The sequence below is a fragment of the Panicum virgatum genome, chromosome 2K, assembly GCF_016808335.1.
Source record: "Panicum virgatum strain AP13 chromosome 2K, P.virgatum_v5, whole genome shotgun sequence".
NCBI lineage: Eukaryota > Viridiplantae > Streptophyta > Magnoliopsida > Poales > Poaceae > Panicum > Panicum virgatum.
In genome coordinates this window covers 7,820,278-7,892,366 of record NC_053137.1, presented here as the reverse complement: position 1 = coordinate 7,892,366, position 72,089 = coordinate 7,820,278, and the positions used below count along the sequence as shown (strand labels likewise).

The following is a 72,089-nucleotide window of genomic DNA, read 5'->3' as shown; positions in this document are numbered from 1 at the left end:
GCTGTTTGGACGTAGTCAAGGATAACCACAAAGCTTTTGCCTAGACACAGCAAGAGGGGTACCCCAGTCCTGGGTTACCGACAGTGGCCCCCGGGCCCACCTCGGGAGAGGTACGAACCCGCGGGTGGGGCCTACTACCGTGATGTGTTTCCACGCAAACTTGATTGCGTCGGTGTGCTCATGCATAGAGCGGGCGCTCCGGACCCCTGAGGCCGGTACACCGGTTGCCAGGTTCAGGTACTAGAGCGCTCTCCACAGGGCGACGAAGGTGTAGGCTTAGGGTGCGGAACCAAGCTAAGCGGCTACACATACCTCGGATCGCTCAGGGAGCAAGCACTACTTTCCCGGACCCGGCTCTTGGCGACCGTGGCGAGCGGTCTCCGCCGGAGCGGGCCACCAGAGTGGACTTGAGTCGACCGTGGCGAGTGGTCTCCGCCGGAGCGGGCCACCGAAGTGGACTTGAGTCGACCGTGGCGAGCGGTCTCCGCCGGAGCGGGCCACCGGAGTGGACTTGAGTCGACCGTGGCGAGCGGTCTCCGCCAGAGCGGGCCACCGGAGTGGACTTGAGTCGACCGTGGCGAGCGGTCTCCGCCGGAGCTGGCCACCGGAGTGGACTTAAGTCGACCGTGGCGAGTGGTCTCTGCCGGAGCGGGCCACCGGAGTGGACTTGAGTCGACCATGGCGAGCGGTCTCCGCCGGAGCGGGCCACCGGAGTGGACTTGAGTCATTGCTAATGATCCGATGAAATATATCACCGGACCTCATAGTAAGGTGTGAGAAACCAAGCCTTATACTAGAAGGGAGCCCGGAACCTCTAAAGACAGCAGTCTCGGATACTAGAGTACTTGTAACAGGGTAGTGAAGTACGTAAACTTAGGGTACATTACCAGGCTAAGCTACGCGGAGCTTCTCTGCCCCAGGATACGAGTACTACTTCTCCGGAGCAGGTCCTTAGGGGTCCGAACTGCCTTCCAGCTAGAAGGGGTGTCCCCACCTGGCCACAAGCCGGCAACTTAACTTGGATTGTTAGCAATAAAAGAAAGATTCCGCTTAAGAGGAAAGAATAGTTAAACCAATGCGAATAAATGTAATCAAGGTGGAGCCTAGATAAAACTGAGAAAGAAAATCTCCTTTATTATTGTGGTTGTCATGGTATACATCAGAGGTCGGGATTACGAGGTCGGACCTCTACCGCTCCGGACCGTTTTTTGCCTGTTTGTGTGATAGGGCCAGAGGTCGGGTTTACAAGGTCGGACCTTGACCGCTCTGGACTCACACGTAGGCGCCACGTTATTACAAAGGAGGAATTTTCTTAGTCTTATCTTAGGAGTAACCTTCGGCTGCATTCTATACAGCATGTCCTTCTCTGATTGGAAGTGGTACCGCTCCACTTCGTCCTTGATTCTTCATAGTCGTCGGAGGTGAAGGCGCCCTGGATGTGCCTGAACTGCATCATCTAGCATCACCTCGGGAGCTCGGGGGCCCACTCCTTGCCTAAGAGCTGTCATATGCTTAGGTAGCATGAGACAAATTCTTTGGCTTTGAATGGGAGAGGCCCCCTGCCGTCGCCGCCTGCCATCGGGAGCCAGCCCGCCTGCCGCTTGCTGCGGCAGAACCTGGTTTTCCGCCCTGGCGCAGCAGAAGAACGGGTGCTCGTATGGACGAGCACGGAGCGTGGAGAAGGGCGGTCGTTCGCCGGCTTGTCCTTGGTGCTAGCGCCAGGGGCCCCCGCGCCTGGTGGTAGGGTCCTGTCTGCAGCAGCACCAAGCACCTCGGGTGGTGCCGGAGACGACACGACGACACGGCCAACTTCCTCCGGGATGGCCGTTGGCTCCAGGCTCCATGTTGAGAGAAAGCCTTGAGCTGACGCCATGCCACCGCAGAGGAAGCGTGGCCGTTGCTTGAGAGAAAACCTTGAGTCGATGGAGGGGCGGCAGCGCCCAGCGGTGCCTCCGCTGTGCGCCGCAGCGCCGGCTCTGAGGTGTCGCAGTGGCGACACACAGTAGGCGCCGCTGCCGTGCGCCGCCGATCTGTGGGCGTTGCCGCGCCGGCTCCATGGCATGTGGCGTGGGTGTTACCCTGCCTTCCTTCATCTTCTCGTTCACCATTGCAGAGGATGAACACAGCCCAGAAGCCTGAAGATCGAGCCAACGCCTGACTTCCCCACGGATGGCGCCAAATGTCGCGGGATTTTTAGGGTACCCACAGCCGGGTGGCGGAACGCACCCGCCTATTCCCTAGTGAGGGAGAACTCGGGGAAGTATTAGGCGGTGAGGTTAATCTAGCACTGAGGCAAGCATGCAAGAACACAAGACCTAGAGTGGTTCGGGCCGCCGGAGCGTAATACCCTACATCCACTGGGAGAAGTATTGTTCTTGGTTGTGTATGACCCTATCCTCTGCCGGGCCTTGGCCTTTTCCCAGCCTGAGTTTTCTTCTAGCGGGCGCCCCCCTTTTATAGATCAAGGGGTGCGGATACATTGGTCGTCGAGGCCCCGACAAGTGGGCCCAACGTCACTGTGTAGCATACTGCACAGAGTACTTAAATGGCTACAGTAGTTGTGAATCTTTTCTCCAATATGCTTCCATGCCCTGCTGCCCCTTTGACTCAGGGAGGTCTTCTCTTGTCCCGTCAGCAAGGTGCCCATTGGGGAAACGTAGCTTGCGGCGCGGTCTATTGAGGCTATTATGTAGGCATCATAATGGGTGAAGCCGAGCCATCGTGTCCATCTGTCATGGCAGACTGACAGGCGCGGCGTGGGCGGCGCCAGCGGCTCCACTACACGTCTTGGTAATACGCGATCAATAGTGTCCCCTGGTCAAAGAATCGCCTCGGCTTCTGCTAAATCAATGCGGACGTCCACCTACCGCAATGAATGCAGTGGTAGGTGAACCTTAGTATGGAGACCAAGCGGCCTTATATACGTGTCTGTGGTTGCAGACACGTGGCAGCTCCGGACCTCCCCGGGGCGGGGTGTGAATTCCTTCCCTTAGTGAGGGGTCCGGTTACTATACAGGGGGTCCGGGACCCCATGGGGGTCTGGACCTCCACGGGAGGTCCGGAGCCCCCGATTATTCGGGCTGAGCGCCCGCTTCTTCCGGAACACGTGGTGCTCCCAGACCTTTCCCAACCGGGGGACGGATCCGGGACCGTTGTCGGGTGAACAGGGCTCCGGACCGCAGGGGTCCGGTTGTTTGGACGTAGTCAAGGATAACCACAAGGCTTTTGCCTAGACACAGCAAGAGGGGGTACCCCAGTCCTGGGGTACCGACACATTGTGTGGGGTTGTATGTCATTCTAGGTGTTCTTTACTATTTTTTAATTTAATGATGTAGAAAAAATATAGTAATCTTAAAATCTAGAATGAAAAAACATTAAACATGTACTCCTTACAAATTTGAATGGTTTGTTTGGAACAAATCATACTCCTTCTGTTTCCTTTTGGTAGTCATATTTAAAAATATATAATTTATAATTGGTAGTAGAGTGTATTTCGTATGGGACTATGTTTCGCAGGCTATGTAAATTCCCCAGCACCGTGTTTTATCTATCGAAAAGAATGGGGAGTAACTAGCATTAAATATTTTGATAAAGAAGTTGATGCTTTTTTGTCTAGCGTGGTTGACCGAAATAGGCACGTATCTCCTACGTTTTGAAATGTAAGGCTTTGAAGGATTTAAAATTTATACTTAAATATAAGGCATTCTAGGGTTCTTTGGACAAAAAGGTATGATAACCTTTTTGAGTTTGGTACCAATTTTGTAAGAAATCAATTGCGGTGGGTGGGGGAGTAAAAAATGGCATGCTAGTCTCCTTAGTTTTGGTGCAGAAATTGAATAGCCAGTCCAAAATTAAGCAATTGATTAACTGAATAGTGTATTAATCAGGGTACATGTGTCTTTTCTCTACCTCTGTAATCTATCTACAAAGATTTAGGATGCCTTATATTTTAGGACAGAGGGAGTAAGCTGCCGAGGGTGCCAGGTGACGTTCAACTTTGTAGATGCTAGATGAATGGCTGGATGCCTAACCTCGTTGTGTCATGTGTTCAAATTAATACGCGCTGATGAAACACTAGCTGATTTAATGTGCGCCAATGACAAACTAGCTATTGTGATGCTTTAATTGAATTTGCCTTGTAAGCAGGGTTCACCTTTTCGTTTTTTTTCCGAATCCCGCCGTTTGCCGGAAACGAATTTTCGGCCGAAATTTCGCCGAAATTCGCTAATTCCGAACGGAAAGGGAATTCAAATTCAAAAAACGAAATTTCGGTGAATTCCGACCGAAATTTCTGTGATTTCGACCGAAATTTCGGTGATTTCGACCGGAAAATGATGTCAGTTGTGATTTTCCTACTGTTCCCGAGGTCAAATGAAAAACTTTTGAATACCAACTTTGTTCAGTTTTTCGAGATCTACAACTTTTGTTTCAGGAACTTTTTCATTTGAGCAATGGTTTGAAAGTTATTTAATTATTTCAAAAACTACCAATTAAAAGTCTTGTCATTTCATGTGACAACTTTCATTTTCTCTCTTAGGCCTCAACTGGACTTTTATTATTCTTGTTATGGCGGATATTCCTATAAATTTTTAGGGACATTAGTTGATCCAATTGAAAGTTGTTTTAAATCCAGGACAAACATGATTTGAATTGGTTATCAATTCATGTGACAGTGTTTGAATTTTTTGTTTGATTCAATTTGTATAGAGAATTGTTAAAGCATTCTCAAAGGTGTGTTTTCCGGCAGTTTTCCAACGGAAAGTTTTTCCCTGCTCTATAGATGGTGACAATTCTCTTGTGGCCTAAGATTTTGGTCACATGCATGCTGTGGATGCAAGAATTTGACCTTCTCTTCTTATCCTCGGGACTGGAATGGCGTCGGAGGAAATTCACTGAAATCAAGGTTACAGTCACCGACCTACTATTGCAATGCAAATCATTCTTCCACGAAGTGGGGGCAGATCAAAGGCCACAACTGACTTAATCTGCAGTTGCCAATGGAGAAGAATTGCCAATGGAATTTAACACGTATCAGCAATGGCCACAACTTCAAAAAAAAAAACTCCCAAGTCTCCACAGTTACCGGCTACAAAGCTAGAAGAAGAGCCAGATCGAGGGCCTGGTTAAGAATAATAGACTACAGCAGACAGAGGGCTTTAGCTGCCATCTCATTCGATCTCACCGCTACATACAAAAGAAAAGAGCTGCTAGATGATAATATAAAAGCAGATGCAAAAGGCAAAAGCGAAGCAAGATTGACGACGAGCCTAATTAGACAGCACGAGGAAACCAGATCTACTAGTCTACTGATGAGAGTATAGTCCACCCGGGCCGGCCGATGGATCATCATCCTAGTTGTAGGTATGCATATGAAATTGAATAGGTACCTCACCAATATCATGATAAACCAAAGTCTAGTTGAAGTCGAGGGGAGAAAACAAATTTTTGCACATGAAATGACGAGTCATTCAAATTACGGTTTCAAATGTTAATTTTAGCCTAGCAAATGATCTTAGATTTGAGTGTGTTCTAGTCCTATTTGCTTAGAAAAACACCTAGTTTTTTATCATATTTTTTACATATTTTTTTACAAATTTTTTTGAATTTTTGAATTTTGAAACGAAATTTACCGAAATTCCACTTCCCGGTAACTACCGAAAACGAAAAAAATACCGAAATTTCGCCGAAATTTCACCGAAATTTTGAACCCTGCTTGTAAGTCGTCATGATGTCTTGGTGGCACGTGTGGGTGCAGGGTATTGGCCAAGGGGAGTGCATACATGGTAATTTTTTGATTGTTAGAACTGATTTTCAGTTTTGTCGTGGGTGCATCGGCACCCACTGCTGCCTTCGTAGCTTCGCCCCTGCCTAGACGGGTCCTTCTCTGTGAAGCTTCTAGCCCTTTGGCGCAGCTCCAGCTTCACTCGCACTGGCTACTGCAGCAGTACTGTGCAGTACTGTGCAGTACTGTAGCGCGAAGCTAGTAAAGCCACAATATCCAGCTTCACCTGCTTCTCCCCTCACCCAGTTAGCTGTAGCACCTCGACTCCCATTCTGGCAGTACCATACAGAGCTGAACAGTACCTCGGCACTGTAGCACGAAGTTGAAGCTCCTCTGTGTTAGAAGCGACGGCGAACAGAACGATGAAAACAGTAAAGATCAAACTTCAAGAGACACAAAGATTTAACGTGGAAAACCCCTCCAATGCGAAGGGTAAAAATCACGGGCGCCAGCCAGCAAAAACTTCACTATATCGGTTGTGTGTTTAAGACGCCTAACGGCGGTTTACAAGAGGAATAACCGAATTGATGTTCTCCGGTGAAGTCTATGGGTTAGATATATAGGAGAGTCATATGATCTCCTCAACTTCTACTAGTAATGTGGGATTAAAAGCTTGCCCCACATAGGCATTTGGGATTTATTTGGAATAACTGAAATACTTAATGGGCCAAGCCCAAATTCTAACAATCTCCCACCAGAATTTGGATCACAATATAACATACTCCACCATACGACAAATTCCTTCTTGTAGTATATCAAAATCATCACATGAACACAACAAAGAATAGAAGTTCTGGAGCCAAATAGCCTCTTGGGCTAAGCTGTCAAACCAACTAAGCTTGAGTAAAGCTCAAACTTAGATACAGGAACTGGTTTAGTCATCATATCAGCTGGATTATCATGAGTACTGATTTTGCATACCTTCATTTTACCTTGTGAAATAACATCACGAACATAATATAGTACTTGACATCAATATGCTTTGTCCTTTCATGAAACATCTGATCTTTGGTGAGACAAATATCACTTTGACTGTCACAGAATAGATCAATGCAAGAATCAACTCCACACAGCTCAGCAAACAAACCTTTTAGCCAAACTGACTCCTTGCACGCTTCAGCAATAGCCATATATTCTACTTCTGTGGTAGACATAGCAACAACAGGCTGCAAAGTAGCCTTCCAACTCACAGCACAACTGCCAACAGTGAACACATAACCTGTGAGTGACCTGTGCCTATCCAAATCAGCAGCATAATCTGAATCCACATAACCAATGAGTCCCTGATCAGTTCTCCCAAACTTCAAACAATAATATGCTGTTCCTCTGAGGTACCTGAAAATCCACTGAACTGCCTTCCAGTGTTCTTTACCAGGATTAGACATGTATCTGCTAATCAAACTCATAGAATATGATAAATCTGGGCGAGAGCAGACCATGGCATACATCAAAGAACCAACAGCACTAGAATATGTGACTTTTGACATGTATTCAACATCCTCATCAGAACTAGGACACTGAGCGGCTGACAATTTAAAGTGAGGTGCAATAGGAGTACTAACTGGCTTTGAATCATGCATATTGAAACGCTGAAGAACTTTGTTAATGCAATTATGCTTAAACCATATTTTTTGTCTCTAGTAATCTCCGTACCTAGAATTTTCTTAGCAACACCAAAATCCTTCATATCAAATTCACTACTCAACAATTTCTTTATTGTAGTGATTTTTTTCTGCTCTTGACAGCAATAAGCATGTCATCAACATATAACAGCAAGTATATAGGTGATCCATCAACAATTTTAATGTAAACACAATTATCATATTCAGATCTTTTAAAACCATGTAACAACATAAATGAATCAAACCTCTTATACCACTGACGAGGAGACTATTTCAAACCATATAAGGACTTCTTCAATTTGCAAACATAATTCTCTTTACCTGGCACTACGAATTCTTCTGGCTGATCCATGTAAATTTCTTCCTCAAGCTCTCCATGCAAAAATGCAGTCTTCACATCTAACTGCTCAAGCTCAAGATCATGCATAGCAACAATACTAAAAAAAGTCCGAATTGAGCTATGCTTCATAACTGGAGAGAACACATCATTATAGTCAACACCAGGAATCTGACAGAAGCCCTTTGCAACTAACCTTGCCTTAAATTTTAGAGGCTCACTAGGAGACAAACCCTCCTTTCCCTTGAAGACCCATTTGCAACGAATAGATTTCTTTTTCTCAGGTAAGCTCACAATCTCCCATGTGCCATTTTTCTCAAGAGACTACATCTCCTCCTGCATAGCTAAGATCCACTTCTCCTTATCAACAGAATCAACGGCTTCAGAATATGTTGCTGGCTCACAAGCATCCTCCACCTACTCAGCACAACTCAAAGCATAATAAGTCAGATTACACTCCTCAATTAAACGGTTTGGAGGTCCACAACTCCTCTTTAATCTGCGAAGAGCAATAGGTAAATCTACATCCTTCTCATGCTGCAAATCAGACTGTGAAACTGGAGGTGAGTGCTGAACAGTATCAGAAACACTATCTGAAATATCATTACCAACAACTTCATTTTCCTGGTCATCCATAATCTCCACCTGCACATTAACTTGTGGCTGCAATTTTTTCTACTAAAGTATCATTTGTGAACAGACTGTCAATAAACATCACAGACTCATTGAAAACAACACTTCTGCTCATGAAAGTCTTTTTAGTTTCAGGATTTCACAATTTATATCCTTTGACTCCCGAACCATAACCAAGAAACAGACATTTAATAACTATAGGCTCTAATTTTCCATTATCAACATGAGCATAAGCAGTGCAGCCAAAAACTCTCAAGTGTGAATAATCTGCAGGTGTGCCAGACCATACCTCAATAGGAGTCTTCTTTTTGAGTGGAATAGAAGGCGACCTGTTGATCAAATAGCATGCTGTATTAGCAACCTCAGCCCAAAAATGCTTGTTCATCAACCTCTGAGAACATATAAATTTGAAGGATTTAGATCACCCAGCAAACATACAAGAGAACATTTAGATACCTTCACAACTCCACCTGAACCGGTGTATTTGAGTCCTTCTTTATCAAGTGTGCTCAACGAGATCAGATTTCTTTTCATTCCTGGTATGTGCCTCACATTCTTCAGTGTGCGAATCATGCCATCATGAGGCTTGATCTGAACAGAGCCAATGCCAACAATCTCACATGGGTTATCATCTCTCATGCGCACAAAATCACCGTTCTGCAAAGACTCATAGGAACTGAACCAATCTCTGTTAGTGCAGATATGAAAGGAACATGCAGAATCAAGAATCCACTCATCATGACCAGCAACACAACCAGCAAAGACAACCAAACAATCTGACTCAGAGTTTTCACCAGCGGAAGCAACACTAGCCTTACCATCATATTTGTTTTTCCTCTTCTCCTTATTCTGCAATTTCCAGCAATCATCAATCATATGAGATTTCTTCTTGCAGTACTTACAAAATAATTTCTTCTTGGGACCTTTGGACTGGGAGCGGCCTCTACCGTCATTGCTCTTGCTACGATCGTTGTTGTCGCTGGATGATCTTTGCTCTGATCTGCCTCTAACATGCAAGGCGTCGCCCCTTGAGAACGATCCATCTGTCTGCACCATGCCTTTCATCTTCTCCTTAGACTGGAGTGCCTCACAAACTTCCACAAGGGTTAGTTCATCACGGCTTAATAATATGGTGTCCCGAAAACTTACATAAGAACTTGACAAAGAGCATAATAAGAGAAGATCTAAGTCCTCATCTTCATACTTAACCTCCATCGACCCTAGGTCAGCAACGATCTCCTTGAAGACAGATAGGTGACCCATCACCGAATCACCCTCCTGCATCTTAAGCGTATACAGCTTCAACTTCATATGCAATTTACTGGTAAGATCCTTCGACATACAGATCGATTCCAGTTTCAACCACAATTCTGCAGTAGTCTTTTCCTGCAGCACTTCTTGCAGAATATTATTAGATAGATGAAGCTGAATAAGAGAAAGAGCCTTACGGTTCTTGCGCTTCTCCTCATCGGTCCACTCATCCTTCTTCTTCTTCTTCCCGAATTTTTCCAGCGCCTCATCAAGATCATTGGTTTGCGCCAGAATAGCTCTCATCTTGACTTGCCACAGCGAGAACCTCGTCTTGTAGTCCAACATCGGTAGATCATACTTCATCGACGCCATCACGAAACCCTAACTTGAAACCACGGCTCTGGTACCATTTGTTAGAAGCGACGGCGAACAAAATGATGAAAACAGCAAAGATCAAACTTCAAGAGACACAAGGATTTAACGTGGAAAACCCCTCCAATGCGAAGGGTAAAAACCACGGGCGCCAGCCAGCAAGAACTTCACTATATCGGGTGTGTGTTTAAAACATCTAATGGCGTCTTACAAGAGGAATAACCGAATTGATGTTTTCCGGTAAAGCCTATGTGTTAGATATATAGGAGAGTCATATAGTCTCCTCAACTTCTACTAGCAATGTGGGATTAAAAGTTTGCACCACATGGGCCTTTGTGATTTATTTGGAATAACTGAAATACTTAATGGGACAAACCCAAATTCCAACATTCTTCCACCAGAATTTGGATCACAATATAACACCCTGCGGGGAGTGGTGCCGAACAGTACTTCGCAAGTCTAGATTGTCCTTCCTCTGAAGCTCATCTCGCAAGCCTAGATGTCCGTCCTTCTTCTGAAGCTTCTATCGCAAGCCTAGATGTCCTCCTCCTTAAATCTGAAGCTTATCTCGCAAGGAAACTGAAGGCTCGTCTTCTCTCGCAAGCTTAGATGGCCCTTTCCACGAAGCTTCTTGGCTTTCTGTTCTTGCGAGCCGAACTGTACTTCTGACAGCCGGAAACATCTTCACTGTTGGCCATAAATCAAACCGTTCTCTTGACTTCAACTTGTTGCGAGCTGGGCTGCCTTGCACACCAAGCAATTCTCAGTGTCGGTCCCCTCAGTTTCAGATCCTCTTGGCTTACTGGCTGATTGTGAAAACTGGCCTGTCTAGTGGCGCAAATCAACAGAAGCTTATTACTCTTGCCTCTCCTCTAGTCCAGAGAGTCGCGTGAAAGAATTCTTTTTTTTTTTGAGAAACACGCGTGAAAGAATTCAGGAAGCAATGAAGAAGCATTGCGCTGAATTGGGCCAACCATGCGCTTGGCAGCCTTCTCGCGGCCCACTCGCTCCACTGCTCGCTCGCTCGGTGTCGGTCGCTGCGCATTTATAACCCCCCAGAGGAGGAGGTGCTAGTGCTGTGCCGTGCAATCCTCCCTTAGGGTTCCACTGTGCTCGAAATTCCCCAATTCCTCACTCCACTCCGCTCCTCCGCCGCCGTCGATACGGCTGCCAGTAAGCTCCCTCCGCCTCCCCGACACCGCTGTTTCCTCTCGCGCGCTCGTGCATTCCCTCACACTCACCCCACTTGCTTCGCAGGAGCCATGCATGTCACAACCCAGAAAAAAAAAAGAAAGAAAAAAAATCCCTCGTCGGGCCCACCTGTCAGCCTCCTTTCCTCTCCTCCTCTCTGTTCTGCCTCACCGCGGCACACACGCGTCGCCACGCCGCCGGCCAACCCCGGGACACGCGCCGGCCATCCTCGGCTGCCGTGCCGCGCGCGTCCTCCGCTCGCCCTTATCCTCCACGACGACGCCGCGGCCTTATCGTCCATGGCCCCCCTCTCAAACCCTAGCCCTTCCCCATTCTCCATTGCCGCCTCCCCGAGCTCCCTCGCCGCCGTCGATTCATCGTCTCCGATCGGTCTCTCCTCGATTCCTCGTGCGGGGAGCTCCCCCTCACCCTCCTCCTTCGATTCCCCTCCTCACTCGGTCCTTTCCTTCGTCATGCAGGCGCCCCGACGGAGCTCGTCGTCCGCCGCCGCCTAGCATCGTCGCGCCGCCTCCTAGTCACCGCTCCTTGCCTGTGCCGCCGCTGGTGAGCTTCGCCACCGTTCCCTCCACCCCGTGCGCGCGCCCTTTGCCCCGCTCCGGCTCCGCCTTGCGTCGCCGCCGCTCGCCGTCAGCGCGCCCTGGCCGCGCCCCGCCGGGGGTCAAGGCCCCTGGTTGGCCTTGACTCGGGCTGGTGGGCCGCTGGCCCGTGGGCCCCACCTATCAGCGCCTGCGGGTGTGGGATCCGGGTGGATCTAGCAATTAGCTAGGGTTTTGTGATGTTTAGTATATCTGCAATCTTACAAAATGCGTAGAAATTCGTGTATAACTCCAAAAATTGTGAAACTTGTTTTGTTGGATTCCTCTAGCTTAGATCTACTCAAGAAAAATATTGTTTTTCATGTTACTTTGCTGTAGATTTATCTATAGTTTTATCTTGCAAAAGTGAGTTTAATGCTTATTTATTTGTGTATTGCTTTAAAAATTTCAAACTAAATTTTGTTAGACTCCTTGTGAGGTGTAGTTTTTAGTGGTGCAACTTGTTCACATGCTTCCTTGCTGTTTATCAAAGTTTTAGCTTTTTTTCTTATGCTTTATCTGAAAATATTTTAATATAGAACTTTTTTCTGGAAAGTGAGAAAATGGTAAAATCAGTTTTGTTAGCTTTGTTTTCATGCCTAGTATCTAAGATAATTATCTTGGATTTGTTTAGTTAAGTTTGTATGCATTTTCTGATTTACCTTGTTTAGAGTGGCTGAAAACTAATATATTTATGATTACTTATAAGAAAATCCTTTTACTGCACATCCAATTTTCATGAGTTCCTTGTAATGTTCTCTGCATGCTCATTTTAAATGGTGCTTTATGTTTGCGGTATAAGTTCATTTCTTAATTCTTGTATCGCATTCATGCATTATAGTGACCGAGCCGTCGGAGGTCGAACCCATGGAGCCCACCGAGTCCGTTGAGCCTGAACCCGGAGTCCAGTTCATGGTCGAGCCTGAAGTTAACCCAGACAAGCAGCTAAGCATAATTCCTTGCACCTATCTAATTTGACTAGCTTTGTTATCTTACTTGGGTAATGTTGGGTTATATATATTATGTATGTATTGCATTCTTGTACCTACTTTGATGCACTATCCTTCCTTAAATTGTTCAACCATGTCCTTGCCACACATTAGTCAGTTACTCACTTAACTTGACTAGATGCGGAGCTATGCTTAGAATAATCTTTTCGCTTACTACAAAGGATAGTTTGGAGTATGACACTTACCGGTTACCCTTGATCGCACTGGTTCGGTTTAGTGGTAAGGGTTTGGTAGTATCGAGATTCGAGCGGAATGGTAGGGCCTAGAGAATGAAATCACATGGGCATAGTCCGCTTGGATCGATTAAGGACCGAGTGGATGACGTCGGTTTTGAGCACCTTTCCGTGCTACCACATATCCAATATAATGGTACGGATGAGCCAATTATCTTCTTTGACTTGATCATTGGGGCCCGGTCCCAGATACGTGGCCAAGGGCTATGCAGGGAAGCTTAGTGTGTCCCTGGGTGGAACTATGTGTAGGAAAGTTTAGAGATGTCCTCGGTGGAACTAAGTCTCCACGCACAAGCTGGGCGTACCCTCAACGGTTGACGCGAGTACCCCCTTATCCAACTTTGGCCGGTTGGGTGAGTCGCATGGTCCTTGCGTCGTGTGGGTAAAATAGTACTCCCTTGCAAGGTTATAATCAATTCGAATTGCCGCGCTCTCGGTTATGAGCAAGCTCTTTATCCCATGAACTCCTCGTAGAATTTCGATTATGATGGGAATGGTTCATGTTACAGCTATGATCAGTTATAGATTATATTACTCTCTTAATCAACTAAAATTATTTGTGGTTGGACAAGATTAATTAATTCTGATAGGTGATAGTGTAGGGAGCTAATGCTTATGCAATAAATACTTAACCTTAAAGCTTTTACTTGAGCCATTGCATGATCCTTGTTTATTTAATCGCGTAAGTCTTGCGAGTACCTTTTGTACTCAGGTTGCTTTCTAAACATAGTTGTAGGTGAGTCGGAAGTGGTGTTCGGCCACTTCTACCCCGCCGATCTTGGTGCGGGGGAGGAGTAGGTCGTTGAGGCTATGAAGGTGTCCTTGAGCAAGACACCATTATCTTAGGTATGTTTTTATCGTAGCCGAACTCCGTGAGACTATGTAAATGCAATAAACTTTAAGTTTCAGTTTAATATGTCTTTCGTGAGCCCAAGGCTTGTAAAGGAAGTTTGAACCCACCTATATCGAACTGGTAATATTAAGTGTGTAAAACTGCTCTTTGTGGATTATTGGCGATGTATTCGATTGTAAACGATATGTGTATATGCTGATTCTGGGCGTATGTTGGAGCACATACCGGGACTACCAGATTTGATATTATTTTGGATGAATGACGTGTCGGTTATTCGTGTCTCTAGATGTGGGACAACACGTGGCACGCTCTCCGGCAAGCACATGTTAACTCTCACATGGATGATAATGACCGGCGGTTCGTTTAAAATAGTATCAAATTGGGCGGTTCTCACAATGCAGAGGTTCACAAGGTAGCGGTTTACTAGACCGGAAACCGGTGGAAATCAGTCAAATTCAAAATCAAATTCAAAATCGCATATTCAACCTGTTCCGACCGGCTTATCGGTCGGTTTGACTGGTAACCGGCCAAATTCAAAAATTTTTTGGTTTAAATTCAAATGCACGCAAAGTATACTAAATAAATATTTGTATGACATATTTTAGCCTAAATGAACACCCTGTGACTCCAGGCAGCGTATGGTTTTTGAAAGGAGAGAATGCGGGAGACTATTTTTACATTGTATTTGTATACTTTTGTATGCACGTTTTTTTTTGTTTAACTTCAAATCCCCGTAAACTATACTAAATAGATGAATTTTTGAGAAAATTTGGCACCATTAGATTCGTCGCACCTTGAAGTGTTTTTATGATTTTTTTTTTGAATTTTTTTAATTTTTTTGAATTTGAATTTGAATTTGAATTTGGGCTGGGTTGGTACCGGCCCAAATCGAAACCGGGCCGGACCGGTTTGACCGGTAACCGGGTCAAACCGGACCAGTTCCCACCGGTTTGGTGAACCTTGGGTGAAGGACGACGAGGAGTTCATCTCGGTGCACGCCTACTCCTCCGAAACCAAGACGTGGGGTGACAACCAGATCGGCGAGCTAGGAGAGCAGGGGGAACCGGAAGGGTGGCGTCAGCTCACGTTCAATCTCGCAGACCCTCGGTGCACCTTTGCCAATGGCTTGCTGCATTTGTTAGCCTGGGACCAGGAACAGATGAAGATAACTGCTGTGGATGTGCAAGGCAGGGCAAGGAGGACGATCCCGGTGCCACCTTTGCCAAGGTGGACGTGGATGTGCTATTTTGATGAATCCCAGGGGCAGCTGCACTTCATGTCTGAGGAAATATTAGATGATGGTGAAGGGAAGTACAGTCTGTCCGTCTGGGCTCTTGAGGATTATGATGCACAGGAATGGGTGTTGAAGGGCACCGTGAACACTCACGAGGTCTTTGGAGAAGATAGCTGCATAGATGGCAACTCGGAGCCAGAGTTCGAGGTGGTTGACATGCACCAAGATTGCAATGTCGTTTTCTTTACTCACCCATTGCAGCGGAGTACTTTGGTAGCATATGACATGGACAGTAAGGAAGTGAGCGTTATTGCCACTCTCGATGATGGAACGAATCTGAGGGGTACTGCTCGTTATGTTCCGTGCCGGTTTTCCTGAGGATTACCAGTCCTCACAATAATGAGCACTCAAGGTGTGACCTAAGTATGGAACACCTATCAGTTAAATCTAGTAGAACCTATTAGCAGTTAAATCTAGTAGAACCTATCAGTTATTAAATCTAGTAGACTTGGGAAGTGTGTGATCTCTTCACTCTTGGACATGGCTATTGGTGCATCACTCCATGTGTTCCCTAATTCTCAGAGTTGTCGGCTATGTGGGCTACTTGTTGGAACATTGAGCAGAAATCAGATCTTCAACTATGGAGTAAGCTACCAATGCAACTGGGTACATCAAGTAGGATGAGGTGATACATGTTGCTGGTGCTTGTCATGTCTTTTGTTCAATTAACCCGTCAAGCTTGTTGGGACATGTTATGTAAGCTAGCTTTATGTCTAGTTATCTCGATGAATGATGTTGCTGGGCCTATGATGCATGTTATGTAAGCTTGCTTTCTATCTAGTTATATCAATGAATGATGTTGTCAGACTATGATGCATGTTATGTAGCTTTATATCCAGTTACCTCGATGAATGTTGTTGCCTGACCTATGATGCTTTGTGTTAAAGTTTAATGTGTCAATGCTACCTTCGTGTTTCCAGAATTATGGAACTCCATATGTAATGTTATATTTTTCCTTGGCTTCACTAATTAGTGATTACTATATGTGATTTGTCCCTTTTGTTTCCTTCAGTACGTACAATGCTTGTTTATGTATACTGAAAGACTGCATTGTTTTAGATGTTGCGAGTAATGCAAGGTATGTAATGGAGAGTTAGATAACTAAGCAGATCTTGTTTATATGTGATCGTGTCTAGGATATCAGTTCTATGAAAAATGACTGCCTTGTTTAGCTACAGGCCTGTCCTATATTGCTGCAGCTAATAGCTGATATGGCGCTTCTGCTGCTAATTATTTAACTATACAAGTTATCTTTGTGTGCGGTATGGTATTTGAGAACTCCCAACACACTTCAACCGAAACTCAAATGCCAAAAGAATTTGTTATTTACTGCTCTAAGTTTTGAATCATGGATGTTTTCTTTGTGATAAATTTGTAGTAGATCAGAGGCTAGAAGATGAGGTAAGTAGAAGCAAGTAGAGGAATGGGCCTGAAGCATTCTAATGTGATATTGCGATGGCTGAATGTTGAGGTTCATTACATGTTATTAAAAAATAATGCACTTAATGATAATTTGCTGGTAAATGGGCAAACTCCCAGTAATCTCCCTAGGTTTTTACCTACTGACTTTCGGGACTGATACTTGAGCCATAGAGTATTTTAATGTTGACTGTAGTAGAAATATAGCTGTGGAAAGAGATGTGGCATTTATATTTTCTGCTCGTAGATTTCACGAGATGATCCTTATGAGTCTTATAATCAATTTGATTGGAAAGTACAATGGCAAAAAGAAGGAGATTCATTAGCTCGCTATTTAGTACGAATCGGGGAAATGAGGGAATCCATAAAAATTACTCCCTCCATTCTCTTTTGATAGTTCTATTTTCAAAACTCAAATATTCACAAATGATAGTCCCATTTGCTTTCGATAAGGATCATAGCAATAAATAGCACCAATAAGCTTCTAGCAAAGGATTGGAAGACTAGCAAATAGCCTTGTGTTACATTAATTAGATAATAAGAAAGATTGCTTTTCCTCAGGGCCGGTCCTGACCTTTTGGGGGCCCGGGGCAACATAGATTTTGGGGCCCTTGGTATGACCAAACACAAAGAAGAATTTTTTTTGTTGAAGTACTAAGTTTTGTGAAAAGAGGCGGCGCAAAATACATCATAAGAATGAGCTAGTAAAATACAACTACTAATTTTTCACCAGCGGTAATATTAATCAGTATGTCAATGGCAGACGCGCGCGTAGCGCGATGGTGGCGCCTCCCATTGTGAAGCACACCCACCCGCGTTCGATTCCCAGTTGGGATCGAACCTGGTGCTGCACCGGGGTTTTCCCCCAAAATTGATTTGCAGGTCCTGGACGTACACGTGGAGCCACAATGGTAGTACGTCGTGCCCATCGTCTGCGGAGCCCATGGGACTTCGTCGATTTCTAGAAGGACACGTGGTGTGTGTGAAAGGATCGTGGCCCAAGAAGGGGGGGTTGAATTGGGACTTTTTCGAATTTCTAATCAGTCCTTAACCTAAACTAGTATTGCCCAATCTATAAATTCGAAACCTAATTACTAGAGCACGCTAGCAAAGGGTCCTTAGGTAGGTAAACACACTATCATGATCATATTGCCTAGATGGATGCACACTAGCAAGATCAAATCCTAAGATAAAGCTCACTCTACCAAGCAAGTTGTCCTAGTCAAACTACAAGCAAGAAAAGTAACAAAAGGATTTAAATGCTTGAAGTAAAAGTAAAGGACACGAGACAACCGGATTTTTTCCCGTGGTATCGAGGAGTTGACGCTCCCCCCTAATCCACGTTGGAGCACCCACACAAGGGTGTAGCTCCCTTGCTCCACCAAGAAGCAAGTGATCACTAAGAATGCTCTTTCTCCATCTCCGGAACGGCGAGCTTCACACCGTATACAATCTTCTTGTCTTGGGGCTCCCACAAACACCAAGAGCTCACCAAGAACCTCCCGATCACCAAGACCGGCTAGGTGCCGTCAAACACCAAGAGTAACAAGCTCCTAAGCCTTCACTTGACCTACACTCAGTTGGCCCTAGCTCAAGCACACTTGCTACACTTGCAAAGGATGGATTCTTCAAGGTTGAAGCACAAACTAAATGCTAGATCTTCTCTTGTTTGCTCAAAGCACTTTCTCTTCTTCTCAAGGGTGGCCTCAAGTATTCAGGGTGTCAAAGGCGACTGAAATGAGCCATGGGGTGCCCTTTTATAGAGTGGAAGTGGTTACATAGCCGTTGGAAGTCCACTGCAGAAAAACCGTGAGCACCGGAAGAACCGATGGGTGTCAGTTTTGGGGCGTCGGTTCAACCGGTCTCTCTGTGCCCAAATTGTAGCCGTTGGGGTCCTAACACAGTGTCCAGGCTTGCTTCAATGCACCGGTGCATGCTCCGTAGGTGCGTCGGTTCAACCGGTGCTGAAGAGTTTTACTGATCAATCCAAACAAGCTCTCTGGAACATAGGACGCTCAATGCACCGGTGCTTTGATTCCGAAGCGTCGGTTCAACCGGTGCAGAAGAGAAGTAGAAATTCACCAAAACATGCTCTCTGGAATAAAGAACTTTCATTGCACCGGTGCTTACTTTTCTGACCATCGGTTCAACCGGTGCTATACTTGATTTCAGCCTTTATCCAGAGAAGATAGACCGACAGGGCATCGGTCCTTCCGGCAAGCATCGGATGCTCCGACGCTAGGGCACCGGTTCAACCGGTGCTGCTGTTTTTCCTGGTTTTTAGCTGAATTGGCTTGGATTTCAATGTTACTTCGATTGTTTCTTCTTCCAAGTGTTGTGTTAACTTCTATTGACTATCTTGAGCTGTTTTTGAGCGATTGTGCAAGATTTCTAAGGCCAACTCAAGTTTGATCAAGCTACTAACTCATGAACCCCTCTTAATAGTACGGTCAAGAACTAAAAACTATAAACCCTATCTAAATCAAGTGTTCTTCATCTCCTTGTGACACTTGAGACTAGAAAGGTCCTTAATCTTTGAAATTGAGTCCTTGGCTCGCATGATTGTTCCGAATTGAGGGGTCTCTTTTCACATTTCATATGGGACTAACTCAATCACTAATTTTTCCTTCAAAACATACGTTAGTCGCATACGGTTGTCATTAATCACCGAAACTTACCATTACATCTATCGGCCTAGATGCACTTCAATCTCCCCCTTTTTGGTGATTGATGACAACACAATAGTAGAGATACACAAGATAAGAAATTGAAAGCGATAAACAAGCATGCATTACTTAAAAAAAAAACACATGTAGGGACATGTCAACACAGAGCAAACACAATATCCAAATAACATGTCCATACACAAAATCCATGAAGATCCAAACACGCCACAAACCACCAAGCTCCCCCTATCTCTACTCCCCCTATCTATCTCCCCCTTTGGCAACAAAGCACCAAAAAGAAAGGCGATCTAATCCTGGGCTGGAGAAGGCGGAGTCTTCTTGCTGGGTCCGGTGGAATACTGAGCGGCGGAGTCGTCGGCGTCGTCGTCTGTCCAGTCGTCGTCGACCGAAGAGGACTTCTGCGCGACCGGAGACGTCGGAGCAGCAGAAGTAGCTGGAGCAGCGGTAGAAGCTGGCGCGGCGACGATCGTGGAGTCCGTCGGAGGAGCAGACGTGACGGGAGTCAGGTCTGGCTGAGTGACGCGCACGACAGACGGACGGAGCACCTCAGGCTGTGTAGGTGACTCGAACGTGAGTGACTGAGCCGAAGGGTGCTGGAGCTGGTGTAAGATCTGCTGCTGTCTATGAAATTCTGCACGCTGCTCGGCAGTCCAAACACTAGGCTGTGGAGCAGGGGCCGGAGCAGCAGTAGGTACAGGACTGGCAAACAACCCGGTCTGAAGAAATGGTGACAACGGGAAAGATGATAAGGGTGTCTGCACAAATCCGCCAACAGGAGGAGCGGGAGCAGTAGGGTCAAACTGGAGCTGCTGGGGTGTAGGGAGCTGAGGCTCAGGTAGTCCAGTGTGACGATACAGCTGACCGAAGCATCCCGAGAAGAATGTGAACATCTGCTGCTGTATCTGGGATTGCTGCTGTAGCTGTAGCCTCATGGCCTCCTGCTGCTGCCGAATGCCCTCAAGTACAAGTGTCTGGGCCTCCTGCTGACGAGCCTGCTCGGCCTGCATGCTCAGCTGAGCTGCAGCAAATCTGTCCTGCTGGTCTGAAAGCCGAGTAAGAATGGCAGCAAGTGCATCGGGCTGAGTGACCTGAGCAGTGGTGACTGGAGGAGCAGGGGCTCGTGCTACACCAGAGGATCCTGCCTCATCATCATGAGCTCCTCGAGGGACGGTAACAGTAGGAATGAAATCCTCGTCATCCTCCGAGTCCTCCGAGTCTGTGATTAGGTAGTGTGGGAGCTGGGCCTCTGCTGCTACTAGTGAAGCGTCCTCGGCTGCTGTCGGATCGTCTGCAATTCGGCCCTCAGCCAAGACACGCTCATCAAGAACCCGCTGAGCTCGGCGCTGTCCTCTCGATCCACGACGACCGTCTCGAGGAGTAGCAGGTGAGTAAAAACTGAAGTGTGTCCTCGAGTGCTCCAGCTCATCCATGTGCTCATTCTGACTTAGCTGAGCCAGAATCCAGCAGATCCAATGAGCAAATGGATGGCGACAGTGAACTGTCATCCCATCCAGAATCACATCCTCAAGCTCGCAGATAAAGAAGTCTACGAGGTCAAAATCTCGTCCTGTCATGATATACAATAAGAGCCACTGCTGCAGAGCTGTAATCCCCTCGTTGTATCCAATCCGGAACAACAGACTCTTCCTCAAAGCTAGGTGAACAGAGTGTGCCACGTGAGTCAGCCTGTCCGGAGTCCTCGGTGTGCCAGGCAGGAAGGGCTGCTGGAAGAGAACACTGATCTCCTCGTCAGATGGAACGTGAGACTCATGAGGACGTCGAGGAGGTACCGTGCTGCCATAGGCCTGATAGTGAATGAAGTGTGGCTCCTCGACAATCTGAACTCCTAGAAAGGTAGCCAGTCGTGCTCGGGTCAAACGATAGTGCCGCTCCTGGAACATGAAGTCTATAAACTGCCGGTCCTCCTCAATAAACAGAGTGGCGTAGAAGACTCGAACCCACTCTCGAATATACCTGGACCTCTCACTGAGTAGAGCAGGCAATCCAACATATCTCTCAAAGAGAGGAAGCACTGGAGTCCCACCTGCTGCTACACGCATAGCTACCCAGTGGAGCATCTTGTGCTCACTAATCTTGATGTCCAACTGGCAGTAGGTGTGGTAAAAAGACTCCTGAAGCAGAGTGTAAAAACGACGATCAACTCCGACATCCCTCTGCTCGGGAAACCACTGCTCTGGGGTCACATAACGCAATCTCTTGACCCTAGGTCCTGGAATACCCCTGAGATCGAACAACTCAACCTCGGGCAGCTCCTCACCACTGTCCTGACCTCCTGACTGAGTCTGACTGATGGTGTGCTGCTGCGGTGCATGACCTGCTCCCCTCTGTGTGCCACCACCTCGAGTCCGTGGACGTGAGCGGGACTCAGGTGTGGCCTGAGCCGTCTGAGTACGTCCTGAGCGACGTAACTGCTGCTGTGGCTCCCCCTGAGCCTGAGGCTCTCTGATCCTGAGTGAGCCCTGCCTGTCAGCTGCATCTGCCACTGCCTCGGCCTGCTCTCGCTCGCGGTCCTCACGGGTGCGCTTCTTCTTTTTCTGCACAATCATCTTGCTCTTGCCCTTCTTATCACCAGCCATCTGACATAGAGAGTCAAAACAAAGTTTTGATTTGAGCCTATGACATGAAAGAGTGGATAGCAGCCTTGATATCGATGACATGCTAAAGGATTTAACTATGTGAGCATGTGCAAAGATAGGTGACAAGATTCTTATGTGTGTGAACAAGGGAATGATAAATGTAAACACATGTGCAAAGGATGATATACAAAGGAAATTTCACTTTGCTACAGGATGTAAAGGTCATACCCTTGCAAATCAGGGAAGAAATCGAAGAAAAAACCTAAGAGGCAATTCCTCGAGCACCTTGAGTGCGCCTAATCAAGGGGTGTAGGGAGTGGGACAGAGCCCTTGCTGCGGCTCGAGTAGGGCAAAGGAGCAGAGGAACGCGCGTGAGGAGGTGCTGCGAAGCGGCGGCGCTGCACGTGGGAGGCGGCGGCGCGCGGTGCGGGCGGCGCAGGTGCACAGGCGCGGCGAGGGCGTGAAGCAGGCGGCGTAGGCGCGGAGCGGGCGAGGCGCGGGCGAGGAGGAGCTAGGCGCGTGCGGTGGCGCAGGGGCTGAGCGTGTGGAGCAGCGGCGGCGAGTGGGTGCGTGGCGGCGGAGCGAGGGCACGGGCGGCGGTTCGCGAGGAAGAAGGGAGGTGCGCGTGAGACTGACTCGCGGGGCCCGCGGAACGGTTAAGAGAAACAGGACGTGCGGGCCCGCCAACCCTAAAGCACCGGAAGGTCCGATGGTTCGGTAAAAAAGGCATCGGTGTATCCACCGGTGTAAAATTGACCGGATCTGGACGAGATTGAAACGTGGTCAAAAGGGGCACCGGAAGATCCGCCACTGAGTCACCGGAACATCCGACGGGCGTCGGTGCATCTGCAGGAGTAAGGTCCAGAGGCTATGCAAGGGCCATTTACTCCATGCAGTAGCACCGGTTGAACCGATGATTAGGCGTCGGTTCATCCGCCAACCATCGGAAGCACCGGTGGCCATCGGTGTAATGGTCGGAGGTTGTTCCAGAGGCGATGCAGAAACCGAGCCACGAAGACTTTAAGCACCGGTTGAACCGATGCAGAGAAAAACCAGGCGTCGGTTGAACCGGTGGTTAAGGAAGATTTCTGCTGAACTACAAACTCTACTTTTGATCCAAATTTTCAAAACCAAGGCCTTAAACACTCAATTTGGACCATTTTCGAGAGACAACCTCACCCCTCAAACACTCATACTAAGTGCTCGCAAGCTTTTATATAAACTTAGGCAAATTAAGATCCAAGCGAGGTTTAAACTCAAAAACCAAATGTATGAGCCACTTTGCCTATGAACTTAGAGATTGAAACTTTAAGTTCGATAGGACATGACTCAATAGGCATGAAAGCACAATATTGATCTTATCACTCTTGTGGAGATGATATATCATATTTCGCATGAATATCTTTCTCGAAGTGTGATTTGCTCCCTTGTGATGCTACTAACGTGATGCAAAGCCAATGCAAAGCGAGAAATTAAACATGGATGCATTCTATATGACAAGCACATGCATTGCAAAATTTGAAACTATCTTGTCAAGTTTGAACCCTCGTCAAGCTTCTTCATGATGAACCATTCTTCATGCCATGAGCGAAACCAAGACCACCGGCTCATGCAAGACCCATGTTCATCACTATCTTGACAAGGTTAGACAAGCCCCTAGCACATGTACATATGAAATGTATCTATATGACAAGGCAATTATATGACGTTAGAAGCATCTAAAACGTTAAGCTCACTTCGCAACCTACAAAAGGTGCTCTCATCTAGAGGTTTGGTGAAGATATCCGCCAATTGATCTTCGGAACAAACACCACAAAGTAGTATATCATTCCTTGCCACATGATCTCTAAGAAAGTGATGGCGAATATCTATGTGCTTGGTGCGAGAGTGTTGAACCGGGTTATTAACAATTTTAACGGCACTCTCGTTATCACAAAGGAGCGGGATCCTATCTAATACTACACCATAGTCCAAGAGGCTTTGCTTCAAGTAGAGGATTTGAGCACAACAAGCCCCGGCGGCAATATATTCCGCCTCCGCGGTTGACAAGGCCACGGAATTTTGTTTCTTTGACGACCATGAGACTAAAGAACGCCCTAGCAAGTGGCACCCACCGGATGTACTCTTGCGATCCACACGGCATCCGGCAAAGTCCGAATCCGAGTATCCCAAAAGTGTAAAACTAGCGCCTTTGGGGTACCACAAGCCTATGCTCGGCGTATGCTTGAGATATCTAAGGATCCTCTTAACGGCACTAATGTGTGATTCCTTAGGATTAGCTTGAAAGCGGGCACACATGCATACGCTAAACATGATATCAGGCCTAGATGCGGTTAGGTAAAGAAGTGACCCAATCATAGAACGATAGAGAGTTTGGTCAACCGATTTACCTCCCTCATCCAAGTCAAGATGTCCATTAGTTGGCATTGGAGTCTTGATCGGCTTGCAATCATCCATCTTGAATTTCTTGAGAATATCCTTTGTATACTTTTCTTGATGGATGAATGTCCCTTCCTTCAATTGCTTGATTTGAAACCCAAGGAAGAAATTGAGCTCACCGATCATGGACATCTCAAATTCCCTAGCCATTATTTCTCCAAAATCTTTGCAAAGAGTGGGGTTAGTTGAACCAAAAATGATATCATCAACATAAATTTGACATACAAATAGCTCTTCATTGATGATTTTTGTGAATAGAGTTGTATCCACCCTCCCGATCTTGAAGCCCTTGTTGATGAGGAAGTCACGAAGGCGTTCATACCAAGCCCTTGGCGCTTGCTTGAGCCCGTAGAGCGCCTTGTGCAACCTATAAACATGATTAGGATATCTAGGGTCCTCAAACCCGGGAGGTTGTTCAACAAACACCAACTCATTAATCAAGCCATTTAAGAACGCACTCTTCACATCCATTTGAAAGAGTTTCATGTTATGATGTGAAGCGTACGCTAAAAGGATACGAATGGCTTCAAGTCTTGCAACGGGGGCAAAAGTTTCACCAAAGTCCAACCCTTCAACTTGTGCAAAACCCTTTGCCACAAGTCTTGCCTTGTTGCGAATCACTACACCATGCTCATCTTGTTTGTTGCGGAAGACCCACTTAGTACCAATGATATTCTTGTCTTGAGGACGTTCTTCAAGAACCCAAACTTCATTGCGGGTGAAGTTGTTGAGCTCTTCTTGCATGGCCATCACCCAATCCGGGTCCTCAAGAGCTTCATCTATATTTGTGGGTTCCAGGCAAGAAACAAACGAGTAATGTTCACAAAAAGAGGCATATTGACGTCTACGAGTTCTTACTCCACTAGAGGGGTTACCCATGACCAAGTCAATGGGATGATTCCTTGAAGTTCTTGTATGCCTCTCTTGTGCTTGAGACGTTGATTCTTCTAGTGATTCATCATCTTGATCTTGAGCTTGGACTTGTTCACTTGTGATGTGCATGTCATCAAATGGAAGTTGTTCTTCAACCACTTGTTCATCTTGGGCATCTTGGAAAGGAGGTGAGGCATCATCTTCTTCATCGGATGACTCATCATGGTGATGTGATGATGTAGACTTGTCTTCATCCTTTGAGTCATCCTTGGAAGTGACTTCCACTTGAGTGGATGAGGCTTGTAGCTCTTCTACTTCCTCCTTTGGCTTGACTTGCCCAATAGCGATGTTCTTCATGACTTTTCGAAGTGGTTCATCACCTACATCATCACAAGAGAAAACTTCCCCTTGGGAGCCATTAGTCTCATCAAACTCCACATCACAAGTTTCTTCAATTTTGCTTGTAGCACTATTGAATACTCGATATGCTTTGGAGTTTGATGAATAACCAATAAGAAAGCCAACATCACATCTACTTTCAAACTTGCCTAGGTGCTTCCTTTTCTTGAAGATGTAGCACTTGCAACCAAACACCCGGAAGTAGGAGATGTTGGGCTTCCTCCCAATGAGAAGCTCATAGGGTGTCTTTCCCAAGAAGCGGTGAAGATAAACTCGGTTGGACGCATGGCATGCGGTGTTGATGGCTTCCGCCCAAAATCTTTGTGAGATGCCATAGTCATCCAACATTGCTCTTGCAAGAGTGATCAATGTCTTGTTCTTCCTCTCTACCACTCCATTTTGTTGGGGTGTGTATGTTGATGAAAACTCATGTTTGATCCCCAAGTCGTTGCAAAGCTCTTCTACTTGAGTGTTTCTAAACTCCGTGCCATTGTCACTCCGGACCTTCACAACACTTGACTCAAATTCATTTTGAGCTTGCTTGACAAAAATCTTGAAGATCCCCATAGTCTTGCTTTTGTCCTCTAAAAAGAAAGTCCAAGTATATCTAGAATAATCATCAACAATTACAAGACAATAGAGATTACCGCCAAGACTTTTGTAGGTGGTTGGCCCAAAGAGATCCATGTGTAGTAGCTCCAAGCTTCTTGATGTTGACAAATAAGCTTTCATGGGATGTGATGATGCAAATTGCTTCCCGGCTTGACAAGCACTACACAATTTGTTTTTGTCAAATGTAACATCTTTAATACCAACCACCATACCTCGTTTGAAGGCCTTCTTGAGTTGACTCATGCCAATATGAGCAATGCGGCGATGCCAAAGCCAACCCATGGAGTTTTTGGAGAAGAGACATGTTGCCAAGCTTGCATCATTAGATGAGAAGTCAACAAGGTAGATGTTACCATGTCGAAATCCTTTGAATATTAAGCTCTTGTCCTCCTTGCTTGTCACTACAACCTCACTATCACTAAAGGTGCATATTAGTCCTAAATCACAAAGTTGAGCAATAGATAACAAATTGAAACTAACCGACTCAACAAGCAACACATTAGAGATAGAGAGATCCTTGGTTATGGCTACCTTACCCAAACCTACCACTTTTCCTTTTGAGTTGTCACCAAAGGTGACATGTTCATAATCGCCCACATCTTCATCTAGTGAGGTGAACATCTTTACATAGCCGGTCATGTGTTGTGTACATCCGCTATCAAGCACCCAATGCTTGCCACCGGCTTTGTAGTTCACCTACACACAAGTGAATCACTTTTGAGGTTTGGGAACCCATGCAAGTTTGGGTCCTTTGACATGAGTTACTAAAGCTTTAGGAACCCATAGTTGGCGTGGTAGCTTTCCCTTAATTTGAGTGCCAATAAACTTTGCCTTAACCTTGCCACTTTTAAGTTTGCTTAACAAAAAATGATTTTCATTGAATTGAGACTTGTAATTAGGAGGCAAGGTAGGAGGTGGACGTGTAGGAATTGGACACTCCCTTGTGTGATGCCCGGTGACTTGACAATGTTGACAATAAGAGCCAACTTCCTTGTTGAAACATGCCATGAGCTCCGGCGACTTGGGACAATTTTCCGGAGGGTTGGGAAATGATCCAAGTCCATTTGTCCCATAGTGCCTTGCATTGTGGAAGAGAATTTCTTTATGCAAGTATTCTCCTCTTGTCACATTGAACATGCATTTGCTCATGCTTTCAAGTTCTTCCTCAAGTTGTTTCTCCCTATCATGGTTAGTCTTTGAACAAGAAGGAGAAGCATGATGACAAGTAGTAGGGTGAGACAACTTCACAAGATCATCACAAGAAGTAGCTATATTGACTTTGATGACTTTTGTTTGAGTTTCTTTTAGTTCTTCATCCAAAGCATCAAAGGCAAGGTCAAGTTCTTGATACTTCATATTTAAATTAGCATAATCAAGCTTAAGCTTTTTGTTGCATGAAGTAAGTGACTTGTTAAGCACAACTACTTCCTCATATTTAACATTTAATTCATCATGCTTAACAAGTAGCTTGTCATGCTCCTCTCTAAGTTGTTTGCTAGGAACAATGCTTGTATCATGAGTTTCTATTATCTCATTGTGCCTAACAATTAACTCATTATTTGAGGCCTTAAGCTTGGCATATTCATTTTCAAGAACTTTACATTTTGATTTGTACTTCTTGATCACTTGTTGGTACTCTTCTAGGATGTTTTGCACTTCAATAGGAGATAAGCAATGTTCACTTTCATCACTAGAGGAGTCATCATTATCACTTACCTTGGAGTTACCTCTTGCCATGAAACACATGGGTGGTGGAGGTAGAGGTGCCTCATCACCATCATCTTCATCATTATGCATGGCAATCCCCACAATCTTTTTATTTGATTCTTCATCACTTGAGTCATCATTTGAGGATTCACCATCCGTGATCCATTCTCCAAGGAAAGCCTTGACCTTTTCTTTTCTTGTGAAAGACCCTTTCTTCTTGTGGTCCTTCTTCTCATGATTTTTCTTTGAAGTCTTGTATTGATTGTCACCATCTTCTTGTTTCTTGTTGAGCTTTGAAGGCTCCGGACAATCATATGAGAGATGACCATATTTGCCACAATTGTAACAAACTTTCTTGACATTGTCTTTGCTCTTCCGGGTACGAAACTTGTTTTTCTTAGGGTCATAGTTGTACCCTCTCTTGTTCAACCTTGACATCATCTTGGAGGTCTTTCTCATGAGAAGTGCTAGCTCAACATCACCATCTTCATCACTTGAATCTTCATTAGCTTCATCTTCGCTTGAGCTTGGTGATGGAACTTTGCACTTGTTCTTTTTCTTGGACTTGTGATCACCCTTTGCTTTGAGTGCAAGATCTCTCTTGTCTTGCGGTGGATCAACTTCTCCCAAGAGGAACATCTCATGAGACCGAATCTTCCCAACAACATCACTCACTTCAAGCGTTTCAAGATCCTTCTCATAGAGCAATGAGGTGACGATGTTGTACTTGGGCTTGTGTAGACAATGTAGGATCTTCCGTATGATGTCACTGTTAGACAAAGGAGAAATTTCAAGAGCATTAATGTCTTCAATAAGCACATTTAACCGAGCAAACATTTGTTCAACCAACTCATTTGGAAGCATTTTGAATTCATTAAGTTTTTCCTTAAGCACTTGATATTTTTCTTCACGAAGCTTTTTAGAACCAACATAGATAGCTTCAAGTGCTTCCCAAATTTCATGAGAGGTCTTCTTGCTATGAACACGAGCAAAGATCTCCTCACTTAGAGCATCAAATAAAGCATTCTTCGCTCTAGCACCATATTTGACTTGATCCTCATTCCACGGACCAACAATAGGTTTTTCCGTGACCGCCCAAGCGATGGGATTTATAGCCTCAAGATAACCCGCCATGCGAGCTTTCCAATAAGCATAGTTTCTCCCATCGAGCTTGGGTGGACCACCACTTCCCCCGGCCATTCTCTAGGATTTGAAGCCTACAAATAGAGTCCTAGCTCTGATACCAATTGAAAGGATCGTGGCCCAAGAAGGGGGGGTTGAATTGGGACTTTTTCGAATTTCTAATCAGTCCTTAACCTAAACTAGTATTGCCCAATCTATAAATTCGAAACCTAATTACTAGAGCACGCTAGCAAAGGGTCCTTAGGTAGGTAAACACACTATCATGATCATATTGCCTAGATGGATGCACACTAGCAAGATCAAATCCTAAGATAAAGCTCACTCTACCAAGCAAGTTGTCCTAGTCAAACTACAAGCAAGAAAAGTAACAAAAGGATTTAAATGCTTGAAGTAAAAGTAAAGGACACGAGACAACCGGATTTTTTCCCGTGGTATCGAGGAGTTGACGCTCCCCCCTAATCCACGTTGGAGCACCCACACAAGGGTGTAGCTCCCTTGCTCCACCAAGAAGCAAGTGATCACTAAGAATGCTCTTTCTCCATCTCCGGAACGGCGAGCTTCACACCGTATACAATCTTCTTGTCTTGGGGCTCCCACAAACACCAAGAGCTCACCAAGAACCTCCCGATCACCAAGACCGGCTAGGTGCCGTCAAACACCAAGAGTAACAAGCTCCTAAGCCTTCACTTGACCTACACTCAGTTGGCCCTAGCTCAAGCACACTTGCTACACTTGCAAAGGATGGATTCTTCAAGGTTGAAGCACAAACTAAATGCTAGATCTTCTCTTGTTTGCTCAAAGCACTTTCTCTTCTTCTCAAGGGTGGCCTCAAGTATTCAGGGTGTCAAAGGCGACTGAAATGAGCCATGGGGTGCCCTTTTATAGAGTGGAAGTGGTTACATAGCCGTTGGAAGTCCACTGCAGAAAAACCGTGAGCACCGGAAGAACCGATGGGTGTCAGTTTTGGGGCGTCGGTTCAACCGGTCTCTCTGTGCCCAAATTGTAGCCGTTGGGGTCCTAACACAGTGTCCAGGCTTGCTTCAATGCACCGGTGCATGCTCCGTAGGTGCGTCGGTTCAACCGGTGCTGAAGAGTTTTACTGATCAATCCAAACAAGCTCTCTGGAACATAGGACGCTCAATGCACCGGTGCTTTGATTCCGAAGCGTCGGTTCAACCGGTGCAGAAGAGAAGTAGAAATTCACCAAAACATGCTCTCTGGAATAAAGAACTTTCATTGCACCGGTGCTTACTTTTCTGACCATCGGTTCAACCGGTGCTATACTTGATTTCAGCCTTTATCCAGAGAAGATAGACCGACAGGGCATCGGTCCTTCCGGCAAGCATCGGATGCTCCGACGCTAGGGCACCGGTTCAACCGGTGCTGCTGTTTTTCCTGGTTTTTAGCTGAATTGGCTTGGATTTCAATGTTACTTCGATTGTTTCTTCTTCCAAGTGTTGTGTTAACTTCTATTGACTATCTTGAGCTGTTTTTGAGCGATTGTGCAAGATTTCTAAGGCCAACTCAAGTTTGATCAAGCTACTAACTCATGAACCCCTCTTAATAGTACGGTCAAGAACTAAAAACTATAAACCCTATCTAAATCAAGTGTTCTTCATCTCCTTGTGACACTTGAGACTAGAAAGGTCCTTAATCTTTGAAATTGAGTCCTTGGCTCGCATGATTGTTCCGAATTGAGGGGTCTCTTTTCACATTTCATATGGGACTAACTCAATCACTAATTTTTCCTTCAAAACATACGTTAGTCGCATACGGTTGTCATTAATCACCGAAACTTACCATTACATCTATCGGCCTAGATGCACTTCAGTGTGTATAGTTTGTATAGGTCTAGCGTACACTCTAGGGTGTGTGTTGTGTGCGTGTGTAGGTGTGTGTGGGTGTGTTGGAGTGTGCGTTCAGATACTACAGCTGTACCTTAGTTGTCCAGGCTCAAAAAAAAATCAGTATGTCAATGTGTTAGACTCAGTACCGAATCATGATTTTTTTAAAAAAGTATAACAAGTAATTACAAAAAAACTAGAAACAAGTGCGCTACGAGTGTGCATCCAACTACATCTGAACAATTTTACTAAATTGGTTGCAAACTTGGAAGTTGGAATCCTAAACCCCTTATCCCTAAGCTAGTGCCCAGTATCAAATAGACAACAGATATCTCTAGAACCAAAAACGAATTCAATGTCAATCCTGATCTAATATCTGGTGCCAATAATCTTGTATATTCGTGTGGTATTTAACTGGCATATAGTCATATAGAACAAAAGGTTAAGTTCCATTATAGAACATAGAAAATGTAGGCACGAGGGAGATGGCCGGGGTGGGGGGTTCTCAATACACGAGATGGCTTCCAGGGCCTGACGCTTCCCCTCTTGACTTCTTGACGAACCAGTAGAGAACAAAGGAGAGGTAACGTGAAGATCCTAGGCTAGGGGAGTACTAGTAGATGATTTTGCCAACTGCTTGCCTCTTTTGCGCCATCACTTCCATACTGGCCAGCCCCATGGAAAACACCGAGAAAGATTCACCGGAAACGAGATGTGTGCAAGTTTGCTGCATGAGAAAAAATCGTTACGTCTGCCACGCACAACATACCGTGTGCTTAGCTGCCTACCTGGGAGGGGGGCCCGTCGTATTGGGGGCCCTGGGCGGCCGCCCCTCTCGCCCCCACCCTTAGGGCCGGGCTCGCTTTTCCTTAGTGATTGTGTCAAGATAAAATGGGACTATCAATAGAGAATGGAAGGAGTATTCAATAAAATTCTGGAAGGACCTTATGAGAATTTAGAAGGCCAACGCTTTAAGAAAGCAAAGAATTCCGAATGGAATGATTTTGAATATCGATTTCTTGGTAGAAAACCTTCGCCCAATTTTGAATTATCAAAGCAAGAGCTTTATGTAAGAGTAGAAGCTCCAAAAGGTGAATTAGGAATTTATCTGGTAGGAGATGATAATCTTTTCCCTTGGAGATGAAAAATTCGTCCACCTAGTTTTATTAATTTGCAAATTCTTCCGAGTAGTAACAGTGATGGTAAATGGTGTTGCACTAAGTGTGAGATAGGCATATATAGCTGCACACAAAGGACTCGGTTTGCTGGGCTGTTTCATTCTTATTCAGAGGAAAGTGGCGGCTATTAAGTGCATACTTGTTACATGCTTTCCACTTGTCGTGGTGTCCTTTTGCAAATCTCCAGACACCTAAGCCCTCCCTTAGAGCAACTCCAAGAGAGTCTCTATTTCCATTCCCATTGTTAGGAATAGAGATTTTGATAGAAAATTACCCTCCAAGAGCTTCTCTATCTAAGTGGTTATCCAAATATAACCATTATTTATTCTGGATTTCTCACTAGCCAAAGATAGATAGCGAAAATGACAGAATATAGAAAAACTGTTGGAGAGTGAACATGTATCATCCATCCTATAAGGCACCGATTGAATTTGGCTATGTCCACACCGTCCAGCGACCCCCGCTGAGAGAGGCACGCCATGCGCACCAAAAAATTGTACCCCCACAATCCCCAGCATCACAAACGGAGGGACCAGATTACATCGCTGTGAAAACCAACGAACCAGATCAAAAGGCTCCAACGCGCGGCTTCAACGCGAGCGCCCCTCCCCCCGCCTGCCTCCGCGCGTCACCCGCAGTGCCCGTGGTTCGATTCCAGGCCGTCCTCTCTTTTTCCTTCTTTTCCCTCTCGCTTCTATCTTTTTTTTTCTCCCGCACTATGGTTTCTCCCACCCGCGGCCACTCGACCCGCGCCTCCCTCCCGAGTCCCGACGCCGGCATCTCGCCCCCGGCGGCGCCTCCCTGGTAGCGCCACCTCGCCGTTGGGAGGGGTCTTCCTCCCCCTCGCCTTCCCCTCCGGTGGCGCCTCCCGGTCCGATTTCCTCCACCGACCTAACCCTAGAAGGCCGCGCCGGCTAGCCCGCATTGCGGCGGCCCTGGTCGCCCGCTGAAGCGTCCCCTCATAAGAGAAGACTTAAATGTGATACAAAACACCAGTCCCAGGAGGCTGATGCCACATTTATTACATCAGATGGTTCAAAACCGTACAAACCTTGGAGGACACTCGATACAGATGATAATAATAATAATTAACCAAGCAACGACATAACACCAGACCGCGAACCACATAGGGTCTACCACGGGCTCAGAGTACTGCGACAGCGGAGGCATCTCGACAGGGCCGGTTCCATAGGCAAGGTTGGGTGTAGAACGATAACCCTACTCGGCGTCGTCTGGAACGAAGTCTGGATCTTCTTCTGTAAAAAGTAAGAGTGGGGTGAGTACAAACGTACTCAGCAAGTCCAACCACACCCACGGCGGGGGTTGTAACAGAATAATATGCATAGGTAAATCAAGGATAAGGTTACGGTTTAATTTGCAGAAAAACGATATTTTATGCAGGGGTTTATTTTATAGAAAACCATTTAGAAATCAGTTTTTGGCAGTAACACAGAGTTCAGGTTTTAAAACTGCTACCGGACTCCCCGTCCGTCGTAGCACACGGCACACTGCCGGACACAATTCCAAAACAACTCACACCAGCCCATCCCAATGAAACACTAGTTATGTGACCACACCGTAACTCGCCCAATACCGTGGGCACGGACTATTCGAATAGATTCTTAACTCTGCAGAGGTGTGCAACTTTACCCACAAGTAGGATACCACAACTCGAACACCGTCGTGTCGGTGTAGATCCCAACATAGCCATTACCCACCATAGCTAAGTCTGACTAGCCATCACGGGATGCACCAAGGGGTCATTGACCATTCACTTAGGTATAACCGGGCATAAGTCACTCGGGGCTTATCCCTTTTCCTTAGTCACCCGTTGCTCTCAGCTCTCCTGATGGCTACCACACCAACTAGTGGGATTTATGCTACGCCGTTGCCCATTCAACGGTCGAGTGGGTTGCACGATAGTGGAGTTAGGTGAGATGACACACCAACTCGGTCCTTAGACACGACAAGATGGATATCTCCCTTCTTTGCCCTGCCACACAAGCATAAGCACACCAATCGGCAATTCACAGAGAAATGCCGTCCATCCCGTCCATACTCATCTTTCGAAAATCCACGTTTTATCCCTTCCCGCACGCACACATTTTCTTTATCAATTATATTATGAGTAAAGTCCTAAGCGTTCTAATATCGATTAACGTCCAAGCAAAATCAGACATTAATCTAGGTGGTCAAGGAATGGTCATCACAAATCAAGGGGTGGCTATCCAACCGTGTTTTCATGCAAGTAAAACATATGCAACTTTATAAAACAGGCCATTGGGTTGTGTTTATAAAAACTAGGACAGAAACATGCATCAAAGGATGGGATTGAACTTGCCGTCTTCGTAGCCTTCGGGAAAGTCCTGTCCTTCGGGCTCGGGGTCGTGGAACTGATCCTCGTTCCCTTGCTCGCAGTACTGCTCGCTAGCGGGCTCTCCTTCGTTCACACCGTGGTCTACAACACACACAAACAAGCATCCAATCAATACAAAGATCTATCGTTGAGCTCGAATCGGAACACATAAAATATGGGGTACGAAGTATTATTTTCGAGTGGTTTCCTAATGGCACGGCAAAGACTTGGTTATGAGAGGCGTGGTAAAATTTCGGGTTGATCAGAGGTTGTTTGTTACATGAAATGATAGGTTTTATAAAGGTTCGTGGGTCGGTTAAGGGGTCAGGGGCCTAGTTGTAATTAATCCGGAGGGGGTAGGGGCCTGGCTGTAATTTTTGAAAACATCTGGACTATTCTGGAAGGTTTAGGGGCATATTTAGAATTATGTTTGTAGGTGGAAAGGGTTTTCTTGAAATTAGAACAAAGGCAGGGTTCTTTTTGGATAAAAGCCATAAATGGGGGGGTTCTTTTTGGAATAGAGGGAAGGGGGAGGGCCTAATGGCAAAACTGCTATCTCCCTCCTCCCCCTCGCACTGGGAAATAGGGGAGGCGCCCCGTGCGTCGGCGGCGGCCGATTTGGCCGCCCTGGACCACGGCGGTGGCCGGGGGTGGGGGAAAAGGAGCTAGGGGGGCGTGGGGTTCGATTTCCCCTGCTCACCTCGGCTCGGGGCGCGGCGAGGGAGCGGGGCGACGTGAACCGGCGGCGGCGGGCGGAAATGGCGGCGGCGGCGGCGCTGTGAGCTGCGAGGAGAGGCGGTGGTGGCCGGGGAGGCTTGGGTGCAGAGGAGCGGCGCCGGTAGGGCCTTTTATAGCTGATGTAGGTCGGTTGGGGGGGGGGGCGTGGCCGGTGGCGAGTAGGTGCCGCCCGGCGGGCGGCGCGGCGGGCCTTAATGGCGCTCGGCCGCGCTCGCGCGTCGTGGAGCGGCGCACGGGCAGCGAGGTGGTGCAGGGATGACGGGACGTGGGCGGCAGCGGTGAGCACAGGGCGGCGCTGTGCGGGGCAGCGGCGGGCGGCGCGCGGCGCGGCCAGGCACGCACGTGGGCTCGGCGGAGCTCACGTCGTTGCGGCTTGGCGCGTTCGCCGTGGCTCGGTGCGCGTGGAACGCGTGTGGCGCGCGTTTCTGGGCGGTGGCGAGCGGCACAGCGTGTGGCACGGCGGCGGCACGGCGGGCGGTGCGGCGGCGTGCGTGTGCGCGTGCGCGCGAACGGCGCTGAGCGGGGCGGGCAACGAGCGGCGCAGCGACGAGCGGTGCGTGGCGCGCACGTGGGCACGGCGAGGCGCACGCTCGTGTGCACGCGGCGGGGCAGGAGCAGCAGCGTGTGCGCGTGCGCCGTGTCGGTGTGCGCGGCGCGGGCGGCGTCGTGGGCAGGGAGGGCCGGGGCAGGCCGGGGAGGGAGCAGGGAGCGAGCGGTGGCGCGGGTTGAACCGCGCGCTCGGGGCAGGCGGCACGGGAGCGGAGCAGAGGAGGGAGAAAGGAAGAAGGGAGGGAGAGAAAAGAAAAAGAAAAAAATAAGAAAAAGGGAAAAAGAAATGGGAAAAAGGAAAAAGAAATAGAGGAGAGGAAAATGGGAGGGAGGGAAAGGAAAAGGAGGGAGGGGGCGGTGCGCGCCAGCGGCGACCGCGGCTGCGGTCGGCCACGCGTGGCGTGCGGCCCGCGGAAGGTGGGGCACGCGGTCAGGAGGGAGAAAGGAAAAAGAGGGGGCGGGATTCACGGCGGCCAGTGGCGGCGCGTCGCGTTGGATGAGAAAGATGGGACGCGAATTGAATTCGGATGTCGGGTTGTTCGGGAGAGACTCTAGGAATTAGGGTTCAGGGTTTGAGTCGAGCTCAACGATAAAAACCCCTTTAGCGCATGATTTAATTTGGTGAGTTTTCGGGATGTTACAAACCTACCCCACTTAAAATGAATCTCGTCCTCGAGATTCGGCTGGTTCCTAAACAGGTGGGGAAACTCCTTCTTTAGAGCGTCTTCGCGTTCCCAGGTAGCTTCTTCCACACCATGCCTGCTCCACTGAACTCTGCAAATCCGTACTTCGGAGTTTCTGGTTCTTCTAGTGACAGTATCGAGGATCTTGACCAGTATTTCCTGATATCGTAGGTCTGGCTGTAGATCTATTGTTTCTACCGGCACATGCTCTGCCTCGGGTACCCTCAAACATCTTCTTAGCTGCGAGACGTGGAATACTGGATGTATATCTGACATTTCCTCTGGCAGTTCCAAACGGTATGCTACTGTTCCAACTTTCTTCAGAACTCGGTATGGTCCAATGTACCGAGGGGCTAACTTACCTTGTACCTGAAATCTTCGAGTTCCTCGAATGGGTGATACCTTGAGATACACAAAATCCCCTGGACTGAAACTTATTTCCCGTCTTTTCTTGTCAGCGTAGCCCTTTTGTCTTGACTGGGCTGCTTTCAGCTTTTCTCTAATCTCGGCGACTCTTTCTTCTGCTTCCTTGATGAGTGCGGGGCCGACTAGGGCACGTTCTCCAACTTCTGACCACATCAGCGGCGTTCTGCACTTCCTTCCGTAGAGAGCTTCAAACGATGACATGCAAGCTTGCTTGATATCCATTGTTGTATGAGAATTCGGCATAGGATAGACTCTGCTCCCAATCTCTGCCATAAGTGAGGACACATGCTCTCAACATATCTTCCATAATCTGATTCACCCTTTCTGTCTGACCATCAGTCTGGGGGTGATAAGCGGAGCTAAAGTCTAGCTTGGTGCCCATGGCTTTATGCAAATTTTTCCAAAATCTAGAGGTGAACTGGGTCCCTCTATCTGAAACAATTCGGCTGGGCACACCATGCAACTTCACTATATTTTCCACGTAAAGCTTGGCTAGCTTCTCTCCGCCGTAGTTGGTCCTTACGGGTATGAAGTGGGCCGCTTTAGTGAGTCGGTCCACTATTACCCATATGGAATCATGTCCTTTCTAGGTTCTGGGCAATCCTACCACAAAATCCATCCCTATTTCATCCCATTTCCAAACCGGGATGGGTAGGGGTTGCAGCAATCCTGCTGGCTTCTGGTGTTCAGCTTTGATTCTCTGGCAAGTATCGCAATGGGCGACGAACCGTGCAATATCTGCCTCCATCCCATTCCACCAATATTTCTGTTTTAAGTCCATATACATTTTGGTGGATCCCGAGTGGATGGAGTAGGCTGAGTTGTGAGCTTCGTCCATGATTATTTGCCTGAAATCTCCCTTCTGGGGCACACAAATTCTATCTTTATACCATAGCGTTCCTCTATTATCCACTCTAAAGTCAGGTGCCTTATTTTCCCCGGTCTATCTTCGGATTTCCATCAGTCCTTTGTCCAATCTTTGGGCTTTCCTGATTCTCTCTTCTAGGGTGGATTGAACGTTCAGCACTTGGCTGGAGCCTCGAGGGACAATGTGCACATTTAATCGTGCCATTTCCTCTCGTAAAGGGTCATTCTTGGGCCCGTAGGATTTCCGACTTAGGGCATCGGCTACTACATTTGCTTTACCTGGGTGATAATGAATTTCCAAATTATAATCTTTGACTAATTCCAGCCATCTTCTTTGTCTCAAGTTCAAGTCTGGCTGGGTGAAGATATACTTCAGACTTTTATGGTCGGTAAAGATTTCGCACTTATTTCCAATCAAATAATGCCTCCAGATCTTAAGTGCGTGCACTACGGCTGCAAGCTCCAAATCATGGGTCGGGTAATTTTGCTCATGAGTCCTGAGCTGACGGGAAGCATATGCAACGACTTTCCCATCTTGCATTAGTACGCAACCCAATCCTTGTCGGGACGCATCACAATAGATGACAAAATCCCGGTGAATATCCGGCAGGGTTAGCACTGGGGCTGTTGTCAATTTCCGCTTCAACTCCTGAAAGCTCCTTTCACACGACTCCGTCCAGGTGAACTTCTTCTCTTTCTTGAGCAGCTCTGTCATGGGTCGGGCTATCTTAGAAAATCCCTCAATGAATCTCCGATAGTATCCAGCCAATCCGTGGAAACTCCTGATCTCACTGACATTAGTTGGTTGCTGCCAGTTGGAGACTGCTTCGACCTTCTCTGGATCCACTGCTACTCCTTCCGCGGTCAAAATATGACCAAGGAAAGCTACTTTCTCCAGCCAGAACTCACACTTGCTGAATTTGGCGTATAGCCTATGCATTCTCAGCTTCTCCAGGACTACCCTCAGGTGTTGCTCGTGCTCCTGAATACTCTTCGAGTAAATAAGTATGTCGTCAATGAAGACTACGACAAACTTATCCAACTCGTCCATAAACACTTTGTTCATGAGGTTCATGAAATAGGCAGGTGCATTTGTCAGTCCAAAAGACATCACCGTAAATTCAAACTGACCATACCGGGTGACAAAAGCTGTCTTCGGGATGTCGCTCTCCCTAATTTTGAGCTGAAAATAGCCGGACCTCAGGTCAATCTTGGAAAAGTACTTGGCTTCTTTTAACTGGTCAGAAAGATCATCGATCCTGGGGAGAGGGTATTTGTTCTTGATAGTGACTTCATTCAGTGCCCGATAATCTACACATAACCTCATACTCCCGTCCTTCTTCTTGACGAATAGGACTGGGGCTCCCCAAGGTGACGAACTTGGCCTGATGAAGCCAATCCGTTGTAACTCCTCTAGTTGTTTCTTTAACTCCGCCAACTCGGAGGCTGCCATCCTGTAAGGTCTCTTGGCTATGGGGGCGGTTCCAGGAACAAGGTCAATGACAAATTCTACGTCCCTATCTGGTGGCATACCGGGAAGTTCTTCGAGAAAGACATCGGGGTACTCATTCATTACTGGGACTTCTTCCAAGTTCTTGATGTCCATACTGAATACCATCGGGTTTGCTCCACTTTCCCGGGTGTGACAGGTCACTCGAACTCCCTCTGGGTTTGTTAGATGTACTACCTTGTCCGTACAACCTATGAGACCATTGTGTTTGCTTAGCCAGTCCATTCCGAGGATCACATCTATCCCTTCTGACTTAAGTACTACTAGATCTGCTAGAAATTCTACCCCACTTAAATTAATCCTTACCTGTAGACAACCCAGTTGACACCTGATGTCTCCTCCGGGCGTCCGGGTTAATAGGGGTGTTTTTAGTAGTACTGTAGGTATTTTATGTTTCTCCACAAAACTTGAGGATATGAATGAGTGTGAAGCTCCAGAATCAAACAGTACTGTTGTAAGAGTTGAGCTGACTAGGTACTCACCGAGTACTACGCCCTGAGCTCCTTGAGCTTCCTGCGCGTCGATGTGGTTGACGCGGGCTCGTCCGAAAGACTGCTGGGATTGCCTCTGCTGGTTGTTGTTGTTGTTGTTGCTGTTGCCGCGAAGAGGCACTCGGTTGGCACCAGTCAGCACTGGCATGGGTCCGTTCACTATGTTGGAGAAAGCTGAAGTAGCCGGCTTGTTCTTGGCATAGGGGCAGTCGGTGATGAAATGACCTGTCTCCCGACAGTTGAAGCAGGCCCTCACATTGCTGTTGTTGTTGGTGACCTGGCTTGCATTACTCTGAGGGGCCCTCATGGTGTTCTGGCTTCTGAGCTGAGTGTTAGGGGCCCGTGGTCCTGTCACTTGAGACTGAGTTCTGTACTGCATTGGGGCTTGGGACCTTGGTGCGTTGTAGCTGAAGCTTCTGGGCTTCTGGGAACGATCCTGCTGGCGTGCCTTGCTCTCCAAGAACTTGCGCTTGTTATCCTTTCTTTCATCGATCTTGGCCCTCTCTGTGAGGATTGCCTTGTTCATCAAGGTGTTGAAGTCAGGATAGATCTGAGGGGTGAGCAGGGTCCTGAGTTCTGGGTTTAGTCCCTTCTTGAACATATCCTGCTTCTTCTCGTCGTCGCTCACTTCTTCTGGTGCATAGCGAGCCAGCTCCATAAACTGGTGGGTATACTCTTCCACCGACATACTCCCCTGCTGAAGTGCGCGGAACTCATCTGCCTTGCGCTTCATGGTGGCCGAGGGGATGTGATAACGGCGGAATTCCCTCACGAATTCATTCCAAGTGATAGTGGAGGCATCTCTGGCAGCAGCGCAGTAATTTTCCCACCAGGCTAAGGCAGTCCCGGTGAGTTGATGTGCTGCCAAGAGGACTTTATCTCGATCTTGGCACCCAAACGGCTCGAGCTTCCTCTGGATCACACGGAGCCAATCATCTGCATCCAAGGGGTTGCTGGACTCGGCAAAAGTGGGTGGCTTGGCCCTCAGAAAAGCTGTCAGCTTGTCATTGAAGGTCTGCTCTCGTGGCTGCCTGTTCACTAGAGCATTAGCCAGTGTCTCTAGTATGAGAGTCTGGTTATGGATTATTTGTGCCAGGTCCACGAAGGGTGGTGGTGGTGGTGGCAGCTGAGCATCATGATTTTCTCCTCTGCCCTGACTCACTTCTTGTTCTTCCTGAGGATGGTTTTGTCCGTTAGGACGCACTCCTGCATCAGCAGCTGCAGGGTCCCTGACACGGGAGGCCCTCGTGACGCTTCGAGAAACCATCTGCAGATTGGGTAGGATTTTTGTGAGATTGGAATTAGGTGATGTTTAAGTTGCTTACTTCGTATTTTTTTTTTTGAAAAAGGCAGAATTAACCTTCTGCCGAAAGGCACACACAACAAGCACACATCAAGGCAAACAAGCAACTTTTACTAAAGCGAGGCAGGGTACAACACGGGGACATGACTAGAACGCGTACTACACGCCCGGGTACAAGTTCAAACCAGGGATACAACTTAGACCGAACGGCTATAAGGGTACAACACTGGGGTAGGGTCGGTCAATCTACTCGCGGGGCGAGCCTTCTCCTGGGGCAGAGCGTGCGAGTAGTTCTTGCTCGCCGTCCTCTATGTTCCCGTTCTCTTGGGGTTGCGCAGCAGCTTCTCCTTCCCCGGCAGCAGTAGACCCTTCGGGGTCCTCGGGTGGCGCTTGTGGGGTTATCACGAGTGGTCCCCATCCTATGACGGGTGTCCCGAGTAGAACATGATCTTCTTCGATGGCCGGAACTGGGGTCCCACTCCTGGCCCATTCTTGCATGCGCCGGTCTCGGGCTTGTCTGAGCCTCTCCTGTGTAACTGCTTCACTGCTGATTGCGGCTGCGGCTCTTGCCTCGGCTTGGGCTGCTCGGACCTGTTGGAGCCTCACCGCGAGTTCAGCTTTCTTAGCACGATGGGTCTGCTCCCTCAGCAAGTGGGCTTGTTCATCGAAGAGCTGATCCAGAGCGGCTAGATAGTTAGCCACTTGATACAGAGGGTCCTCTTCATGGCGGCGCCGTTCCAGACTTCTCATGCGAGCTTCCGAAACAGGGGTCCTGATGGCCGGCGGGAAGAACCTCATTGGTGTGGGTGCTAGGTGTTCTTCGAAAATCCGGCACAGGTAGCGGAGTGTCTTTCTGATGGCCAAGGGATAGGTGTCTTGGTGCCTAAACCCTGTAGCGGTCACTCGCCAGGACTGGATGTCGGGGGTAGCGATCACTTCTGGCGATGACTAGGATCACCCTGCAGCGGAGAGTGCCATGATGTTCATACTCTCTGTTGTAGTACCTTGGGCGTTCCGCGACGCCAAGGCTTTCCAGGGCGTTGATCAACAGGCTGGGGAAGCCAGGCGCAGCTTGGCAGTCACCCTGGGTCCATCCCTCCTCAGCCATCTGAAAACAAAGATAGGGTGAAGATCTTGCACGATTATTTGAGGTACACAAAAGGGGTAGATGATTTTTATTTATGGCATCATGGTGGGGTACAAACTTCATGGGTACATGATTATTAGAGCAAAGGTTCTAGCTTAGAGACTACTCCTATCATGGGGATTCTTCCTCAATCCTAAGGGAGCGCTTCTTCAGGGGAAGGTACTGATCCGTCATGTCATCCTCGGTCTGAGTTCCTCTATCCCAATGAGTTTCTTCGGGTTCTTCTTCCTCGGTCTGAGTACCAACATCCCAATGGGTTTCCATGGGTTCTTCTTCCTCGTCTTCCTCTATCCATCCGCCTATTCCCCAGCGAGCCTCGTACCTCCGCATCCGAGCTTGGAGAGCGGCTAGTGAGTCCTCGGCGCGCGTGGCTCTTGCCTTTTGTTCTTCCAGTTCTGCCTCTTTTTCATCCATTTGGACTTGGAGGGCAGCCAGGGAATATTCGGCGTGTACGGTTCTCGTCCGTTGTTCTTCCAGCTCCTGGGTTGCCTTTTCTGCCCTGCGGACTTGTTGCTTTAGTTGTGCTGCTTGCTCGCGGTAGAGCTCATCCAGGCCGGTGAGATAGATGGATAGGTGGGATACTGTGTCTTCCAGGTCTTCTTCTTCCCTTCCGAGTCCTCTCATCCGGGCGATCCAGGTGCGTCCTCTCCCTTCAGTTGGCGGAAATGACCCCATAGGAGTCCGCTGAAGGTGATGCTTGTAGATCATTCGGAGCCGTCGCAGGGCCTTACGGGCGGCTTTCCGATAGGTATCCGGGAAACGGAATCCAGTGGTGGAGATGAACCAAGGGTCCACATCTGGGTAGCGGGTGCTTCTTGCCACGAAGATCATTAGGTCACACCGAAGAGTGCCCTTGGAGTCGTACTCCCGGTAAAGAAACTCTGGCGGATCCACAACTCCAATGCGTTCCAGGCTGAGTATCAACAACTTAGGAAGGCCGGGCTCTGCGAAACAGATTCCGCCGATCCATCCATCGTCAGCCATCTAGAACAGGGCAAGAACCAAAGATAAGTGTTTGTGTGAGGAAAGGATTAAGGATAGAAAAGTCCTAAGGTGAAAGGTCCTGGAAACGGGTTTCGCCCCTAGGGTCACGTCCTACGGCCAACCTACGGTTCTGATACCACCTGAAGCGTCCCCTCATAAGAGAAGACTTAAATGTGATACAAAACACCAGTCCCAGGAGGCTGATGCCACATTTATTACATCAGATGGTTCAAAACCGTACAAACCTTGGAGGACACTCGATACATATGATAATAATAATTAACCAAGCTATGACATAACACCAGACCGCGAACCACATAGGGTCTACCACGGGCTCAGAGTACTGCGACAGCGGAGGCATCTCGACAGGGCCGGTTCCACAGGCAAGGTTGGGTGTAGAACGATAACCCTACTCGGCGTCGTCTAGAACGAAGTCTGGATCTTCTTCTGTAAAAAGTAAGAGTGGGGTGAGTACAAACGTACTCAGCAAGTCCAACCACACCCACGGCTGGGGTTATAACAGAATAATATGCATAGGTAAATCAAGGATAAGGTTACGGTTTAATTTGCAGAAAAACAATATTTTATGCAGGGGTTTATTTTATAGAAAACCATTTAGAAATCAGTTTTTGACAGTAACACAGAGTTCAGGTTTTAAAACTGCTACCGGACTCCCCGTCCGTCGTAGCACACGGCACACTGCCGGACACAATTCCAAAACAACTCACACCAGCCCATCCCAATGAAACACTAGTTATGTGACCACACCGTAACTCGCCCAATACCGTGGGCACGGACTATTCGAATAGATTCTTAACTCTGCAGAGGTGTGCAACTTTACCCACAAGTAGGATACCACAACTCGAACACCGTCGTGTCGGTGTAGATCCCAACATAGCCATTACCCACCATAGCTAAGTCTGACTAGCCATCACGGGATGCACCAAGGGGTCATTGACCATTCACTTAGGTATAACCGGGCATAAGTCACTCGGGGCTTATCCCTTTTCCTTAGTCACCCGTTGCTCTCAGCTCTCCTGATGGCTACCACACCAACTAGTGGGATTTATGCTACGCCGTTGCCCATTCAACGGTCGAGTGGGTTGCACGATAGTGGAGTTAGGTGAGATGACACACCAACTCGGTCCTTAGACACGACAAGATGGATATCTCCCTTCTTTGCCCTGCCACACAAGCATAAGCACACCAATCGGCAATTCACAGAGAAATGCCGTCCATCCCGTCCATACTCATCTTTCGAAAATCCACGTTTTATCCCTTCCCGCACGCACACATTTTCTTTATCAATTATATTATGAGTAAAGTCCTAAGCGTTCTAATATCGATTAACGTCCAAGCAAAATCAGACATTAATCTAGGTGGTCAAGGAATGGTCATCACAAATCAAGGGGTGGCTATCCAACCGTGTTTTCATGCAAGTAAAACATATGCAACTTTATAAAACAGGCCATTGGGTTGTGTTTATAAAAACTAGGACAGAAACATGCATCAAAGGATGGGATTGAACTTGCCGTCTTCGTAGCCTTCGGGAAAGTCCTGTCCTTCGGGCTCGGGGTCGTGGAACTGATCCTCGTTCCCTTGCTCGCAGTACTGCTCGCTAGCGGGCTCTCCTTCGTTCACACCGTGGTCTACAACACACACAAACAAGCATCCAATCAATACAAAGATCTATCGTTGAGCTCGAATCGGAACACATAAAATATGGGGTACGAAGTATTATTTTCGAGTGGTTTCCTAATGGCACGGCAAAGACTTGGTTATGAGAGGCGTGGTAAAATTTCGGGTTGATCAGAGGTTGTTTGTTACATGAAATGATAGGTTTTATAAAGGTTCGTGGGTCGGTTAAGGGGTCAGGGGCCTAGTTGTAATTAATCCGGAGGGGGTAGGGGCCTGGCTGTAATTTTTGAAAACATCTGGACTATTCTGGAAGGTTTAGGGGCATATTTAGAATTATGTTTGTAGGTGGAAAGGGTTTTCTTGAAATTAGAACAAAGGCAGGGTTCTTTTTGGATAAAAGCCATAAATGGGGGGGTTCTTCTTGGAATAGAGGGAAGGGGGAGGGCCTAATGGCAAAACTGCTATCTCCCTCCTCCCCCTCGCACTGGGAAATAGGGGAGGCGCCCCGTGCGTCGGCGGCGGCCGATTTGGCCGCCCTGGACCACGGCGGTGGCCGGGGGTGGGGGAAAAGGAGCTAGGGGGGCGTGGGGTTCGATTTCCCCTGCTCACCTCGGCTCGGGGCGCGGCGAGGGAGCGGGGCGACGTGAACCGGCGGCGGCGGGCGGAAATGGCGGCGGCGGCGGCGCTGTGAGCTGCGAGGAGAGGCGGTGGTGGCCGGGGAGGCTTGGGTGCGGAGGAGCGGCGCTGGTAGGGCCTTTTATAGCTGATGTAGGTCGGTTGGGGGGGGGCGTGGCCGGTGGCGAGTAGGTGCCGCCCGGCGGGCGGCGCGGCGGGCCTTAATGGCGCTCGGCCGCGCTCGCGCGTCGTGGAGCGGCGCACAGGCAGCGAGGTGGTGCAGGGATGACGGGACGTGGGCGGCAGCGGTGAGCACAGGGCGGCGCTGTGCGGGGCAGCGGCGGGCGGCGCGCGGCGCGGCCAGGCACGCACGTGGGCTCGGCGGAGCTCACGTCGTTGCGGCTTGGCGCGTTCGCCGTGGCTCGGTGCGCGTGGAACGTGTGTGGTGCGCGTTTCTAGGCGGGGGCGAGCGGCGCAGCGTGTGGCACGGCGGCGGCACGGCGGGCGGTGCGGCGGCGTGCGTGTGCGCGTGCGCGCGAACGGCGCTGAGCGGGGCGGGCAGCGAGCGGCGCAACGACGAGCGGTGCGCGGCGCGCACGTGGGCACGGCGAGGTGCGCGCTCGTGTGCACGCGGCGGGGCAGGAGCAGCAGCGTGCGCGCGTGCGCCGCGTCGGTGTGCGCGGCGCGGGCGGCGTCGCGGGCAGGGAGGGCCGGGGCAGGCCGGGGAGGGAGCAGGGAGCGAGGGGTGGCGCGGGTTGAGCCGCGCGCTCGGGGCAGGCGGCATGGGAGCGGAGCAGAGGAGGGAGAAAGGAAGAAGGGAGGGAGAGAAAAGAAAAAGAAAAAAAAGAAAAAGGGAAAAAGAAATGGGAAAAAGGAAAAAGAAATAGAGGAGAGGAAAATGGGAGGGAGGGAAAGGAAAATGAGGGAGGGGGCGGTGCGCACCAGCGGCGACCGCGGCTGCGGTCGGCCACGCGTGGCGTGCGGCCCGCGGAAGGTGGGGCACGCGGTCAGGAGGGAGAAAGGAAAAAGAGGGGGCGGGATTCACGGCGGCCAGTCGCGGCGCGTCGCGTTGGATGAGAAAGATGGGACGCGAATTGAATTCGGATGTCGGGTTGTTCGGGAGAGACTCTAGGAATTAGGGTTCAGGGTTTGAGTCGAGCTCAACGATAAAAACCCCTTTAGCGCATTATTTAATTTGGTGAGTTTTCGGGATGTTACACCCGCGCGGGCACTGCTGCGGCCCCCGCCGCCGCCGCCACGCTGAACGAGGGGCACCTAGGTCGGTGATCCAATCCGCTCCCCCCTCTTTGTTTTCATCCTCGCGCTCTCTCTCCCTCTCTCTCTCTCTCTCTCTCTCTCCGGCTGCCGCCGCCCACCGATATTATCTCCTACGTGGGCGCTAGGACAAGGGGGGCTCGCACTGGTCGCGGCCTCCTCCAGCGCCTCACCGGGATCTGCCGTGCTGCTCTCGCGTGCGACGCCTCCGGGCAGCCTTGCCATGCCGTGCCCACGCATGCCGTTGGGGTCCTGCCTCGCGTGCCTCGCGTGCTTGCCGATGCGGAACTTGCTCCACTGCCAGCCATCCTCGCTACTCAGGTCAATCATGTCTCTCTCCCTCCCTCTCTCTGATTTCCTCCAATTGAGGTCCTGATCTAGGGTTTAGGCCATGGAAGCTGCGGCTGGACTATGGGGCCCCGTCAATCCATGGCACCAATGTTGGTCTCAAGTTCACAAAACTTAATCCCGCAATCCCCCTTTACTACTACTGCCCTACGATTGCTGCTTGTTATTGGGGTTCAGAAAGTGATAGGTTACCACCAAGGTTGCAAATTATGTGCATAATTGGTCTGCAGGTTGTGGCTTTAATATGGTAGTCATATTTCACAATTTTGTACAACTATGCAACCGTTTGATGTATTTTAGATTTGGTCGATTAATACTAGATATAGTTTTCAAGTTGTTTAGTTAAATGTTCTATCGATAACAATGGTCTGCTATTGCTTGCTTCTAGCAGCTGACATACATCAAGGCTTGTGCTGTTGTGTATGCCAAATCTACTTTTACATTGCCTGCTTTTGACTCATTTTAAGTTGCCTTTTTGTTCTGCCATCTTCTTTTCCGTGTGAGAGTTTTGTTCCAGATCCTTATCCATCCTATGGTACAAACTGATGTTGAAGATGTTGTGAGGTACTGGGCGCCGATTATTATAACTTTTTCACTCTCTTTGTGCCCTTAGGCTCCAACATCATGATCAAATGATGATAATATTTTTCTGAGACCCCTAAGACCTGCTCTTTGTCTTGTTATGTTAACAAGTCATGATGGATATGCTCTGATGATCAAATATCTTGTGAGGTACTAGGCATGGTCCCTTTTTCCACTTTACTAGACTTCCTACCATGCCGTGATGCTCCAAGTTTACGATCATATGATGACTCATAAAATTTCTGAAACATGATGTTCTACCTGTTGACTTAATTTCGAGCTTCCCCTGGTTATAGTATTAAAATTGAACTGGTGACACAAATTACTGTGAAGCATTGTTGTCCCCTCAGTTTATAAGATGGTGATATTTACTAGCTATGCATTATATACATATATAACACCTCTACCTGGTGATTATCTTATATTTAAATGTTGTGTCTGGTGATCTATCCTTTGCTTGGGCTCATGTTTGTCACTACATTATAATCTTTCTCAAGTGTCTTGCTGAGAATGAGGTAATACACACCCTTGCATTCGTAGCTGGTGCATGGTACATTTATCTACTTTTGGGTTCAATAGTCAGATCAGGTGAGTTCTTTTCTTGCTAAATTGCTTCAGTGACAAACCATTAATATGGGATTTGCTAAAAGCATCATTGGAAGTTGCATAATTGATCCTGCATTTAATATGTGATTTGCTAAAAGCATAATTGGGAGGGGTTAACATGCCTATGTGTAACGAACATGGCACCATTGATGCCATTTCGAGTGATTTTGGTGATCGAATGACAACACAACACTTGGACTAATATGATTGTTAAGATAATCATTCTCAGGCTTTTAGGTTCAAGTGATGACAAAGAGAAAGAGAAGATAGGCGTAGCAAGGCCCGATGGACTGCCCCTACGGGGGTTCCGCTACCCGGTTAGCGGACGGGGGTCGAGGGGGAGCCGCCCCTCGCGGGTCTCAGGGCAGCGCCCTGAAAGCTCTTCGATTCAGGAGCACCGGAAGAACCGACGCCAGGGCATCGGAGCATCCGATGGTAGTCGGAAGAACCGACGCCTTGATACTTTGGTGCAGAAGGGAATCGAAGCCAAGTCAGCCTATAGGCACCGGTTGAACCGACGGTCTAAAATAGGGCATCGGTGCAATGGCCGTCCTTTGTACCAGAGACGATGTCAAGTGCCTAGGAGAAGTTTCTTCAGCACCGGTTCAACCGACGGTGCATCGGTGCATACCACCGGTGTAATGACGTCAGCGTCCAGGAGAAGATTCCTTCAGCACCGGTTGAACCGGTGAGGCATCGGTGCAAAGCATCGGTTCAACCGATGGTCTCTGCGTCAGCCATCAGGAGTCCAACGGCTACTTCGTGTTATGAGTGACCGGATGAACCGACGCTACCCTGCCAAGAGGCATCGGTTCTTCCGGTGGTACGCAGATTCTCAGCTAACCGTTGGAGCAACGGCTACAAGACTTGGTGGCCTATATATACGCCTCACCCCGGCCATTTGAAGATTGCTGGAGTTGCTGGACATCCCACACACACCCAAGAACATCTCCAAGCCATACAAAAGCATCAAGATCATATCCTTAGCCCTTAGCACACTTTGAGAGTGTTGTGTAAAGGATTAGCTCTTAGTGAGTGAGTTTGCAAGGCTTAGAGCCTTTGTGCTGTGGTTCATTAGTGAACCAAAACAAGAGCTTGGTGCGCCGGCACCTTGGAGCGTGGAGCTCGCCGGCAACGTCATCGACCCTCCGACTTGGTGTGGAGCGGCGACGACACCTTTGTGCGGGGGACGTGGAGACCCCCATCCTTTGTGGAGAAGCTCCTTAGTGGAACCCGGGGCCAAGGTGACCGTGATTGTGTTCACGGAAGAGACTTGGTGGCCGAGTAGCAATACTCTTAGTGAGTGCTACAACAACGTGGATGTAGGTGTGCCTTTGTGGCTAACCGAACCACGGGATAAACACCCGCGTCAAGAGTTTGCTATCTCCTATCCCGCTCTTTAAGCTTCCGCATTTCATTCTAGTAATTTGTATGCCTTTACTTTCATAGAATAGTTTCTTGATAGGAAAGGCTATAGGTTGCTAAACTCTTTTGGGATAGGGGTTTTACACTAGAACAACCTAGTTGCACATCTAGATAGCTTGTTTTAGTTTAAGCTTTGTGCAAACTAGTTGGAGCCATAGGTCTAAGTTTTTATTAGTACCTAATTCACCCCCTCCCCCTCTTAGGCTAGAGCACCCGATCACTTTCACTATGTATCTGCAGTCAAGAGGATTTGCTAAAATCATCATTGGAAGTTGCATAATATGATGCTTTTTCATTTGATTGATGCACTGCTTTTTCGTTCAATTGATATGATCCACATTTAAAGTATGGTCGTGGTAAAAAAAAAGCATTGACTTATAGCTGGTTATATGTGGTGATTTGCTTGAAATGATACAGCCAATCTCATATATTCAGATATGGAGCTTCCTGCCAGCATTCTTGGCGGGTGAGTTGTGAATGCAGTCGATTGTAGACAATTGGTTTCAATTTCTGTTTCTAAGCGTGTGCTATTATTGTTTTAGCATCTGATGAAAATGCAGATCAAGATAGTAGTCCTATCTTCCATGTGATGAAGCTTTCAAGCTCATTTTGATTATCAGTTGTGCTAGCACTTATGTGTACTATGTGAGTATGGCTAATTTCATTTAGCTGTTAATTGGCTATATGAATTATAACTGCCACTTCAAGATATGTCAAATAAAATAAGCACAATCTATATTGTTGTAGGTGATTAGAGGATGGAAGGATGCAGTTCCTTGATAAACTGAACTTGTGGTGCAACAACTGGTAGAAAGAAAAGGGCGAGAGAGTGTGTTACTGGAATTGTGTGGACATGGGTTAGGCTGCTGTCAGCCTGTCATACAAAAATAGAAGACATGGGTTAGGAACTGAAATGCTTCTGTAGAATATTTTTGTTCTAAGCTTTCTGAAATAGAAGACAGCTTGGACTTTGAAAATGTTGAGCTAAATGCCGTTGATCAAAGTAGAAAACTGGATTACTGTCTTTGAAAATTTTTAACTCCTAGTTGGCCTGTGGGAATTAGGAAGAACTATTGTTTTATGTGAATAAATATTATTGTTTTAACTCCCAGCTTGAACTATTGTTTTTTTTCTTTCAATTTATCTCACCACTTTGTGCCGAATTATGGAAGGAATAAAGGACAAAAGAATGGCATTCAGAGCAACAATTGACCAAGCACAACTGGTGAGCGAGATACCATTCTGAGTATAATTATGTGATGATGCACTTAAATATGTTCAATTTTTTTAACCCGTAGCGTTAGCACGGGCCAACTTACTAGTAGAAAATAATTTTTATGTAGATTAATCTCCAAATGATGATTTGGAGAGTGAAATTTAGAAAAACTCTTGGAGATGCTATTAGCTCTTTATGACATGCATTTTGCTTGTACTCATAAATTAGTTTATGATTAATCGCTAGTTCTCAGATTTACCTTACGTGGACCGAGATTAAATTGCAGTTGCTATATAATCATCTTCTATCTCTATTCTAGTCTCTACTTCCATATATAACCGTCAGAGGAAAAAGTTCGAAGGCAAGCCGACAATACCGTAACAAGTTTTCTGATTCATCAAAGAAGTTGTCTTGAGAGAGGCAGCAATGGGAGGCCCGAAAGTGCCATAACCTTTTCATGAATAATATCTCCGTGTTTGAGTTTAAGATATGTTTAATTATATAATATATATAAACCTTTGGAGGAACTTATTTGCTTCTCTTGCTTAAATGATTTGGCAGCACTCCTGCTGTTATCTTTTTTTTTAAAAAAAAAAGGGGTTGTGTAGTGAAGTTTGCATTGAAACATTTGGACGTACTTGAGCGTCATACTGTTTAGTTTTAAATTAAACTAGTGCATAGTTTAACAATAAAGGTTGAAGAGCTCATGAAAAGCACGGCAAGGAATTCAAACTTTGCTATTTGGACATACTCCAGTCTGTTGACGCGAAACTTTGAATTGGTCCAATATATTTTCCTCATCATTAGCTTCGAAGACTTCAAGATCAACTTGCAAAGAAAAAGAGAAAAAGGAAAGAAACGGAGTACAAGTCCAACTCCAACACCATCACAATCACAGACAACAAAAAAAAGAGAGAAGAAGACCAATTCTATAGGAATTTAGCATCATCAATTCTAGTTTGTACTCCCTTCTGTTCTTAAATAAAAAAACATTTAGGACAAACTAATTATTTCAAAAATAAATTGACTAATTTGTTCTAAACGTCATTTATGGAGTACAAGTTTTTCAGCAGCTAACTCACTGAGCTCAGTGCGTGGAAATATGAAGCAGGTCCTGCCGACAAACGACGTCCACTCCACTCAGTGAGACAGCACGCCACAGCACGCCAAGGGCACTAGCTGCTTGATCCTGCATGCCAAACTGGCACAAGTTGGCGACTGAAGACCGACTCAAGTCAAGAGTAAACGCAAGGGATTCACAATAATAGCACTCGCAAGCACCGGATGCTTACCAAGCACCAATCAGTATTCAGTAGCCTTCAATCGCCCACTGCATACCAAACCAACCGGCATGGCAAAGCATTCAGGGAGCTTGCTGCTTCTGGTGATCCAGTCCTCCTCCATGTCCATTTCAACACTCCTGGCCACAAAAGCCGACGACGGGGCCACGCTGCTCGCCTTCAAGGCTGCAGCAATCGGCGGTGCTGGCAACGGCGCCACGCTTGCTTCATGGAACGGTAGCACCGGTGGATACTGCACCTGGGAGGGAGTGAGGTGCCGCGGCAGGCACCGACAAGTGGTGGCACTGAGCTTGCCTTCCCACGGGCTTACCGGCATCCTCTCACCAGCAGTTGGCAACTTGTCATCCCTCAGATTTCTCAATCTAAGATCCAACGGGCTCAGCGGAAGCATCCCTGCAAGCCTCGGCCGCCTGCACCGCCTCCATACTCTCGACCTGAGCCACAATGCATTCTCCGGTGAGATCCCTGTCAATCTGAGCTCTTGTACCAGCCTAATGGTCATGAACATCCGCTTCAACCAGCTTCATGGACACGTGCCATCTGAGCTTGGCAACAAACTAACAAGCCTTGGTTCATTAAGACTAGGGAGAAACAACCTCACCGGCACCATACCAGTGTCTCTGGCCAACTTATCATCGCTTGTAGCCTTGGAGCTCTCATTCAACCAGCTAGAGGGCACCATCCCTCCTGGGCTCGGCAGCATCATGGGCCTATATTACCTCAGGCTCGCCTTCAACAGCCTCTGTGGCCAGCCTCCAGCTTCACTGTACAATTTATCTTCATTGGAAATGTTGCAGATCCAAGGAAATATGCTCGAGGGCAGTATTCCTGCCGATATTGGCACCAGGTTCCCCAGAATGGCGATTCTTTTTTATGGTATAAACTATTTCACTGGATGAAAGCGATCGGGTGCTCTAGCCTAAAAGTGAGAGGGGGTGAATTATGCATAATTAAAACTTTAATGTGGCAGCCCCGCCTAAATTAATCCGGCTTAAGTGCGCTAACCATCACCGAAACGGCAACCAGGGTTAACACGCACTTAAAACGAAGTAATCCGGCAGTGCTGTCGGGTAAAATCCCGATTAAACCACTTGAAACAGGATCGACAAAGCAGTCCAGAGAATGCAACATTCCACAAATTTTACAATACAGAGTATGAAACCTGATTGTTATTATTACAAACCGAGTTTGAATTTATAAAAGTACAACAGAGTTCAAGTTTGACGAAAAACGAACGATAGTCTAGCGTCGAAACCAGACGTCATGATGAAGCCCGTACATGACGTCAACCGTAACCTCCGATGTACCACCTGAAAATAAAGCCACAAGCAAGGCTGAGTATACTAATACTTAGCAAGGTTTACCCGACTAAAGGTATACTTAGCCCTTAATCTAGACATGCAAGGCTTTTCGCTTGAGGGATTTGTTTTGCCGAAAAGCAGTAAAGAGTAGATCCTTAATTGCAGGTTTTAGCTTTCAGGTTCTAGTTCAATTAACCATTCTAGGTGAGCATCTATCCAATAGCATACATGGTGAAAACAATTATCTTTTATCATCCAACCATCCAAATTCATCATCATCATCATCATCATCTTCCACTTCTTACTCTACGTGGCAAAAGGGTTAACCAGTCTCATTATCCGTGAGCGGCGAAACTATTCGAATCGATTTTGTTAACCTGGCCAGGCAGACCTAAACACACGTCACGTGGTTACTCCCAGAGTCACACGTGCAACTTTTCCCTTCAATTCCCGCTTCACGGAACAGGCCCACCGCCCTCGACTACAGAGCCCGGCTCTGCACCCGTCATCTCAGATGAGACCAAAGTCAAGACAGTGGGGAGGTATGTTCCGGCCTCGGTTCAATCTAGTACTTAAGCTTACCGATTACCATATTCTCGGCATGTATCTAGTACGTTCAAACGCTTAACCACCAGGCCTTAGCATTTTCTGCACTAAACAGACGGGGTCTCATCTAGAAACATAGTACCCTGACCCCGCCCGTAGACCTTATATTCTGCAGTATGTAGTAGAGAACCTAACATCTCGCGAGCGGCAGGAAACCACTCGACTTTTACCGGTCCTAATTAGCAGGGCATCTACTCGCACTTAACTTCTAGTAATCAGTACCTGGGTACCTAGGATCATGCATCTAAGGTTCCAGTCAACTCCTGTAAACGTAAATGCATAGATACATAATAGGAACATAATTTGAATAGCATTTAAAATACTGGGATTGATGCACCGGGGCTTGCCTGGGATGAACACTAGGTTAGTGTTAGTTAGAGGACAATCGGCGAGCATCATCCATCGGTCATGCACATCGGGATCCATCCGTCCATCTTCTAGACGTGTCCACATTTAGGTTTTATTATTTTTCCTTTACGATAAAGTTGTAGTCCACCTAAAGTGAGTTTGGTCGTGAAACTTCTCAATTAGCATTTCCTGGGCAATCATTTATAGAGTAGTAATTTTATCTATACTAACTCATAAAAGAGCTGGGTGTGTTGCTTTTCTTTTATATAAGTACAAAAAAAGCATTTCTACCCAAAAAAATAATTCTCTAGGCTAGGGAATATAAGTGCTGGTAATGATATTTTAACTAAAGATTGGATTCCTTAAGATGATCTTGCTATAAAATTTTCAGAATTAAAAGAGCTTTACAACAGGCATGAGAAATAAGATTCCTTTCTAAAGCATGTGTAAAGATAAATTTATACATAGTAAACTACTAAGTTTCAGAACCTCAAAATCTGCAGGCATGCTTAGATATTCAATTAAGGGCTACAGTAAAAAAATATCTGATTTTTTTCCCTGCATAAAACCTATTTTTCACTAATTAATGCAATTCTCCTTAATAAAAATCATTTGGGCAAGTTGTGCTCAACTAAAAATTCTCAAACTTTTTCTATAGTAATTAGGAACCAAAATAAAAGTACTGTAAAAGTTTCAACTCATAAAACACAGTAGACAACTTGAAGAAATAAAACTATTTAAACTAGGCATAAATCAAGATTTAATTAAAACTATAGCTAAACATGAGAAATGACTATGAAATTTTTATAGTAACACTAGAATCACTTGTCTATTCTACCATAAAAATTTTATAGCATGACTTGGCTTCAAACATTAGTTATTAAAAAGGTAAGAACAACTAGTCTTTTATGCACTATTAAACATAAATCTATTTTTGTAGCAAAAAATTTCTAACTAAAACATGTCATATTATGGTTCCAGATTGTAGAGATTTTGATAAGGATTCCAAAAAGTATTTATTTGTTATTTTAGGATTTTTCTACGAATTTCTATTGATTTTACAAATTCACTGCAAAAATTTTAAAACAAATCTAATATTATGTTTAGGCCCCTGGATTTGCAGAGGGCCCCCTAGAAAGATAAGGGGCTCGCAATCGGGTCCCTGGCCGGAGAATAGAGTAGGGGGCGGCGGTTCCCGGCCGGAATCCGGCGGATTCGCTCGCCGGCGGCGAGGGAAAAGAGGGGGAGGGGCACAAGGAAGGGGAGAGGGACCTTAGGCGACGTTCGGGTGGAGCCGAGGCGGACGGGGGCGGGCCGGCTATGGAGCTCTGCTCCAGGCGGCGGCGGCGGCACCGCTTCGGCGACCCTGGGCGACGGGGACCTTGCCGTGGAACTTCAGGGGGAGGTGGGGAGACGATTCCCGAGGTTGTTTTGGGCATGGAGAGGGCGGAACGACGAGCTCGATGGCGAGCTGCGGACGGCGACGATGCTGTGCCGCGGCGGTGGTATTCCGGAGGCCCTGGGCGGCGGTGAGCGGGCTTGGGAGGATCAGTGAGGGCCGACGAAGCTCGCTGGGGATACGGTTGGGGGCGAGGAAAAGCGGAGGAGGGGGCTCCGCGTGAGCAGGCGGCCGACGGCGGCCATGGCGTGGTGGCGCCTCTGCGCGTGCAGGGAGAGGTGGTGGTCCGGCCTAGGAGCTTCAATGGGCGAAGGGGAAGCTAGCTAGGTACTGGGTTGTGGCGGAGGAGGGGCAGGGCAGGGGTTTCGCGGCGAGCTCAAGGGGAGGCGGCGCTAATGGTGGCAGTGGCAGTGCTCCTGAGTAGGGGAGGGAGCTCGAGCTCTGGCTCTGAGGAGCGAGAATGGAGAGGCCAAATTGGGTTTTGCTCTTGAGTGGATCGGGACGACTTGAGCGGTGACGAGCTGCACCGGCGACGCATGGAATTGCAGATGATGAGATCGGCGCCGGCGGCCTCTGCTCAACGGGCAGGAACAGGGGAAAGGGAGAGGGTAGCGAGAGTAGAGAGAGAATAGAGTCAGAGAGTTTGACTGATTTTTCTCCAAATTTTAAATTGAAAAGCGAAAAACTTTGAATACAAAAGTTGTCCAGAATTCTAAATCCTACAACTTTCGTTTCAGGCACAAACTCATTTGAGGCTTAGTTCAAAGGTTAAATTTGAATTCTTGATGAATATACATAAAAGCCATATTCGAGTTCAAATTCAATTTTTTCTTCACTTTTTGTATGGAAACTTGAAAATATATGAACATGAAAGTTGTTCCACATTTACAATGCTACAACTTTGGTCTTGGGAAAATTTTTTGTTTGAGCTATAATTAATAAATTATTTTCAAAGCAAATGGGTTTGAAATTTGAAAGATAGTTTAAATCTTTAAAAACCGTGATTCAAAAGACTTGTCATTTCATGTGTAAAATTTCATTTTCTCACTTTAACTTCAACTAGACTTTAGTTTATCATGACGTTAGTGACATGCCAATTCAATTTCATATGTATACCTTTATTAATTTGTGAGTTATTGATTGCCAAAGTGCAGATACATGGGCACATACATACACACATACACATGCATGCACACATAAATGTATTCGATTCCATTTTTCTTGGTTGATTATGCATGAAATCATATTTAATACTTCTTGCTTAGTATTTTAAAACTCTGGGATGTCACACTTAACCTATGGCTCCAACTAGTTTGCACAAAACTTAAACTAAAACAAGCTATCTAGATGTGCAACTACGGTTCACCTTAGTGTGTAACCCTCATCCCAAAAGAGTTTTACAACCTATAGCCAATCTTAGCAAGATACTACACTAAAAAAGTAGAGGCACACAAGTTGCAATAAGAAATGCGGAAGCTTAAAGAGAGGGATGAGAGGAAGCGAACTCTCGACACGAGGATTTATCCCGTGGTTCGGATTGCCACAAAGGCGCCCCTATGTCCACGTTGTTGAAGCACTCACGAAGAGTATCGCTTCCCGGCAATCAAGTCTCTTCCATGAACACAATCACGGTCACCTTGATCCCGATCTTCACTAAGGGAGATTGCCCACGAAGGAGGGGTCTCCGTCCCCCGCACAATGTCGTCGACGCCGCTCCACACCAAGACGGAGGGTCGATGACTTGCCGGCGAGCCACCAAAGCTCCAAGGATGGCCGGCGCAGCAAGATACAATGTTGGTTCACTCTAGAACCACAGCACAAGGATCTAAACCTTACTTGATCACTCACTCAAGAGCTAACATAGCACTAACACTCACAAAGCTTGTGCTAAGGACTAAGGATTTGATCTTTATGCTCTTGGATGGCTTGGAAGTGTTCTTAGATGTGTATGAGATGTCTTGGGACTCCAGCAAACTTCAAATGGCCGGGAGAGCTCATATATATAGGCCTCCAAGTCGATCTAGCGGTTTGTAGCCGTTAGCAGCTTTTCTGCGTGGGCATCGGAACTTCCGGTGCTTCTGCATCGGTTCTTCCGGTCACTCACAAGCTGAAACTAGCCGTTGGCTTCTCTGACGCTTCTGCAGCTGAGTTGGCACCCATCGGTTGAACCGATGCTATGGTGTCGGTTCAACCGGTGACTCTTGATCATCTTGTAGCCGTTGCCCTTGCTGACGTCATTGCTCCGACGCCTTGCTCCGACGCACCACCGGTTCAACCGGTGCTGAAGACTTCTCTCCTGCTCGCTTGACATCGTCTCTGGAATATGGTACGTTGAATGCACCGATGCATATCTTGAAGTCGTCGGTTCAACCGGTGCTTCACTTCTTTCTTCACTTGATCTCTAGAGGTGTCAGTCTTGCACCAATGCCAGGGCGTCGGATCTTCCGACAACCATCGGATGCACCAATGCTATGGGCATCGATTCTTCCGGTGCTATTGATTTCAGTAGAACTTGTCCAATTCAGCGTTTCTTTGAGTTCTTTCTTCGTGTTTTGCTTTGTATGGCCTTTTTACTTCATCCCTGGGATCTAGAAATGTTCACTTAACAAAACCATTAGTCACATTGATTGCGTTGTCATACGATCACCAAAATCATTCGAAATGACATAAATGGTGCCATGTTCGTTACACTGGATCCATCCCTACTTTGCTCTCCAACCTCACTAAACTCCAGGCACTCGACCTCCATGACAATTGCCTCACTGGATATGTGCCTCACATGCAGGGGAGATTGCAAGCTCTGCAACGTGCAGCCTTGAGTAGCAACATGCTAGAAGCAAACAACAGGGAGGGGTGGGAATTTATCACTGCGATGTCAAACTGCAGCCAGCTCCAACAGTTATTTATTAACTACAATGATGCTTTCACAGGGAAGATGCCAATTTCAATAGTGAACCTCTCAACAACCATGCAAATACTCAACGTCCAGGACACTAGGATCTCAGGGAGTATCCCCTCAGCCATCGGCAATTTGGTCAACCTCAACTTCCTGAATGCAAGCAATACTTTCATATCAGGAGTGATTCCAGATAGCATTGGCAAGCTAGTACACTTGGGCATGCTCTGTTATGGCAAGTGGGCCGGCCACAGGCTCAAGCCCACGAGTACTGAAGCGCGTGAACAGTACCGCAGGTACTGTAGTGCCGCCATAGGTTAGGGTTTAGGATCAGTCTAAGATTAGATTACTTAAGGGTCAAGTTTGTTAGGCGCCTTGTCTATAAAAGGTTGCCATGAGTCCTAGGGTTAGACAAGCAGAAAATAGATCAAAGAAGGCAGCTCAGAGCCTCCAGAGGGAGGGCGAGTTAGCCGATCTATCCTGCTGTTCTAGTATCGATAATCAGTCCACAACATGCCCTGTCTCCACAACACTAACCTGTCAGGTCAAATACCTTCATCTATTGGAAATATCTCAATGTTGACTTTTCTTGACGCACACCATTGCAACTTGGAGGGACCAATTCCATCAAGCATAGGGAAGTTAAAGAATCTGTTAGCCCTTGATCTGTCGATGAACCGCCTGAATGGTTCAATTCCCAAAGACATTTTCAAGCTACCAGTCCTTTCAAGTAACTTGGACTTATCATATAATTCACTATCAGGACCACTTCCGTCTGAAGTTGGTAGCTTGGGAAATCTTAACAACCTTTTCTTATCTGGAAACCAATTGTCTGGTGTGATACCTGATGGTATTGGGGACTGCACCGTTCTGCAACGACTTTGGTTGGACAATAATTCATTTGAGGGAAGCAGACCTCAATCTCTCAATAATATGAAGGGTCTCAATGAGCTGAAATTGTCTATGAATGACCTGTCTGGTAAAATTCCTGATGCCATTGGTAGCATCCGCAATCTGCAACGCCTGTATCTGGCACACAACAACTTGTCAGGGCCCATCCCATTGGCTCTGCAGAATTTGACATCATTGTCAGTGCTGGATCTGTCCTTCAACAATCTGCAAGGAGAAGTGCCAAAAGGAGGAATTTTCGCAAACATTGTGAACATGTCAGTCACTGGAAATAATAAGCTTTGTGGTGGAATTCCTCATCTTCATCTAGCACCATGTCAGATGAACTCTGTGAAAACGAACAGAAGAGGACACATGAAGTCTCTCACCCTAGCTCTGGCAGTAACCAGTGCACTCTTATTATTAGCTTCTGTTGTTGCACTCACTCAGTTGTTCCGTAAGAAGCTACGGCAAAAGCAGAAGAGCCCACTTCAACCACAAAGAGTTTAGGACCAGTTTGCAAGAATTTCTTATCATGCATTAGCAAATGGAACCAATAGATTTTCAGAAGCCAATTTGCTTGGTAAAGGAAGCTTTGGGTCTGTCTATAAATGCACTCTTGAAGGTGAGGGAACTATTACTGCTGTAAAGGATTTTAATCTTGAACAATTGGGATCTACTAGAAGTTTTATGGCTGAATGTGAGGCACTGAGAAGGGTGCGCCACCGTTGTCTTCTAAAGATCATCAGCTGCTGCTCAAGTGTCAATCATGAAGGTCAAGATTTCAAGGCACTCATTTTTGAGTTCATGCCCAATGGTAATTTAAATGTTTGGCTTCATCCACAATCTGATTTGCACACTCTAAACAATACGCTCAGCCTAGAACAAAGGCTCAATATTGGTGTCAATATAATGAATGCATTGGATTACCTTCATAATTGCTGTCAACCACCAATCATTCACTGCGATATCAAGCCAAGCAATATCCTTCTTGCAGAAGACATGAGTGCCCGAGTTGGAGACTTTGGTATATCAAGAATCTTTCTAGAAAGTGATAGCAAATCCCTGCAAAATTCGAGTAGCACAATTGGAATTAGAGGTTCCATTGGTTATGTTGCTCCAGGTAATTGATCTTTATTCATTATCCCTCCATATATAAACATCAAAGACAGTATACTAATCATATTTTTTTGCACAATTGTAGAGTATGGCGAAGGCTCTTCCGTATCATATCTTGGTGATGTTTATAGCCTCGGCATATTGCTGCTTGAGATGTTTACAGGAAGGAGCCCAACAGATGATATGTTCCGGGGTTCACTGGATTTGCACACGTTTGCAGAGGATGCCCTTCCAGAGAGAATATGGGAGATAGTTGATCCTACAATGTGCATGCACATAGATATCTACAACAGCACTTCAAGAAGTCAAATTCAGAATTGCTTGATTTCTGTTGTTGCACTCGGAATATCATGCTCAAAGAAACAACCTAGAGAGCGGATACCTATAAGCGATGCAATCATTGAGATGCATGCTATAAGAGATGCATACTTCAAGGCTGCACAATCTCATGGTGGAAATGGAGTAGCAGAAACTCTGCAGTGATTTGCGACAACAGTGAATAAGCTGAAAATGGGCAAGATCCATGCAAGTGGTCACTTATCTGAAATTGTTGAAGATTATAGGATGCTTCAATCATTTGTTCCCCAGCAATCTTCATTTGTTTACATCAGATACATGCAAGTTTAAATGATGTCTAGTAAATGTGTAAACCAAACAAATCCACAGTTGTCAGTAAAACTCTTTATTTTTCTAGAGGACACGGTAAGATGTAGAGTCAAAATAGAAAGTACATCCAATCCCCTGATAAATTCAAATAGCATGGTTAGAATAAGAGATTGTTTTTGGTTATTTTGCTCGAAATAATAACCTCTCATACAGTTTCTTCAAATAGCATGGTATGCACATTTTGTACAATATGGGGAAGGCTCTGAAATTTCAATTACTGGGGTTGCAAAGAGTCAGAGTATATCATTACGAAGAGTAAAATCAAGTATATTATTTCCTGGGTTTCTTCAGGCTTGCCATATCCTGCTCAAATCAATATCCAAGGCACTGAATAATTATGAGAGCTGCACAACATCAGAGATTCATAAATTATGTTTTCCTGTTCGATCGACAAGAGACCAATTGCAGTCATTCGCAAAGTAGAACAGGATACACCGTAGATGTGTGTAGTAAGTAGTTACCAGAAATATTGAGCCATATATGCTTCTGAATTAACGTCTGTCTCTCTCTTCCGAGGCATCTCATTCAAACCTAATGCCTTACTGCACATTGTCATAAATATTAATGAATCAAAATATGGAAAATGACTGTCTTATAAAGTGTTACATATATTTCAAATGACTACAGATTCAGTATCACCTTGAACCAAAAAACGGGTAATGTCTCCATGGAAATTTTATTCCTAACTAAGCAGGCTACACCGACAGACTGACTATATGGTAATCATGGTGCCCATAGAATCCAATGAGAGGGGTAGAAGACAGATGCCTTTGTGTTTGCTCGCCTTGCTCTTTGTTGCCACGTAAACTGAAGTTGCAAAAATCCATTTTGTGTTCTTTTTTTTATTAGTTTTGGGTTTCATTGTAACATACATGGCATTACTGTTCTATAACCAATTCATCGTGCAAAAAGCATTGTGCCGCTCTCCCTTGTCCTTCTCTACTTCTACTCCAATCTCTTGATTTTGATTTGCAATACTTTGATCATCCGCCGTCTAAAATTCACCAATGAACAAGCAAACGAGGCAACAGCACAGAGATTTCTCGGTTGAACAGACGAAGGATTCTACTCCAACAACCCATGATTGAGAAAACGGAGATTGGGGAGGGGGGGGGGGGTGGCAGATACCTGATGGATCGTTGCCCGCGCCGCACCGAGCTCGGCCTCGTGTCGTCGCGCCACTCCCCTGTATACGCCCTAGGGTCTATCCTCCCTCTGCGCATGGGGGCCGACCTCTCGCCGGCGGCGCAGCGAGCTGGATCCACGGAGGCACGGGGTGTCGGTGGCTCGCCGTCGTCGCCCGCGGCGGCGTGAACACTCCAAGGGCGAGCTACAGTAGGCGGTGTGGGGCCACGGAACCTGGGCCAGAGTTGGGCCGCGCGGACGTCGGTTAGGGCGGTTTTTTTATTTTTTTTTTCGATTTTTACAAAAATATATTTTTGTTTTCAAAATTTACAGGAATATACCCCGGCCGCCCCGCTGCGGGGCGGCAGGGGCTTTTCTGCAAAAATTTCGCGAAATTTTTTGCAAAAAAACTCCTCGAGGACCGATCGCCCGGCAGCAGGGCGGCCGGCCCCCCAGGCCGCCCAGTAGACCCCGGCCGCCCGGCAGCGGGGCGGCCGCCTCCCCCTCTTCTATATAAGGGTTTGGCTGCCACCCCACCACACATTTGCCTCACTAAAAATCTAGAAAAAAGAAAGAGATGAGGGAGGGGGAGAGGCGAAGTCTTGCCGGATTTTCGAGCCGGCGACTGCAGGTAACAAAAATTCTTCTACGCTTTACAAATAAATTATATTGTAATTATTTTTGTTGACACAGAAGATTAGCAATCAGTTTGTGATACAGTACATTAGCAATCTGATTGCGCACTTGTGATTGCCAGAGCTCAATACCATGGCCTCATCAGGATCCACCTACATTCCACGGAGTAAGGTGAGGGAAACAGTCCCCCAAGGAGTCCAGGTGCCTATGTGCTTTTGCAGATCCTTGTGCAAGCTAATGAAATCCAGGGTTTTGGGGGACGACTTTGGCATGAGGTTCTTCATGTGCAAGAATTACGAGTATGATCCGCCCAAACATTACGGCAAGGATCGAGCAAAGATACTACAAAACACTATCAGAGTTTGCCACTTTCGGATCTGGTAATGACTTCTAATATGATTTGGGGAAAAACTCCACCGCCTCTATGTGATTTCATGTAGTGGTTAGACACCGAGCAATCTCAGCAGGATAAGGACCATGTTGAGCGTCAATCAAGGTGGGCTGCACAAAGGTGGCAACGAATGCTGCATGAAGAATAGATGGAGGAGAAGCGCAAGAAAGATCAGGAAGAGATTCAGAAGAGGATTGCAGAAGTGGAACGTCAGAAGGCAGAGGAACGTGAAGCTGACAGGGAGAGGAAGCGAGAGAAGGCCCGCCGTGCTAAGAAAGCAGGGCCTGAAGCTATTAGGAAGGGAAAATATCCCCGGTGCACTCAGTAAAGCACCATTATGTAATCTCGGCATTTTACATTTCCTAAGGCATGTCAGGTTTAGTCACAACACGAGGTTATTGTGTTGCACATACCACTGTTTTTCATTGTTAAAGTACCTAGTTTACAGCAAAGGTCTCAGCGATCTTTACCATAGTAGTACGAACGTCTTAGGCCTCTGCTTTGTAATCGTAGCATTGTTTACAAAATTGTATTGCAAGCCGAGAATTTATGTTTTGTAACCTACCTTATCCTTCTATTTTCAGTACACTACATTCAGTGAGCAATCTAATTCAAGCAACCTACACATTTAGAACTGCAATCAAGAAACCTTACTACACAAATACCTTCGTATTGTTACATGCTACTATCTGGTTTAAATACATATCCATACATAACAAAATGTAATTGTCACATACAGGTGGGAATACATATCCATACATCTGGTCCAAATACATATCCATACATAACGAAATCTAAACGCGACGGGCTCCAAAATCCGGAGGCAATCCATCGGTGGGATTCCCAGAAGGTCCAACCTCGGCACCAGCATTATCTTCATGCATTTTAGGGCACTTCTTGTAAGTGTGACCATCTGCTGCACACAAGGTGCATCGTTTTTTTCTTCTTTCCTGCCTCAGACTCATCCATTCTGTTACGGATACAAAGTGTCTGCCGTCAACCTACCCCTCTCCTAGCATCTGGATTGGGAATGTACATTGGAGAGATATTTGGTGTAGTGAATGATCCCAGACTGCCTATATCATATATCTAATGGCTCCAAGTGTGCACATCGGTTTCTTTTCTGTAATATTCAGAAACAAAAACCCCAGGTTCCAACCCAGATTGTGAACATGCCGCAATGACATGGGAGCATGGTAAGTGAAGAAGTTGTGGCTTCTTGCATCTGCAAAACACCTTGCCTTCCGGCGTTATCAAGCAATCCTGAACCACCCTTTGTCTGCGGACACCCTGACCTGTCCTGTCCTGGCATAAAACCTCAAACCTTTTATCCTTTGTGCCCATGGAGACCACTCTGTGATATTGAGCCTTTTCAATCTTTTCTTTCATGTATTTAGTGACCATATTACAAAAAAACCACTCATGGATCATTAAGTAAGACAGTAGCTGCCTGTTACCGCTCTCTGAAGTACCTTGTGCATCCGTACATGATGAACTCAACTATGCCAACAAGAGAAAATCCACGAACATGACGCATTACCATGTTGTAACACTCTGCGTGGTTGGTTAACCGCTTCTCCTTAGGTGCATTCTTGATCCACTGTGTGAAAGGTCCGCCACCTGAACGTCTACGGCTGGAGGTTGAGGCCTGTTCCTTTAGCAACTCGGGGCACATGTTATCTAGCACCTGCCACAAAGCATCGAACTTCCGATGCTGATTCTGAGTGCACAACCTCTTGAACAAATTCATAAGTTCCTTATTCTTGAAGCGCTCATAAAAATTTGCACCCACATGCCTTATGCACCACCTACTCACAACATCTGGCCATAGAGGAGGTTGTCCTCGACTTCCTTCATATAGTTGCCTTATTGCTGCTAGAAGACCTGCATGCCTGTCACTGATAAGGCAAACATTAGGCCTTGCAGCAACAACGTGAATCTTCACACGTTCAAGAAAACCAGTACCAGCTCTCTGTGTTTTCATTCTCAACAAAAGCAAAGGTGATGGGAACCACCTGCTTGTTGCAATCAATTCCAATCGCTGTCAGTATTGTCCCCTTATATCTCGCTGTCAAGAATGTGTCGTCGATACACAAAACAGGAAGACAATACATAAATGCCCTCACACATGCACCAAGGCAGAAGAAAGCACGGAGCAGAAATCCAGGCCCCCCATACAAACTCGGTACAATGTAGGTATTAGTCGCGCTTCCCGGATTTCTCTGCACAATTGCTGACAGCATGTGAGGCGGATTATCATATGATCCCTCATATGTGTCGAACCTCATCTCAAACACCTTTTGTTTTGCCCGCCAAGCCTTTGCATAGCTGATTTTGTATTGAAAACGGTCGTTTATGTCCCTAATTATCAATTTTGGCTCATAATCAATTTTGTCGAGAATCACCCCATACATCTTCTTGGCCACGAAAGTGGATGTGATATTACGATGATTTTGCGCAACAGCAGTTAATCTACATGTATGTGGTGTAACAATTGAACACTCCCAGTGTGTCTTGTACTTGCCCTTGTAGACATGCACTCGCCATGTACAATCGCAATTGACACACTTCACCTCATATTCTTTGCTGCTAGACTTCACAACTCTGAATTCCTTCCTCAACGATATAGCCCAAAGCTTCACAGCATCCTTCACAACTTCAATGCTAGGATACTTTGCCCCCTGCACAACCTCATTCTCTCTGTATTCGTACTCATTACCCCTAATATCCTGTATCACTGGATTTCCAAAACCCTTGTCTTGCCATTCACCTAGCAACGGGTAGTCCTCATCGTCTGATGAGTCCCCACATTCTTCCATCATTCGAGCCTCCTGGTCTTCATTCTCTACAGCTTCCACTATTGCAGGTATCCGCTCCCCCTCATCAGCTAAACCTTGCGGCTCAGGTTGAATAACATGCACGTTCTAATCTTCTTTTTCTCCTACCTGATCAGCTATACCTTGCGGCTCAGTTTCTATGACATGCATGTTCTGATCTTCATTTTCTCGTTCCACTGCTTGGTTCATATGAGATGATGTACTTGTTGACCCTTCACAGAAATGAGCTGCCTTCTGGTGAATCTGAATTAGCATTGCAAGAGGCCACCCGCGGTCAAGAGCTGCTTGCATGTAAGTCCGCCATTCTTCGGTATTTGTTATAAGCATCAACTCCCAGAAATCCCCTTCAGTTGCCCAATTCGTCACAGTCTGAACAGTTAGGAAATGGGTCTTTGGATTCACATTGAATATCTCGTGAAGGCATTTGTGTATGGACCAAAACTACTCTCTAAGAGTTTATCTATTCCGCACTCTCTGCGTTCAAAATCTGATAGATTTACTCCATACGCATCATGAGAAATATAGTAGTCACCATAATGAACTTGAAAACGAAGCTTGCTCGACATATCTGGCCACGCAATAATGATATTAAACTGATTGCTAATCTACTGCATCAATAAAAATAATTACAACATAATCTATTTGTAAAGCGTAGAAGAATTTTGGTTACTTGCAGTCGCCGGCTCGAAAATCCGGCAGGGCTTCGCCTCTCTCCCTCCCTCCCTCTCTTTTCTTAGTTTCTGGAATTTTAGTGATGCAAATAAGGGGTGGGGAGACTAGCCAACCCTTATATAAGGGTGGGGGAGCCGGTCGCCCTGCTGGCAGGCGGCCAGGACCCGCCGCCCCACTGTCGGGCGGCCTGGGGGCCAGCCGCCCCGCTGCCGGGCGACTGGTCCTCTAGGGGCTTTTCTGCAAAACAGGTGCATGACTAAGGTGTCAGCAGTAAAACAAATACTAATCCTTCACTAGTGATGCCTAAAAAAGGGAACAGATCATATAAGAATATTTGTACAAACACAAAGGTAGCATTTCACAGATATAACTTGAACACAGATCATCATAAGTTCAGAAACTGCATTCATTAAAGATAGCTAGATGTAAAGCTGGCTTACATTTACATGCCCCAAACTGGTTTGCAGTATTAATTGGACTACAAGCATGGCAACTTCAAGCAGCAGGGAAATGCATCACCTAATTCTACTAGAATTGCCCAAGTTGCTAGCTACTCCATACTTGGAAGATCTGATTCTGGTTGAGTGTCTCAATGGATAGTCCATGGCCAACATTTTCAGTTCATATTTTCAAGGGCCGCCAACTCCAAGAAGAAAGGAACGTAAGAAGTAATGCTCCCATAGCCATGTGCAAGAGTACAAAGATCACGCGCTTCCCTACTATCCATGTCATATGATATCAGCTTTTGGTTCCAGTTCTGAACAAGAAAAACCAAATTGTGATCTGGATGGATGGTGATGACATTGAAGCCAGAGTCCTTTCGGCAATTCACTCTCCCAAACAGCTCCAAGCAGCTTACTGTGTGCTTCAGGACCCATTGTTGTGTATCATAGTCCTCAAGAACCCAGATGCACAGTTCATAGCTCCACCCTTTTGCACTGACAAGATCCGTGTTATCATCATCATCAGCCTCTAGACCTTTCTCATGGTAGATGTAAGGTCAGATACAGCTTGCCATTAACAAAAGCACTAGCCAGGTCACGCGCAATTTGAAGGTCACCCCAGTGGCATCTGCTACACCGCCACACCCCCGTCTTGGATGAGTAGACGTGCACCAATGTCTTGCACGAATTCTCCAAGAATTGTACCACATGGAAATCGGAGGAGGCGGCCGGATCGAAGATCAAACTCGTGTGCCTCACAGGGGACCGGTAGTCTGGGTATTATATTCCAGAGTACATTTGCCCGGCACGGCCACCGACTGCTTCGTGGCGGGGTTGCACACGACGAAGCCTAGATCCAGCGATGTGGAAACGTAATCGAAGAGGAGGAGCCTGTCGCAGGAACCCAGGAGACGGACATTCTCGATGTAGGGAAGGTCCTCCAGGAAGGGGAATGGCGGGTCGGCGAGCGGCGCAGTGGATGTCCACATTAGGTTGATGAAATTCACGTACTCCTGGCGCTGGCGCGGCCAGCAGGCCGTGCGCCCGCCGCTGCCGTAGAAGAACCCCGCTAGGGTTTGGTGCAGCTTCCTGCGGTGGAGGGGGTCGGCGATGAGGTCGCGCCAGGCCTTGGCGACGCACTTGGATCGGCACAGGGGCTTGATGGGGAGGCGCGAGAAGATCTCCTTGAGGGCTTCGTCAGGGAGGCCGGCCGCCGCCGCCACGGCTCGCCTCTTGGGGTCGGGGAAGTCCATGCCGCCGGAAAGGAGCTGCGAAAGGGGACGAATCCGGCCGGAGATGTGAAGGGAATGGGGGCGCGCGCTACGGGAGGAGAGGAAAAGGGGCGAAGAGCGGAGGCGTACCCGCTGCCTGTGAGGGTCATTATGGCGTGGGCGTCGCTGGCCGGTGGCGGGTTCAGGGGAAGCGGGGAGGATCGACAGGGTAGTAGGGGACAAGGGGGGGGGTCCATTTATAGCACGTGCGTACTAATCATCATACTATCGCACAAGTCTGTCACGGTGGCGGGTTCATGAGAAGCAGGGAGGATCGACAGAGTAGTAGGGGACAACGGGGGCGTTCATTCATAGCACGGGCGACTAATCGTCGTACCATCGCACAAGTCCGTCAGAGTTAAAATATTCCAGAGATGCAAATTATTTTAGAACAAAATAAAATGTTCCGAAACAAAATAAAAATATCCCAAAAATAAAAAATATTCCGGAATTAAATAAAATGTTCCGAAACAAAATAAAATTTGTTTCCAAGATAGAATTTTTTTTCGAAACAAATAAAAATGTTTTAGGAAAAATATCATCGAAATATAATTAAATGTGGTCTAGTTTTGAAGATCTCATCAGAAAAAACATAACGGTGCAATCGAAATGTAATTTGGATAACCCGTTTGTAAGATAAAACATTTTTTTATTTGAAATACACAAGAATCAACACACGTGAGCTGCCGCACCAGCCTTTGCGACGCGTTGCTGGTAGCTCGTGCGCGCGATGAATATCCTTCCCGGTGGGCAGAAGGTGCACTACAGAGGAAGTGGTTCCGGGCAGAGAGAGTGAGAGATTGAGATAGGGGAGTCACGGCTGAGCATTTTCTTTTAGAATTTGTAGTGAGGTTAAGTCTAAATTGCAACAAATCTGCCTATTTGAAACGCGTTCAAATTTTTACTACCCCATTTTTTCCCTAACGACTTACTACGTCGATATCCCATCAATTTTTATTAGCAAACCAGTCAGGAGAGCTACCGATTATATGAAAAAAAAATAAGTGTGAGCACCACGACAACGAGCACCACCACTAGCCAACAAGACCGCACAACTCCTCTCGAAACTCTACTCAAACAACAACTAGTTGGATTGGGACATTAATATGGTTGCGTAACTCAACTCGACTCCATACAAAACCACCACACCATGGCACCACTACCCAAGAAGAACCCGACAAGCATCCCACCTGGCAAGCGCCGTCGGTTCTGATGATGTCCCACACCAACTAGCCGTTGTCATGCAGAACTGGCTGCTGCAGTCCACTGCATGCCAAGTATCCACCACAACTCCTCCAACATGGCGCCATCGACTTCATATCACGCAGACACGATCGTCGTCGATCTCCCAACTCCGACCCTACATTCACAGACGAGCCCACTGGACCACATCGAAAGAGCCACCACCATACTGGACCCCTGGCCAAAGTATCCTTGTCGCACCATGCACCCCCAAACACCGAAAAACTGCGCCGGATCCTGTAACTCCGAGACAACTCCTTGGACAACACCTTAATTCAACGCGTGGGGGCTTCGCCACATCCACTACTGCACATTACTCCTTGGACAACACCTTAAAGCGCACGGGGTCTCACCACTCCCGCTGCTGGACTTTTCAAGGATCCGGGCTAGCTTCGCTGTCGAGGGTGATATAGTGCCACCGAGCCACTCCAAAACCTCACCTTCGTCGTGTCGCCGCTGGAATCTCCGCTGCACCACCTGCGCAAACAGAAAGCCTCCGAAAGACACGGCTCAACCCCGCTGCGCACACCTGTCTGTCAAGTTCACGTCCTGGTATCCATCTACTCCACCACATGCCATGGGGCATAAAGGTTGGAAATTAAACAATCTTGCTATTCACCTCGTGATCCCCGTTCGAAGACTTTCTCCAAGTCAGATTGGTGAACTTTTTTTGGGAAGATCCTGATCATTCTCAGGGTGTGTTTGGCAAACTGCGAAACCTTGAATCCTATCCCTCCGCTTGGTCATCCAACGGCTCTATTAGGCATACATATCTGTTTGTGCAGTATAGCACCAAAGGATGAACTTGGCATAGGAGGCATACTGCTTAGCCTTAGATTGGCAAAATCAGGGCATACTCTTCAGCACAGCCAACATACCTGCTAATTCAATAGATATGTGGGCTCAATCAATTAGGCAAGATTGCTGCTCAAATTCTGTTCCTCTAGTTCCTAGTACCAGAAAATATGAAGATACATAACATCTGTCATTACAGATTAGATCGAATGGAGAGAAAAAAAAATACATAACAGAAATTATGGGAAAGCCAGGACTAAAGTTCTTCGGAAGTATATATATATTAGTCCACTAGGTTGTGCCAAATTAGAGGGAAGGTTGTGTCTCTAAAGAGATCAGATTCAGATGAAAGCACTTTAACTCTGTCGAAAAGAACAGAACTCAAGAGCAAAACCTGAAGTTCCTGTTCCTGTATCTATAGGCTTTAGGTTTCCTTGTCAATCTCATTATTAGTTCCAGAAATTTCATCATTCGATCCTCAAGGCTTTTCGGAAAAGATGCCCATGCCATACAACTGTGTAAGTTTCAGAAAATATCAAACTATCTATTTGCAATCTGAAGTCCTAGCTGACCTCCATGTACAGAAAGGGCTGGCTCAACAAACCCATTCAGTACAAAAGTGAGCCGGGCGCAAATGTGATTTTGACACGTCAGTGATCTGTCTGCTATGTCGCTGACATAATATCATAGCTCCAAGCAACAAGCTTCAAAGTTATATTACCAAATTTGGAATCAACACTACTACTGTAAGACTAATGTGTATACTTGAGAATGAGATTAAGAAAAAGAAATAGCTTTGGTACATCATCCACCAAAGAAAATGTCAGATGCAATACGGAAATAGGGAAACAGGTTATACTGCTTGTTAAGATCCAACCCTGTTTTCCTTGTGTTTATGCCCCCATGGACATACTTTCTGATTTCCCTGTACTGAAGTTTAAAATATCGCCAATAATTGTTCTTTTACTAGACAATATGTGCTTGTTTACCATGTTAAATGAAATGTTGTCGAAGTTAGCATTTTTTCAGTAAGGCATCAAATCATCCGAGATGACCTCTTAGAGAAAGGAAATGAAAACCCAAATGTCATTTTACTTTTTCATTCTTTCATACGATAATAATAATCATACTTTTGACTCCATGTTACCATGAGGGTCATGTTAGGAATTTCTTTAAGATGTAAATTCTAAATGCAATGAGATAAGATCCACTTCTTAGCTACAATAATATAGCAAGATGAGATAAATTATTAGCTATAGCTTGTATGAGTGTCAACAAAATTGTACTATGCACTTTTATTTTGTCTTGAAATTGAACTAATA

At 46.8% G+C, this 72,089-nt stretch overlaps 1 protein-coding gene and 1 pseudogene across 1 annotated transcript; one reads left to right on the top strand and one right to left on the bottom strand.

Moving 5' to 3' along the window:
• The first annotated feature begins 52,182 nt into the window (after positions 1–52,182).
• Positions 52,183–61,172, top strand: LOC120695018 (annotated as a pseudogene).
• A 6,126-nt stretch (positions 61,173–67,298) lies between these two features.
• LOC120695017 (putative F-box protein At1g31090) lies at positions 67,299–68,712 on the bottom strand. Its single transcript, XM_039978345.1, has 3 exons — positions 68,256–68,712; positions 67,876–67,994; positions 67,299–67,319 (listed from the first exon to the last, which is right to left on the bottom strand). Exons 1-3 carry the CDS (start codon positions 68,710–68,712, stop codon positions 67,299–67,301), a joined length of 597 nt encoding a protein of 198 aa, XP_039834279.1.
• Positions 68,713–72,089: the final 3,377 nt, after the last annotated feature.

Bases quoted from the DNA above. Each gene is read 5' to 3' on its own strand.
- LOC120695017 (XM_039978345.1), bottom strand. From the start codon at position 68,712: ATGGACTTCCCCGACCCCAAGAGGCGAGCCGTGGCGGCGGCGGCCGGC. The intron at 67,995-68,255 runs GTACTCTGGAAT...ACCATGAGAAAG, and splicing joins GGTGGCCGTGCCGGGCAAAT to GTCTAGAGGCTGATGATGAT. The intron at 67,320-67,875 runs GTAAGCTGCTTG...TCCCTTTTTTAG, and splicing joins AATGGGTCCTGAAGCACACA to GCATCACTAGTGAAGGATTA.